Source organism: Humulus lupulus, chromosome 1, assembly GCF_963169125.1.
Source record: "Humulus lupulus chromosome 1, drHumLupu1.1, whole genome shotgun sequence".
NCBI classification, from domain to species: Eukaryota; Viridiplantae; Streptophyta; class Magnoliopsida; order Rosales; family Cannabaceae; genus Humulus; species Humulus lupulus.
Window position 1 is genome coordinate 271,745,447 of NC_084793.1, and position 72,089 is coordinate 271,817,535.

The following is a 72,089-nucleotide window of genomic DNA, read 5'->3' on the forward strand; positions in this document are numbered from 1 at the left end:
CCCCCAGCCAAATCTGAAGCAAGGGCTGCAGCGCCCAATGCATAGGGCCGCGGTGCCCAGCAGGAACAACTCCTCCCACCAGCTTCATCGAACCAAGGCCGCGGCACTAAAGAACAGGGTGGCGGCCCATCTTCGAGGCAACCATTTCCCTTCGTTTTTAACCTTTTAAAACCTCCCAAAAACATATCTAAACATTCCCAAATCATCAAATCAAAGTTCCAAAACTCCCCAATGGTCCAAAACCACCAAAACCTAAGGCTCAAACGAACTAAAACCTCAACGATTCACACATTCCAATTCAAGCTTAAAACTTTTAAAATCTTAAAACTTAAACTTGAATTACCTCTGATTGAGTTGTTTCCAACTAAATCCTTTGGCTAATAAGCTTCTAATTCTCCTTAGGATTGCTATGCCTCGATCCTCGCTTGATTCCGAGTCCTAGAGCTCAAGTTATCTTTGAAAACGCGATCAGGAGACGAAAAGGGAACTTTTAGGGAGAGAGAACGTACAGAACGTTCTTTTTATTTTCTTAAAAGGTTACTTCAAGCTTAAGTAGCTTCCAATAAAACCTAATGCTCGGGGTCCCAAAAACACCCCTGGGGACATTATAGTCAAAACTTCCAGAATTTCCCCATGATCTTACTAACTCCCAATTTATCACCAAATATTAATTCCCATTACCCAGTAACCCGGTAATGCTCTAAATACCCCTTAACTTACTCCAAATCAAGCTTCAATCCATTGTGACTTTCCCCCTAGCTTACCTCCTAGGATCGTCTTTTGCTGGGTAACTCTGGCATAACCAAATAATAACAAAGCACCACGCCCATTTCACATATATGCCAAAAATGCCCAAAATGGCCAAAATATGAAAATCAGCCAATTAATCACAAATGGGTTCACATCCATATTTAATACACCTAAACATGCATATTATCATTAAATAGCATAATAAATCAATTATGGCCCTCCCGACCTCCTAATCAAGGTCCTAAACCTTATTAGGAAATTTGGGGCATCTCTTTCCCTTTGTTCATTTGTTGAGCAGACGAGCTGGGTGCATTCTTCTTTGATGCGTTCCTCTTGGGAACCATCAGATCGCCTAACGAACAAGAATGAAGAGTTACTTAGTAAGTGACCTAATAGTTTGTAAAGGATTATGGCACGGAAGTATGGAGGTGAATGTTGTCTCTGATATACAAGCTGAGCTAGTCTTAGCCCGTTGCATGATGCCACACGCTACCCTACACTACATGCCTCAGTTTCTTAATAGACCCCTGATGTTTAGGGATCCGTGTGTCAGAAAATCAGGCCACTACTCTCCTTAGGGGCAGTTTAAAGCAAAACCACCCAAGAAGCGTAACCCCTAAGCAACTTGGTTTCGAACCCTAAAATTTTTTCATCTTCTATATCCCAAATGTGTATTTCCTAACATTCCCCATAAATTACCTAGGTTTACCAAGAAATTACCCAGCTTTATGAATATCATAGTTCTAGAGATATTTTAAGACCTACTCAGTAAACCTAAGTTGAAGCCTGTGTGCCAAAAACATTTGGAGAACAACCTAATATTGACTACGGTGAAGTGCGGATGAGCATGATATAAAAAAAACACATAAACCATTAAAAGAAAAGTTTCTTCAAAACCAAAAGACTTCCAATGTGTTCTTCGATAAAAGAAGTAGACTTTGCAAGGGAGAGTTCCTGGAAGACTCCTGAGTAACTGAGTTTCTGAGGGATTTCGCAACATATGGTTTTTGGGTTTTTCTGAGAAGGAAGAAGGGTTTGGAAATGCAGAAGAGAGAAGATGTATAAATATTTCGAATGAAAGGTGGTAAATCCTTGAAATTGCCTACCCTATTTATATGTAAACGACATAAATTGCCTACAAAATCCACGGGATATTTTTCAAAAGACAAAACGACGGCAAAAAGGTGACAAGACAATTATTGTAAGCCTTGAAACCCAAACAGACGCCAATCGTGATGTACCACGTGTCCAGTACTTGAGTAGTGGATAGGCATGGTTTAATGCAACAGGAGTCTAAATGTCCCTACTGTGTAGGTCAGAAGGTGACGTGATGAACCACGAGCAAGGACTTGGGGGGGCAAATGTTGTACCTGATTTCAGCACTAATCCTTCACTCAGCTCGGGTACAACTGGCAAATAATTATGTGGAAGAAATAACAAAGGAATCCATTTATTATCCATGTGGACAGCTCAGTTTTCATGGTGATTATGCGAGCTAGGGATGCATAGGTTGCGAAGCGCGAGCTCGTGATATTCATATGGCCTCCATAGTACGAGCTCGGAGATATATTCAGCTCGTGGTAACTCAAATATATTGCGTACCCGCGAATCGCCAAAGACTCGGGTTCTTTTATGCGATCATTTATGGCTAGCCTGTAATATTTAATGTCCCAGACATTAGGAGACTATTTATTTCGTGATCAGATCATATCCTAGTATAAATGGGAATAGTTTGTATTAAATATAATAAATATGTAAATTTGTGATTGCCTTACACGATTACCCAAACCTGTCCATGGAATTTCTCTATAAATACTAAGAATATTGGACAGGGAAAGGGACAATTATTCTGTAATGCTAAAACTCTGCCAAAATAGAGAGAGAAAAACAGTAATAATATGGACTCGTGGACTAGGTGGATTTTAACCACTGAACTACGTAAAAAGATCTGTGTCTTTGAGAGTTTATTTCTTATTTCGGTTTATTATCAAGAACTAATCAACCTTGTTATTTTCTTAATTCACTATTGGCGAAAAACTGGGGCAACACCATCTATTGTGGCTATCGAGCACATGCCTACATTTTTTAGTTCTGAGTCTACACGTAGATTTTTTCAAAGCTATATTTCATTTAGAAAGTTATGGGTTAAATGCTCTATGGTGGTTAATGATTTTCCTTTTTTGCATGCAATGTTAGATTCTAGGGGTTGGTTTCGCAGTGTCACACACTTGAAGATGCCTACTATGAATTTAGTTAGGGAATTTTATGCAAATTTGGAGAGTAATCTGCTTGAGAAAAATAATCCACATCATTTTACTGCCTATGTTAGGGGTAATCATTTTCGTTACACTCCATCCACTATTTGTCGTGTATTAAAATTGACATTGTTCACTGATCCTAAATATAATGATGATTAGGCTCCCTCTTTGATTAATATTGGAATGGAGCTCAATGGAAATACACAGTTCCAATGTACTAGTAGTGACTTTCTTGTCACGACCATCACACCTTTCTACAGGGTGCCTCATCGTGTGGCTCTTTCAAATTGGTTCCCCAATTCTCATCTGTCTATTGTTACTCCTGATATTGGTTGTTTCATTTATGATGTTGGAACTAGGGTGTCTATTGATTTGGGGTCCATCATCTTTGACAAAATATTTAATGATGCATGTGCCTCAGGACGTCAACTGTTTCTACCATATTTGTGTCTGGTGCTTCGTATTGCTATGAGAGGTAAACCAGTGATGACACCTCAAGACACTTATATCCCTATTCCAGTGATTGACAAGTCCTCCAAGTCGGTCGCCTCAAAGCCTTTTGTGCCTCTTGTTCCACCACTACTGAAATATCCAGAGCTAAAGAGGGTTTCACCGAATAGCTGGCAGACTTCGTTCTATGATACTATGTCCCAGATGTATGTTCAATTTAAGAGTTTCATGCAGCAATATGACAAAGATCAAATTCGTCAAAGGTCTTTTGAAAAATCAATGTACATAGAGGTAATAAAGATCAAAGCCATGATGGTTCACACAGTTCACTCTGTCAGTATTTCCCTATTAATCAGTGTTCCAACACCTCCATTTCACAAAATGTTTACTTCTACACTGCATGATCATGAGGTTTGGTTGGATTATCCTGTTGCTGGTGTTCAATCTGCACTAGTTGAGGGGGAGTCATCCCAAGCTGCTATGCTCAATGTGGCGAGTACAATTCAAAAGGAAATTTCAGCTCCAACTGAGAATACAATCTCTACAGTGCCTGCAGTTGAGGGGGGAGCTTTGTCCTTCAGGCGCTATATATAACTGGTTCATATCCATGGGGACTTTCCAATTCAGGCGGAGAAATTTATGTCATCTCCAGATTCATCTGAAACTCCAATAAGGGCTTCTATGAAAAAAAAACCTCGTCTCAAGAAAGTCGATCCTTGATTATGATAATTGAGGGGCGGAAGTGGGGTTTATTAGTTTTCATATCTTTTGGTGTTTTCATGTCTCGTGTTATTTTATTTTAGATTTTGTTCCGTTTAATTTTAGTCTAGTTTGTGTTTTTGAACAATTGTGTTTTTCACTTGACATTGTTCCTCTTTGATTTAATTATGGTAGTGATTATTGTTGGTATGTTATAATTTTCCAAGGGGGAGATTGTAATAACCATATTTCGTGCATATTTTTTTCTGTATGGCAAATCATGATCCCAAATGCATCTGCATTGTGTATTAACTTGTTGCGTATGGCGATCTCAGTTTTTTCACTTGCCACATAGGATAAGTTTTCAGTTAGCTTTAACTAATTCTGGTTAAGTGATTGTTAATGGTTCAGTTAGGATTAGCTAGTTGAACATATATACAGGTCATTTTGCGTCTTGGACCTTAACTAATGAACTAATTTTTTATAGAGTTTTTGTTGTTGTCTTCTTGGTTGTTATCTCTTGTCTTTGATGCAGGTTTTGGTTAGGGTTTAAAACTTCATTCTTGGAGCTTAGTTCGAAAAACTTGAAGCTGAAGAACAGAGGGATCTGTTCCATATTTTTTTGAAGGGATTTCAGAGATAAAGTGTTGAGGGGATTTCAATACTACTTCGAAGGGATTTCGCAGAAAGAAAATTGAGGGGAGACTCAATAGTGGCTGATTGTAATTCTTTCTATATGTTTCATTTATTCTTTAGCAAATTAGTTTGTTGAGATTGTAATTTGTAAAGAACAAGGTTTGATATAGTGAAAGTTTTTACCCTGGTCTTTGTGATCCAAGGAGTAGATGATTTATTCGGTGAACTTTGTAAAAATCATTGTGTGTTCTTTTTCCATGTGTCTTTATTATTGAATTGTTTGTTTCATTCATATAGTTCATAGACAACTAAAAGTAACTTTTCACATTTTAATTTGGTTTTATTCAACTTTCAAAACTTATTTTATTTATTAACTTACAATTAATATGGAACATATGTTTAATAATTATGCAAAAAAAAAAACTTTCAACTTACCAAATAATCAAGTTATATAGATATATATATATATAGGCCGAATAAGTGAGCAGATAAATATCTACATATAAAATTATAATGCATGTTGTACAATATATATATATATATATATGAATATACATATGCTTTGTTATACTCAAATTTGAGCTAAGGTTTCGCCTATCGCAAATAAGGGCTCGGAGAGTGAGGTCAGGTAACTATTATTTTGTAGAATCATGCTGATAGATTGAAGAGCTCATCATGAGCTCGGGGAGATGACATCAAATCGAGATGTCATGACAAGTAGTAAAATAAGTCGTAAGTAAATAGAGGAAGTATTATTAATTCAATTTGTGTCTTATCAGTATCAAGCCCCTGTAGGTATCGACTCTTTCCTTAACAACATCCAAAAATTGATTGTAACTGAAAGTTATTCCACATTATAAGGAATCACTCAAATACATTAATACAATATTCAAATATAATATTTTAACTAAAAAAAATAGCTTAAGAAATAGACGGTTGACCACAAAATGTAAAAAAACTACTTGGATATTTTTGCTATAAATTAGGTTGTCAACATGTGACAAAAGATATCAATTATTCTTATGTACACAAATATTATGTAGAAATTGTACTAAAATTCAAAGTGAGAAAACTCTCAATTAAAGTTATGATACCTACGTTTCATTAACAGTTAAACACGTAGAAACCCTTGCTTTTTTATTTGCACTTACTTCTTAATTATTTTTTATTTGTGTGGGAGTAGTTTCTCCAAATCCCAACTAATTCTATTAATGAGTTGTTTAGTTCTCAACTATCATAACAACATCATTAACTTTCAGTCCTTGGTCTATAAAAGGATATGTTGGATTCACTTGTTGGAAGACACAAAATAGAACAAGAAAGTAGACAGAGAAAGTTCAGTTGAAACAGCACAAACACCAGATTAGAGAAAGAGAGCTCAAGTGTGGAAATCAAGATTGAGTATTGAGAAAGGTTGTGAGAGCTGGGTTTTGGGAACTGTATTGAGAAGCACAACTGTTGGGAAAGTGCTTGCTTAGGGATTGAGAGGAAAACACCTGTGTCATTGATTGTTTAGAGAGTTTGATCCAAGATTGTTCCAAGAAGCTCCATTGAAGTCTTGTACTCATTTCATTGATTGAATAAAGAACAGATAGTGGTTCCGAAAACTGGATTAGGTTCAAGATCACATTGATCTTGTTCTGAACCAGTATATATACTTGTGTTGATTTATGCTTTCATATTTTTCGTTTTCTAATTGTTTGATAATTAGTCTTACTGATTTGTGTTCTTAGATTCATCTCTGGTTTACCGAGATTCATTTGAGGTTCTTGAACTGGGAAATTTATCATCATTTCCAACAAAATCAGAGCCACGTTTTTTTATCAAAACAGGAGAAGAAAGTTCAAGATCCTAGACCTTCTGCATTACAACTGATACAGAACACAAGCTAGAAGACTATGTCAACCATGGCTAAGTTCGAGCTCGAGAAATTTGATGGTACAAACGATTTCTCATTGTGGAGAGAAAGTCTTAAAGGAATTTTGGTACACCAGAAAGTAGCCAAGATTCTTGGAGATCAGAAGTTGTTGGCTGATAAGAAACCTGAAGAAATAGCTGAGATGGAAGAAGTGGCCTATTACACCATAATCATGTACCTATCAAAGGGAGTACGAAGGAAATTGACATTAGAGACTACGACAAAGGGATTATGGGATAAGATGGAAAAATTATATTTGAAGCCTTCTGTTTCTAACAAAATTAATTTACTTGAAAGGCTTTATGATTTTAGAATGAATCTTGTTATGTCTTTAGATGAAAACATTGACAAATTCAATGAAATCATTGTAGGTTTGGAAAATATCGAGCACAAGGTGGATGAGGAAAGCCAAGCAATAATCTTGTTGCGCTCATTACCAATGGCATACCAAGAAGTGAAAGCTGCAATAAAGTATGGAAGAGATATCATTTCACTAGATGGAGTTCTTGGAGCATTGAAGTCCAAAAACTGTGAACTTCAATTGGAGAAAGAATCCAAGAAGGGTGAAGCTTACTTTGTTCGTGAAATATCAATAAAGAGAAACTCTTCAAGAAGCCATACACCATTTCACTCACGTTCTAAATCAAGAGGAAAGGATTCAAGAACATGTTACCACTGTGGAAAGGTAGGACATATCAGGAGATTTTGCAATCTGTTAAGAAATCAACAAGGGTCCAGATCAAACCAGGACCAGAGAATACCCATCTACAATCAATTTCATAATGAGAACAAACACCAGCAAGGAATGAAGTCTCGAAATGATTCAGCTGCTGTAGCAGAAGGAGAAGATGAATGTGTCTCAGAAGGAGGCCTTTTCTCCATCTCAGAAACCGCCATGACAAGGGAGTGGATTCTTGATTCGGGATGCACATTCCATATGAGTCCCAATCAAGAATCATTTTTTGATTATAAAGAAATTAATGGTCGTAAAGTACTAATGGGTAATGATGTTTCTTGCAGGGTCTATGGCATTGGCAAGGTAGCTGTTAAACAATTTAATGGTGAGGTCAAGGTATTGACAAATGTAAGGCATATACCAGAATTGAGGAGAAACTTGATTTCTCTCGGATCTTTGGTAGATGAAGGATACAGCTACAAGTCTACAAATGGCATCTTGAAAATCACTAGTGGGTCTCTAGTAGTGATGAAAGGGAAGAAAGTTAATGGACTGTATGTACTAGAAGGAGAAACTATAGCAATTGCTGAAGCGTCTGTTGTTAAGACTCAGGAAAGTGAGATGCATCTGTGGCACTAACAGATGGGACATATCAGTGAGCAGGGGTTGAGAGAGCTTCACAAACAAGGAAGCATAGACAAGTTGAAGACTTGTGCATTACCTTTCTGTGAAGCATGTGTATTTGGAAAGCAGCATAAAATTAAATTCACTGCAGCAAAGCACAATACCAAAGGAGTCTTGGAGTACATTCACTCGGATTTATGGGGGGCTAGCAAAATACCAACACACTCAGGTAAACATTACTTTCTATCTATAGTAGATGATTACTCTAGATGTGTTTGGGTATATTTACTTAGGACTAAAGATGAATGTCTAGAAAAATTTAAAGTATGGAAAAATCAGGTGGAAAATCAAACAAACTCTAGAATTAAGACTCTTAGAACCGATAATGGCTTAGAATTTATAAACCATGAATTTGACATGTTGTGCAATGAGTATGGTATCACTAGACATAGGACAGTAGTTAGTACTCCATAACAGAATGAAGTTTCCGGGAGGATGAATCGTACTCTACTGAATAAGGTTAGGTGTATGCTAGTAAGTTCAGGGTTGTCTAAATCTTATTAGGGAGAAGCACTTGCTACTGTTTGCTATTTGATAAATAGGAGTCCTAACAGATCTATAAATTTGAAAACTCCATATGAAACATGGTATAGAAAAGCCCCAAGCTTGAAACATTTGAGAGTTTTTGGTTGTGCAACATATGCACACCAGTCCAATGATAAACTAGGCACTAGATCTGTCAAGGGAATTTTTCTTGGTTACCCTATAGGAACTAGATATTATAGACTTTGTGTTAATCAAAATGGTAAGCCTAAAATTATAATTTCAAGAAATGTTATCTTTAATGAGCATGATTTTCCTCACTTGAAAGCCGAGATTAGTAGTGTTGACCCTTGTTTTGGTCAACTGACACGGAGTCAAATGCTTGATGTGGTGGAAAGTATTGAATAGAATCTAATGGAAAGAAAAATAAAGAACACAACAATTTATAGTGGTTCGGCCCCAAGAATTGGTAATGACCTATGTCCACTTAGGCTATTATTGATATTGATTCTCAAAGGGGTGATCAAAGAAGTGGGCTCTATGAGTTTCACAAACCTTCGAGGGATGAGTAATACAACCGAAAGATAATAGCCAAAATTCTCTTCTAAAACATAAACCAAAGTTAGCCAAAAGTCCCTCCCTTGAGCTATATCTTCTCTATTTATAGGCTCAAGGTGGGTTACAAGAATCAATCAAAGATATTTTCACCTAATTAATCGGATAATCAGGTATAAAGGGAAATAATCTCGGATATGATTACAACTGTACAAGATTACTTAAAAATATACGGAGTATTCGAGCAATCTGGTCGTATATAAAACTCAAATGCTGTGTCAGAGAAACATCCCTGGTCGATGGTCGAACAAAACCTCTGCCAGGTGTCAGCCACATGTTGAAAATGTTTGCCACGTCATCCACACTTGCTTTTTGGATAACATTTGCCCCCCAAGTTTATTTATTACGACCAGCAATAAATAAACTTTAGGAAAATGACCCTTCAATTACCCCACCAAATCTGCAGAGTAGTTCGTGCCTCCTTGAAAAAAGTGACCTACCCACATCCAATCATGCCTTTTCGGTTCCCAAGTAAACTTTTGACGGCTATCCCGCTTCCCCATGCTTCGAAAAAAGGGTAACTTATGATTGCCTCCTTTATAACATATCTCAAACAATATATATATAGCCTTCAAAATTACTTTTTCACCTTTTACAAGCTATCTCTTTGTCAAGAACACTCCAAGAACTCCCAAGACAGAGCCCAGAAATTTCTCCGAAGTTCATCCTTCCTTGTTTCAGGAATTTGCTGCTCACGCTCCCAGAATCAAAGATTCTCCAAGACTTCCCAACCTTCTATAGGTAAACTTCAGAACTTTCGTACCCTTTATTGTGTTGTGCATGTCTATTTATGCTAGCTTTTTAGGGTCTGAAACAATGTCGTGTTCATAGGTAAAAATATAGAAAATTGGATGTTTTCCTGTTAATGTTAGATATGGTAGAGCATACTTGCTTTGTAGGGGTTATGAATCAGTTTGATAGTTGAGATCATAGGTTTATGACGTAAAATCGAAGTAAAAATTTGATTTTTAAACTAGCTGAAAAACTGTGTTTTTCCCGTCCTTATTGGAGTTGAAAAAGCTTTTTTTAGAAAAAACTTTTTACTTTCACTTTTTGATCTGTTTTTCAAACTGTTCGTATGAAAATTTCAATTTTTCGTTAGAATGTTGCTGTATAAAAGTTAGACTTTTGTACACAAACAGCGTTATTCTAACTGACTTCTTAGGCTCTTCTTCCTCACCTCCCCCCTTTTTTTCTGTTCACAGCTTTTAATGCCAGATTTGTGGGGAGGTGAGAGGCCGATAGATGACGACTTGCTTGCACAGCTGCTCGAGGGTGAAGAGCAACCAGCTCAGGGAATTCAAGAGATTCCCTTTTCATGAATTTCTCCTCCAAGACCTCAACCAACTCCTGCCAGCATGGGTCGTGCCAATTCTACCGCCAAGAAGAAGAAAAACCCTTCAAATCCACCAGCCCAGCCTGGCCCGCAGGATGGGGTTCCCTCGACCAGTGGTCGAGACAATAATGCTCCTGACCCTCACATCCAAGTCAGGGCCCGTCCTCGGTACTCGGTTCTTCCTGACGTCAACTGGTATCTTGCCCCACTCAGTCATGTAACCCCTAGGATGCTAGCCAACTACTTCAAAAAATACGGCCTTTCTGGGGTAACCCTCAAACTCCCTACTCTGGATGAGAGGGAAAATTTTCCTGGAGGTGATTTTAGCGCCTGGTCGAGGTATCATATAGAGGCTGGGGCTATCCTTCCTCTTCATCCATTCTTCCAAGGGGTGGCGAACTATTTCGAAGTCGCCCCGTTTCAAATCACACCAAATGGATATAGAATGCTTGCTGCACTCTATATCTATTATAACCACAAAAAATGGCCCGAGCCTACCCCTCACGAGGTCAATTACCTTTTTGACCTTAAGTCCAACCCCCAACATTCTGGTACAGGATTCTTTCACTTTTGTCACCAGGAGGCTAGCCGAACCTTCCTGAGTGACACAACCCACATTTCAAACGTGGGGAAATATAGTCAGGAGTATTTCCTCATGCCAGACATGGTTGCAAATAACCTGGCCTTCACTCGAGGAGGTAAACGTATTTTTCCACTAGTCGTTGTTTTTACGTAGCATTTTCCTTGCATTTTTTCTGAAACTTCTTGTGTTTTTCAGGCCCATGGTTGTGACCAGAGCCAACACCAGACATGGTGTTGAGGTCTGCCATGTTGGCCAGCATGACGAACGCTGAGAAGAGCGTCAAATCTCTGGTCACTGAGGCCAACTTGAGGCTAGTTGGCCTCCTGGCCCCTCACCAGGACGTGAAGGAATCCGCGGCAGGAAGTGCCACTGCTGAGGAAAATCCCGAGCAGCAACTACTAGTGTCTCCTCCCCGATGGAGACCAACTAGGGCTACAATCAGGGAACCCGTCGGCACTCCCCCAGCAGAAAGGTCTTCTGCCCCAAAAGGAAAGGGAAAACAAAAGGCGACCAAGCCCGTCATAGACTTAGACGAGTCCTCTGACGAAAATGGTACAATTATTTCATTCCTAGATAGCTTGCCAATTCCCTGTCACTTATTTGACGGGGACGAAAATTTTACATATACTCCAAACCTAGGGCTAGACTTCTTCATGCCAGAGAGTGTGTGTATGAATAGTAGAGTCAATAGTATAGCGACCAGTAGTAATAGCTCGGGTATTGGAATTTGTAGTTTCTCTTTATTTCTTTTCTGATGCAAGATAATTTGTCATCCATTTTTGGCTCACTGCTTGCATGTTTACTACTTTTGCAGAAATGACCTCCGCCAACGTCTTTGACATCTACAGCACTCAGGAGGAAGAAGAAGTCCCCCTGGTTCGCAAGAAGAAGTCGTCCAGGCGACATGATGGGGAGTCCAGCCAAATGCCTTCGGCCAAGAGGAACCGAGCCTCGGCCCCATTGGCAGACGGGCCTCCTGCCCAGGACATCAAACAACATCCTCTCAAGCAGGAGGTTCCCCCTTCAAATGCCCCAGCTGCCAAAGTTCCATCACCCCCAGTCCCTACCGAACAAACACAATAGGCTGGTGGGGCTTCTCCTGGGATGAATCTATCGCATCGTGCTCTGAGGTCTGCCAAGGACTGCCTAGCCAAAATCCTTAAACATGACCGTTGCCATGGTAGGGACAGAGGAAATGGGGGTCGATCAGAAAATGAACAAGGCCTTGAACGAGACTGGCAGTGTAAGTATCTTACTGTTCTTTACTTATAATCTGATTTTTTTTTTTTTTTAAGTCTGTCTAAATTTTTTTTTTTGCGTAGGCCATGCTAACTTTAACGGCTGCCTGTCTGCGCTCGGGTGCCAGCATCGAGCAGTCCCGTGTTCGGGAGTTGAAGTTGATGGAGGAGTTTCAAGCCGCGAAGGCAAGGCATGCAGGGGAGCTGGAAGTGGTGACCCAGCAGAAAGACTCTTTGGCTCGAAGCTGGTGGAGAAACAGGCCTCTCTGGAAAGTGCTAGAAAACAGAGAGAGGAGTACCAGGAGGTCAGTCGAACCCACTGGCGCGATGTCAAAAGGCTCCAGGGGGAAAATCTTGAGAAGGATAAGAGCATTGCCAGCTTAAAGAGCCAAGTGGAGCAACTAAAGCTCACGAACGCCAAAGACCTGGAAAGGTACAAGAACGCAACACTTCGATGCTTTTATGATTTTTGGAAGCATAACCAAAGTGCCAACTTTGACTACCTTCCAGAGGATGCCAGGAAAGCTGAGCTGGCTCGCTGCGCTGCTCGCCTGGCTGCCAAAGAAAGGGCCAGAGTTCCTACCTCCTTTGAGATTTCGCTGGCCACGGGGATGGATGGAGGGGAAGCTGTAGAAGACGCAGTCAACCAAGATGTTCCCCAAGATCCTCCTGCCACTCCTTAGTTAGTTTTCTCCCTATTTTCTTTTTCTTACATGACCCACGGGTCATGATGTTAAGACAATATTTATTTTCTTATTGCTACACTGGCAGCTTTTCCTTTTAAACTTAACATTTACATCCGAGCAGTACTACTCGCGGTGTAAAAGAACTCTTTTGATATTATAATATTTTTGCTTTACTATAACATCTGTTCGCATGACCGAACTTAGCATAGTACTTTGGTTTGATTTAACAAAATATAAAATTTTGAAAAATACTCTAAGTACCGTAGCATGCTTTCATTTATTTTGCTCATGTGTTTACATACCTTTTGGTATGCTTTGCTTTCTATGTGCCTTATATGCCCCCCAAGTGATCAAGGAGCTTTAGGTCCTTGGTCACTTGCCTTGACCAAACCTATACGAACATGACTGCTCGGAATAAAACATGAAAATTGTAATACAACAAAACAACACACGTAATGAGCAAATACTTGTAAAAAATTACAAAGTTTGGCAAGAATGACTGGCTGCGCACAGTTCCTTATAATTCTCGTATTAAATGGACTAAACATATCTTTACGAGTGATCTTAAAAAAGATCTTACACTTATAAGCGATTAGCCATATCTCATGACCAACCCTTTTTCAAAAACTTGTAAAAAGTAAAAATAAATACAAGCCATTCCTTTAAGAAGGACTATTTACTGATAATACTTGCGCAGGTGTTCTCCATTCCAATAACATGGAATGAGATCTCCATTCAAGCGTGCAAGTTTGTAAGTGCCTAGATGAAGGACTTCTTCAATTTGGTAAGGTCCTTCCCAGTTTGGTCCGTGTACTCCAGCAGCTTGGTCGCGGGTGTTTAAGAAAACTCTTCGAAGTGCTAAGTCCCCGACGTTGAACTTTCTTTCCTTTACTTTGGAGTTAAAATACCGAGCGACTTTTTGCTGGTATGCAGCTACTCAGAGCTGGGATTTTTCTCATCTCTCCTTGATTAGGTCTAGGGACTCCATCAACAATTGGCTATTTTGGTCTTGGTCGATGTTATTCTGCGATATGAAGGAAGATCCAACTCGACAGGCAACATTGCCTCGTACCCGTATGCTAAGGAAAATAGGGTATGACCTATTGCTGTTCGGTGGGATGTTCTATACGACCAGAGGACTTCAGGCAACTGTTCTGGCCATGCTCCTTTAGCTTCCTCGAGCCTTTTCTTCAGGGTATCTTTCAATGTCTTATTTACTGCTTCGACTTGCCCATTTGCTTGAGGGTGAGCAACTGAAGAAAAGCTTTTGATGATGCCATGCCTCTCGCAGAAGTTTGTGAATAGGTCACTATCAAACTGGGTGCCATTGTTCGAGACAATCTTTCTTGGCAATCCATATCGACAAACAATGTTTTTGATAACAAAATCAAGTACTTTCTTTGTCATTATGGTTGTGAGTGGTTCTGCCTCGGCCCATTTTGTGAAGTAGTCGACAGCTACCACTGCGTATTTCACACCACCTTTCCCTGTAGGCAAGGACCCGATTAGATCTATACCCTAGACTGCGAAGGGCCATGGACTTTGCATTTGTTTTAACTCGTTGGGAGCTGCTCGTGGGATCTTGGAAAACCGCTGACACTTATCACACTTTCGCAGGAACTCCATCGAATCCTCATTCATTGTTGGCCAGAAATATCCCTGCCTTAGAATCTTTTTCGATAGGCTTTGCCCCCCAACGTGGTCTCCGCAAAAGCCTTCATGCACCTCCTTCATCAGCTCTTTAGCCTTTTCTGGTGTAACGCATCTGAGCAGTGGCATTAAGTATCCTCTTCGGTATAAAATACTATCGACCAGGATATACCTTGCAGATTGTCTCTGAAGGATCCTAGCTTTGTTTCCGTCTGCTGGTAGTGTGCCGTTTGTAAGATACTCTAAGTACGGTGCCATCCATGTATCTTCTAACTAGATCACCGTACTGGTTTCGTCTGCTCATATGCTTGGTGCGCATAGCCGCTCAACTGGCACTATATTTAAAGTGTCAGCATCTTTTGCACTCGCGAGTTTGGCTAAGGCATCCGTGTTTGAATTCTAATCTCGAGGTATTTGCTGGAGGGTATATTTTTCAAAATGTGCCAACAGATCCTTTGTTTTGTTCAGATAAGCCATCATTTTTAGGCCTCGTGCTTGGTACTCCCCTACGACCTGATTCACTACCAGTTGTGAATCACTGTAGATATCCAGCACTTTTATGTTCATGTCTTTGGCTAACCTTAAACCAGCGAGTAGGGCTTCATATTCAGCTTCGTTGTTTGAAGCGGTGAAATCAAACCTAATTGCACATTGAAATTGATGCCCTTCTGGCGTTATCAATATCACTCCTGCTCCTGCGTGGGATTCGTTGGACGATCCATCTGTGAATAATTTCCACGAAGGAGCTTCAACTTGAGGCTCAGGCGCACTAGGCTTTTCACCCTGCTCGTTATTTGGGAGTTCAGTTAATTCAGCAATGAAGTCAGCCAAGACTTGTCCTTTTATTGCTGCTCGCGGTGAGTATGTTATATCGAACTGCCCGAGTTCGACTGCCCATTTCAACAAACGAACTGCAGCCTTTGGCTTTTGCAAAACTTGCCGAAGGGGCTGGTCAGTCAAGACTGTGATTGGATGGGCTTGGAAGTAAGGACGTAACTTCCTTGAGGCCAAAATTAGACAATAGGCTAACCTTTCAATGGGAGGACACCTCAATTCGGCACCAATCAACCTCTTGCTCACATAGTATACCACCTTTTGTACGCCTTCTTCTTCTCTTACCAACACTGCACTAGCAACATATTCGATGATCGCCAGGTATATGAACAAAGTTTCCCCATCTACAGGCTTTGATAAGACGGGAGGCTATGCCATGTGGGCTTTTAAGGCCTGGAAAGCCTGTTCGTAGTCTTCAGTCCACTGAAACTTCTTCTTGCCTCTAAGTAGATTGAAGAAAGGAACGCACTTATCAGTTGATTTTGAAATAAATCTACTGAGTGCGGCAATCCTTCCAGTCAAACTTTGCACATCTTTGATCTTAATTGGAGATTTCATATCGATCAGGGCCTTGATCTTCTCAGGATTAGCCTTGATTCCTCTCGAATTGACAATGAACCCCAAGAACTTCCCTGACCCTACTCCGAAGGAACATTTGAGAGGATTTAGCTTCATCTGGTATTTGTTTAGAACATTGAAACACTCTTGTAAATCCTTCACATGTCCTTCTGCCTTTTGTGACTTCACCAGCATGTCATCAACATACACCTCCATGTTTATCTCGATCAACTCCTTAAACATGTGGTTAACTAGTCGCTGGTAAGTCGCACTAGCGTTTTTCAATCCGAAGGACATTACTTTGTAACAGTATAGCCCCGTATCGGTCCGAAAGCTAGTGTGATCCTCATCAGGGGGGTGCATACTAATCTGACTATATCCTGAGTATGCATCCATGAAGGAGAGGATCTCATAGCCTGTAGTCGCATCGACCAGCTGGTCGATCCTTGGGAGTGGGAAGCAATCTTTAGGGCAGGCTTTGTTAAGGTCTGTGAAATCCACGCAGGTCCGCCATTTGCCATTCGGCTTGGGAACCAGCACTGGATTAGAGACCCATGACGGATAAAATGCCACCCTGATGAACCCATTCTCCTTCAGTTTTTCAACTTCTTCCTTTAAGGCTTTTGATCTGTCTTTATCGAGCAACCTTCTTTTCTGTTGCACAGGTGGAAAGCTTTTGTCAACATTCAGGACATGGCTGATTACCGCAGGATCTATCCCAACCATGTCTTTATGCGACCAGGCAAAAAATTCCTGGTTCTTTCTCAAAAATTCCACCAGTGTGCATTTGGTTGTTGTCTCTAAATTTTTTCCGACCTTCACAACTCTGGTCGGAAACTCTTCATCGAGTTGGACCTCTTCAAGGTCCTATATCTTCTTCAAAATCCCCAAAGTGAGGATCTAAGTCTCTATCCTCACATTGGGCAACACCCTATTTGGTGACTTCATCACCTGATTGGGCTTGTAAATCAATGGCCATTTGCAACTCTTTTGGGGGAGCACTACTCGACGTACCCTTCTTGGCCTTACTGATTGAGGCAGTGTAGCAATCCCTTGCTTCCCTCTGGTTTCCCAATATGCATCCTACCCCTGCGTCTGTTGAGAATTTCATGGCCAAGTGCCATATAGAGGTGACGGCCCGAAGGTCGACCAGTATTGGCCTTCCAATCACTGCATTGTAGGCCTAAGGACAGTCAACTACTATAAAAGTAGTGAGTAATGTCCTGTTGGTTGGTGCAGTACCTACTGTCACTGGAAGCCTGATTGACCCTATTGGAGCGAGTCCCTCACCAGAGAAACCATAAATTGTTTAGTTGCAAGGCTCCAAGTCCTTTGTGGACAACTTCATTCGTTCCAGCGAAGATTTATATAGGATGTCAACTGAACTTCCTATATCAACCAGTACTCTTTTCACCATCATATTGGCAATCTGAACATCCACTATCAGCGGATCGGAATGTGGGAACCGGACATGCTAGGCATCACTATCAGAGAAAGTTATTATATCGTCCTCTGTTCGAGCCTTTTTCATTGCCCAATCCTCCACAATCATCATCTCGATGTCCTGGTCATGGCGTAGGGTCCGAGCATATCGTTCCCTTGCCTTTCCACTGTTTCCTGCGAGGTGCAGGCCTCCGCAGATGGTGAGTAAGGTGCCTGCCACGGGATTAGGCTGTAAAGGTGGCGAACATTGGCGTGCAGGTGCCTGCTCATTGCCACCCAGAGCCTCTCGTTGGGAAGCTCCCGCAGCTCACATGTATTTCCTCAAGTGTCCTTGTCTAATAAGGAACTCGATTTCATCCTTCAGCTGGTTACATTCATTCGTATCGTGTCCGTAGTCGTTGTGAAAACGACAAAACTTGGTTGTATCCCTTTTCGAAATACCCTTTCAAATGGGAGCGGGTCTTTTGTAGGGTACATTGAAACTTGTGGCCTGATACAGCTCTGCTCGAGACTCAATGAGGGCGGTATAGTTAGTGAACCTTGGCTCATAACGGTTGCCCTTAGGGCGCTTACTTTCGGAGGTAGAGGGCTCGTTATGGGGCCGCCTCCCCCCATTCTTGCCATTCCCATAGCCTTTGCCGTTGCCGTTGGGCTTTGACCCATTGGTGGCTTTGGCGGGATCTTCAGTCCCTTTATCCTTATTTGGGGTCTTTCCCTTGCTGGAAATTGCATCCTCGAGCTTAATGTATCGATCAGCTTGATCCAGGAACTCTGGGGTAGTTTTAACCCCATGCTTCCTGAGACTACTCCAAAGGGGCGTACGGTGCCTAACTCCTGCAGTTAGGGCCATCATTTTTCCTTCATCTCCCACTGTTTTGGCCCCAGCTACCGCTCGCATGAAACGCTGGACATAATCTTTCAGTGGTTCTCCTTCTTGTTGGCGTATCTCGACCAGCTGGTTTGCCTCAGTGGGGTGTACACGACCCGTGTAGAATTGTCTGTAAAACTCATTTACGAACATCTCCCAAAATACTATACTTGCAGGAGGGAACTTAAAGAACCACTCCTGTGCAGCATCAGAAAGTGTTGCAGGGAAGATCCTACACCGAGCGTCTTCAAACACCTTCTGAATGTCCATTTGTATCTCAAACTTGTTGACATCAGATACCGGGTCACCATACCCATCAAAGTTTGGAAGTGTGGGAATTTTAAACTTACTGGGGGTTTCAGCCATGGCGATCCTTTGTATGAAAGGGGTGCCCCTTCTCCTATCATACTCGATATGAGATGTTCTTCCCCCGACCAGCTGTTGCACCGCTTGGTTCAGGGCATCTATTTGGGCCTGGACGGCCTCAAGAATTGCCGGAGCCTCAGGTGCCAGGGGAATGTACTCATCATGCCTTTCTCGGCGGTCGTTGAGTACATCCCTTAGGTCGTCGTCTCTTCGCCGCTGCTCCCTGGCTCCGAGCCGGCTAAAGACGTTGTTTTGTCTAGGCTGCCCCCCAACATTGTGTCCTCCTTGTCGGTCTTCTCTAGGTGGGGGGTTTCTGCTCCACCTCTCTCCTCATTTCTCTGACCAACATTCACTCTGCCTGAGTTAGCCTCATTTTATTCATGGCCATCTCTGAACCTCGACTAGCTATGGTGGGACCGACTATTCCCTCAATTGCCTCCTTGGGATGGAACTTCCTGAGTGTTGGGGGGAGGCCTGCGCTGGTCGGTGGGTCCCCGTGCATTATCAGGCCGTGGAGGGCCCCTGACCGTAGAGCCTGTCTCTGAGTTCCTTCTGTTGGCAAAAAGACGCTGCCCCCTGCTCAGTGGGTTCGACTCTTCACCCCCCGGGCATCTAGGGCTGCGGGGCTGCTGCCTGGCCTTATTCTACCTTGGACGCGGGGGATTGCCTCGACCAGCCTGGGATGGAGGTTGCGTCTCAAGGTCCCTAGGTGGGACATCATCCTAAGGCATTGGTGGCTGCTCCGGCCTTTGAGGGCTTGTTGGTTGGAGTGGAAGGCTAGGATTGGGACCTCTTTGAGGTGGCCCACTTGGGGGTTGGTCAGGCTACGAGGCAGGTGCAGCCTGATTCCTAGCCAATTTGAGGGCTGCTTCGAGGGCTGCCATGGCATCCCTCTAACGATGGTCCATCTCCGCCTGTCTTTCGCTCAGCTCTTGGCACTGGCGCTCTATTTCCCTCTGTTGTGACGCCATTATCTCGGCGACACTCTCTTAATTGGCCCTCAGAGCGGCCAGTTCATCTTGTAACACCCCCAGTGTTGTCTTCAGGGCCTCTAAGTCTACTTCCTCCTCATCGAACTCCAAATGAGGTTCGTCTTCAACCATATTTGGTGGAGGAGGCTGGGCTGGAGCGGCAGCAGCCTGTCCAGTTTTCTTGGATGTCTTTGCCATTAGTACCTTCAACAACTTCTTCTCAAGCTCTCAATGAAAGCACCAGAATGTTGACCCTTGTTTTGGTCAACTGACACAGAGTCAAATGCTTGATGTGGTGGAAAGTATTGAATAGAATCTAATAGAAAGAAAAATAAACAACACAACAATTTATAGTGGTTCAGCCCCAAGAATTGGTAATGAACTACGTCCACTTAGGCTATTATTGATATTGATTCTCAAAGGGGTGATCAAAGAACTAGGGTTCTATGAGTTTCGCAAACCTTCGAGGGATGAGTAATACAACCGAAAGATAATAGCCAAAATTCTCTTCTAAAGCATAAACCAAAGTTAGCCAAAAGTCCCTCCCTTGAGCTTTATCTTCTCTATTTATAGGCTCAAGGTGGGTTACAAGAATCAATCAAAGATATTTTCACCTAATTAATCGGATAATCAGGTATAAAGGGAAATAATCTCGGATATGATTACAACTGTACAAGATTACTTAAAAATATATGGAGTATACGAGCAATCTGGTCGTATATAAAACTCAAATGCTCTATCAAGAGAACATCCCTGGTCGATGGTTGAACAAAACCTTTGCCAGGTGTCAGCCACATGTTGAAAATGTTTGCCACGTCATCCACACCTGCTTTTTGGATAACAAGTAGTATTTCAAATGATGCAGGTGGAATAAGTAAAAGGAACATGGCTGAGTTTGAAGTTAAGCTGAGAAACTTTGAAGGAAATACTCAATCTACTACTGATATGAATGACCAAAGTGAATCTGAAACTGAGCCAGATGCAATAGAACAACAACCTGAACTATCTGGGTATCAACTGGAAAGAGATCGAGAGAGAAGAGTTATGCAACCTCCAGCAAGATATGCTGAAGCTGACTTGGTGGCTTATGCACTTGCATCAGTGCAGCAAACTGACACACTATGTGACGACCCAAATTCGCTAATAAGGCTTAAGGGCCTTGATTAGTGTGCCTGGAGGGCATAATGGGAATTATGTGTGAATTTAATGAGTAAAATGCATGATTATGATTTAAAGCATGTTATATGACTATTTGAATATTTGAGATGCATGACTATGTGTATTAGTATGCATGTAGGCCCTGATTAGGTTAGAAGGGCATAATCGTAATTTTGGTCGGTTGCGGGCATAACTGTGTATATATATGTGATAATTGTTGAGACCACATTATTATGTGGATATATCTGTGATCTGTGACTCGAGACGATCCTAGTGAGAAGATTAGCGAAAAAGTCATGGTGGGGATTTATACCCGGCTCGGGGTGAGCCTGGGGGTGTAAATGGGAATTTAGTGAGTATATTGGAATCTATTTTGACATCGAGGAATATAATAGGTGATTAATTAGGTATAGGGAAGTAGCGGGAAATATTGGAGACACTTGAGGAATTAGCGGGAATTGGGTAGAATGACTAAAATGCCCCTAAGTGGATTAAAGGGTTTAGAATTAATAGGGAGGGCATTTTGGTCAATTGGATTCTTAGAGATAAGTATGTTAAGGCATTATACTTAGTGGGAATTTAGAGAAAGGTAGAAGGCTGTGGAAAGAAAGAAAAGAAGGAAAACAAAGTTGATTTCCTAGGAGTCGGTTGGTGATCTCCTTCACCATTTCTGGGTGTTTTCTTGGAGCAAAACTCAGAGGGGAGCTAGGTTAGGCTGAGCAATAGGAATCCTGAGCTAGGCTTGAAGAGTTGGAAGGGCTTAGCAAGAACACACCATCATTTGAGGTAAAACTTTGTAGTTCCTTCAGTTCTGGTTTTGGTTTTAACTAAGGTATCTAAGTTGTGTTGATGGGGAATTCTAGGGAAGTTGGAGCCAAGGGTTGAGGAAGAGCAAGCTAAGGAGGTCTAGAGACTAACTTGAAATTGAAATTCCATCAAAGGTATAAATTCTGAGCTTTTAACTTTGATGTTTTGACTGGTTTCTGTTGAGTTTTGAAGTCTAGAAATGGCTATAGTGAATTTTGATATTAGGGATGCATGTGCTTGGGTTTTGAGTATATGGGATGCTTGGGATGAGTGGAGTGTGTTAATAAGCTTGTTTTTTAGTTTGGTGAAGGTTTGGAGAAGTTTTGGTTAAGTTTGGTTCGAGGAAATCGCAGGAAGGAAAAATGGGATGTTGGCTGTCTGTGACTAGCACTACAGTGCTAGCCTTTGGGCGTTGTAGTGCTAGGCCATGCTTTCTGGGGGATTTTGGTTCTACTTGTAGTGCTGTAGCGCCCTCCTTAGAGCACTGTAGCGCTGCCCTGTTTCCATAAAGGGATTTTAGGGTTATTTTCAAGGGTTTTTGACCAAGGGTTCGGGGTTCGATTCCATCACCTTGTTTGGTGGAACTAGAACTTCCTGGGGGGGCTCGGGATTGGTCCCAAGGCTAGGTTTTGGACTTGAGGTTTGGTGATGACTTTGACCTATGGTTGTGATTAGGTGAGCGCTAGGACTCGAGAGGGGTCGTGCTCAAGGAGTCAAGTGATCAAAGCTAGTGAATCGAAAGGTAAGAAAACTGCACCCGGTTATATGTTTCGGATGGGACTAAGTGCTCTCGATATTTGTATTATGTCAATGATGGTATTATGCCATGGGACATGTGATAGCGGCCTAAGGGTGTCGTACACAATATTTGGCACAGGGCGCAACTTGGCCACTGGTAGCCGAAGACAGCTTAATATTCACTGAGCTCGGTTTAAGTGGGATAACGGAGGGTGCGGCCTGAGGGCGCTAACCCTAGTTATCATATGTGATTTGGTGTATGTTGTGAATTGATATGTTTAGTATGCTAAATACTTGACTATTCTAATTGTTGATATGATTAAGAATATGTCATGCAATATGAGATATTGAATTGTCTATTGATTGCTTATGCTCTGTTGTTGTGTTTTCTTGCTGGGCCTTGGCTCACGGGTGCTACGTGGTGCAGGTAAAGGCAAAGACAAGTTGGACCAATCCTGAGATGGAGAGCTGCGAGGTGGAATGTACATAGCCAGCTGTTCGGTCGCCATGGCCGAGGAGTGGATCTGGACAGAGATTGCCTAATTGTCTGTTTTGCCTTAATATGGCTAATACTGTATTTACTCCTTGAATCTTTTGTAAACAGTTTTAATATTAACATTTTTGGGATCCCTTGTAAACAGGAAATGTTTCTTTATGAAAAATGTGACTTTTAAGACCAAAACATTTTAACCCTAGTACCATTCTAGTTTCAGTAACACGTTCTTAATTAAATTACTTGATTAGCAAGTCTAGCACTTTATAAACACACAGTGTAACGGTCTTGGCTATCCAAGGCGTTACACACTAGAACCCAACAGTGTTGAAGAGGCTCTTTCAGGGAAGAATATAAGGCTGAATGGAGTCAAGCAATGAAGGAAGAAATGAATTCATTGGGCAAAAACAGAACATGGGATTTATTTGCAAAACCAAAAGGTCAGAAAGTGATTTCATGTAAATGGATTTTCAAGGTGGAGGAAGGTCTGAGTAAAGATGAGCCTTTGAGGTTCAAAGAAAGGCTCGTCGCAAAGGGGTTTACACAAGTGGAAGGAATCGATTATAATGAAGTGTTCTCACCTGTAGTAAAGTATAAGACTATAAGATTGATGCTATCTCTTGCAGCACAACAAAATTTAGAAGTAGAATAACTTGATGTCAAGACTGCCTTCTTAAATGGTTTTATAGAGGCGGACATTTATATGCATTAACCACCTAGTTTTCAGGTGGAATCAAGGAACAAAGAGATGGTGTGCAAGCTAAGAAGGTCACTATATGGACTTAAACAGTCACCACGACAATGGAACAATAGATTTGACACCTATGTTCAAGACACTGGATTCGTTAGATCAAAGTTTGATCATTGCCTATACTACAAAAATCTTGAGCAATCTACATCAGTTTTTCTCTTACTATATGTAGATGATATGCTCATTATGGGGAAGGACAAGACAGTGATAAAAGGTATCAAAGACAAGTTGAAAGATGAATTTGAAATGAAGGAGCTCAGTCAAGTCCAAAAGATACTTGGGATAGAAGTGACAAGGAACAGAAAAGATTGGATTCTGAATCTTAAACAAGCAAGTTATATTCATAGGGTACTTCAGAGATTCAACATGCAAGATTCAAAGAGTGTTTCAGTACCTCTAAGAGGACAATTTGTACTTTAAAAAGATCAAAGTCCAAAGACTATCGAGGAGACAAAGGAAATGGCAAAAGTCCCTTATGTTATGGCTCTAGGGTGTTTAATGTACATCATGGTCAGCACTAGACTAGACATAGCACATGCTCTAAGCATTCTTAGTAGGTTAATGTCCAACCCCGGATTACAGCATTGGAATGCTCTTAAGTGGCTACTTAGATATCTAAAGGGAACTACTGAGATGGGACACAAATACAAGCAGATGGATCAGAAAGTTACACTTGAAGGTTTTGTAGATGCATACTATGCAGCAAGTAAGGATACAAGGAGGTCAACTACATCATATGTATTCACAACAAATGGAGATTGCATATGTTGGAAGTCCCAACTACAGTCAGTGGTGTCACTATCAACAACTGAAGCTGATTTCCTGGCCACCACCGAAGCATTCAAAGAGGCAATATGGTTACAAGGAATGCTACAGGAGCTGAAGATGATGATAGGTAAAGCTAAGATATACTCAATTCACCTCTGTAAAAATCCAGTATACCACGAAAAGAGCAAACACATTGACATTCGTTTGTTTTGGATAAGAGAAAAGATAGAGGAAGATGTGATATCATTGGACAAGATTGGTACTGAGGATAATCCAGCTGATATAGGAACCAAGATGCTACTTGTGAAAAAGTTTAAGCATTGCTTCAACTTGCTCAGCCTTGGTAACTAATGATGGAATTCTAGGATCACTATCTCTACAAGTGGAATTCTATTTAGGTTGTGATTTGAAGAATCTAGGTGGAATTTGTGGGAGTAGTTTCTCCAAATCCCAACTAATTCTGTTAATGAGTTATTTAGTTCTCAACTATCATAACAACCTCATTAACTTTCAGTCCTTGGTCTATAAAAGGACATGTTGGATTCACTTGTTGGAAGACACAAAATAGAACAAGAAAGTAGATAGAGAAAGTTCAGTTGAAACAACAGAAACACCAAATTAGAAAGAGAGAGCTCAAGTGTGGAAATCAAGATTGAGTATTGAGAAAGGTTGTGAGAGCTGGGTTTGGGGAACTGTATTGAGAAGCACAACTGTTGGGAAAGTGCTTGCTCAGAGATTGAGAGGAAAACACCTGTGTGATTGAGTGTTTAAAGAATTTGATCCAAGATTGTTCCAAGAAGCTCCATTGAAGTCTTGTACTCATTTCATTGATTAAATAAAGAAGATATAGTGGTTCCTAAAGCTGGATTAGGTTCAAGACACTACTAGAAATATAGGCTTTTACTTCGTTTTTTACACATAGAATATAAAAAAACTGAAGTAAAAGCCTTTCAATGGGTTTTTACTTCGCTTTTGGGAATGGTAGTACATAAAAAAAAGGCTATTACTTCGGTTTCTTAAAAAAACGAAGTTAAAATAGAAAATAGACAAGGGCCATGTTTGGTTTGCACACTAAATCGGGGCTTTTTACTTCGGTTTTTATGAAAAAACTGAAGTGAAAAGTGGAGCAACCAAACGCGGCCCTGAAGGCTTTTACTTCGGTTCTTATATAAGAACCGAAGTAGAAATGGTACTTTCTACTTCGGTTGTTGTATAAGAACTGAAGTAAAAGAGTTCTAATACCCTTAATATATAGCTCCCACGGCTCATTCGTCTCTCTGAAGCAAAAATCCCAAACGCCAAACCCAGAAAACCTCCATTGTTGTCGTACTCCCACGAGGGTTTCACAAAATATACCATTTTTTATGTTTTTTTTACCATTTGAAACCATTTTTCTTACTTAAAAACAGAAATATTAGTTCCATTTTTATTTTTGAGGAAGAAAATAAAGACTTTGGGTGTGGGTATTTTTAGGGTTCGAAAATGGGTATTGTTATTGGACTTTGGCTAGTTTTCTTACATTAAAATAAGTTCTTGAGCTTCAAAAAATGTATGAATCACTAAATCTTTGTTTGTATGATCTTTTTTTTTATTTTCTATAATATTTTCAAATTTTTTTCTTATAGATATAATGTGTTTATTATATATAGTTTTTAGAGTTGCTAATATTGATTTAGAGGTTATTTTGAGCATCAAAGAAGGTTTGTTACCTTAAAACTTTGTTTGTGTTAATTTTTTTATATTATTCCAAATTTAATACTTGTTTTTTAGTATATTTGTGTTATATTTTATTTTATTTTATTATTTTATATAATGTAATTAATTATATATATACATTAGTACAATTTAAAAATTGTTGTGACTTGCTATTTAAATTTCTAAACATAGCTTCAATAAGTAATGTTGTTGCCAATGTTAGAACTTGAAATGTTTGGATTATTAGTGACATTTGTTTTTTGTTTTCTATAACTAGCTAGCTTGATATGTTGTTTGATGATTATGTAGCTAGTTTAATTAATTATGTAATTGATTTTTATTTATTTTTGTTTAAGCTTTTTAGTAGGGTTGTTGATTTAGTTGCCAATTCGGTATTGATTTTGGGTGACTTCAAGAGTAATATTGGAGGTGAGTAATCTTTAAATTTTATTTATTACTATTACAATATTTATTTATAAAATTAGAGTTAAATCTTGCATGCTTTACTTTAGTGAAGTAGGTTCTGGGAAATTTGTTGTTAGCGGTGATATAAGGATGGAATTATGTATGTTGATTTTGTGTTTGTTTGTATTGAATTTATATATAATTATAAAATTGGGATATGCTACAAAAACAAAGGAAACTCTACCAATTTTTATAGATTTTATTAATTGTTTTCTTTTTCAATTTGCACACTATGTCGATATATTTTTTGTGTTATTTATAGATTTTAAAATTTTTGGAGATGTTAAAATGCAGTTGTTATGCTGCCGAAATTTTGTTAGACTTAGGAAAATTTAATAATTAAACTTCAATTATGTTTGATGTCCTAGAAAAAAGAACTAGAAGTGGAAGATGTAGATGGATATGAAATTTGGATAAGAGCGCGAGAAACGAAGAAGACTCTTGTCGAAGATAATTTGGACAAAAAAATTGAAGAAAGAGATGTAAGTGTTTTAAAGCAAAGTAAGAAATTTTTTTAAGTGTTGTTACAAGTTACTAATTTAATCTATCATTGGTTTGTTTCGTAGAATGAACTAAATGACAAAGTTACTAGTAGTCAAATTGTCGCCAAGGATCGGAAGGACATCTTGCCAATCCAACAAGAATAGTTAAGCCGATTGATGACTTAAATTTATTAGTAAGACTATTTTGTTTATACATACCTTTAGTTTTATGTGAATGTATATATAAATGTTTATGTTATTTTACTTAATTACAATTATGTGAATGTATATATGAATGATTAGGTTATTCTACTTAACAATTATGTGAATGTATAAATATTTAATTTTATAAGAATTTTAATTCTAAGTGTATAAATTTTGTGATTTTTATTTCTGTTATAAATTAAATGAAAATAAACCAATTCCAATTGTAAAAATATATATAACTATAAATTCATATAATTAGACTATTTAAAATAATTAGGGCAAAAAAAAAAGAAAAAAAATAGAATTGGGTCATTTAAAAATAATTAGAAATAATTATTAAAAAAAATGGGGTAGGGGGTTTCTACTTCGGTTATTATGTAAAAACCGAAGTAGAAAGTGGGGTTTCTACTTCGGTTTTTACATAATAACCGAAGTAGAAAGTGCCCAACAAGGAAGCGTACCCCACTTTCTACTTCGGTTATTATGTAAAAACCGAAGTAGAATCCCTACTTTCTACTTCGCTTTTTACATAATAATCGAAGTAGAAAGCCTATTTTTCACTTCGGTTTTTAACTACTTTTTACTTCGCTCCGAACTACTGTGGTTGCGAATTTTAGCGAAAACCGAAGTAAATCCAGCTTAAAAACCGAAGTAAAAGCCATTTTTTCTTGTTGTGAGATCACATTAATCTTGTTCTGAACCAGTATATATATTTATGTTGATTTATGCTTTCATATTTTTCGTTTTCTAATTGTTTGATAATTAGTCTTACTGATTTGTGTTCTTAGATTCATCTCTAGTTTACCGAGATTCATCTGAGGTTCTTGAACTGGAAAATTTATCCTCATTTCCAACAATTTGTTTGTTTATGAATTCTTGCACCAAAATAGTCACCTATTTTTGTCTCATACCATAACTACAATTGAATATGATATTATAATATAACTACAATGGTCGCAAATTTTCGTCTCATCTAGGGTAGAGTGAATAATAATTCTCAAAAGATTAATTTGCCAAGAAAACAAATCTTTTTTTTTTTTGTATGATCTCATATGGGTGACAATTGATCGTATCACTCAGAAACCACTGATGAGAATGATTTACTTGACTCGAAGGATCCTTAATATATTTATATACCTATATAGAAAAATGTGGAGTCTTGATTTCTATTGGTGTGGTTCTATTCTGGAGTAATTTATTATACTACTATATATTAGGAATTTAAAAATAACATTGCATGTCTAGGAGCTGAATTTCATTAATTGCTACAGAAAACATATAATAAGTATTCTTTTTCTTTCACTTGATCATTATTGAATGAAAGTAAGTTGATTACGTTTTGACGGACTATGGGTTTTCTCTTTCTAATAATAATCGATGGACAATATTAAAGGAAATTGAAAGCGTTCCTTGAATGTAAATTTTGTAATTACCGAACAATATATAGACTTCTTTTTTTGTGGTGGTTTAGAACCAAAAATAATCTAGAAAATTAATTGTGATCGGCAGAGGGAGAAGTGGATGACTATATATATGATACATAGTATAGTTGTACGTAGTGTACTAATAACATGTTTAACATCACGATTTTGTTTTTTTTTTTTTACATATTTTCAAAATCTTCTTAATGTATATTATTTTATAAATTAACATCATTTCAATATGTGATGATTAAAGAAATATGTATATATATAAGAGATTTTTACATAAAATACTAATTTTTGCTAAAAAATTACGTTTTTACGATCAAACATATATATATTTTTTTCAATTTTACGGTTTTAGAATTTTTTTTACATTTTTACATTTTTATGGTATTTTTTCTTTTTTTTTAATGTTGTTTTCACGTTTTTTTTTTGTGTTTTCAAGTTTTTTTTTTAGTTATTTTTCTTAAAAATCGTATTTTTTAAAAATTTGAGTGCGTATTTTTTAAGAAAAAAAAATAAGAATCCTAATAAAGTATAAAAAAACAAAAAACATGTGTATTTAAAAAAAAAAATCTCTATATATAATTATATTGGTAGTCATCACAAAATAAAGTAATGTACACACATTTACATATAATATATAATTAATTATAACTCTAAATATTAAGTATTATCTTTAACTTTATGGTCGAGTTAACTACATATTATAATATATAATTAGAGCATGTAAATTAAGGGTGTCCCATCAATTACATAATATTGATAGATGCGCAATAATATAGTAATTAACAAATAAAGATAGAGGGCCACAAGTACATGTGAGGGATTTGTGTTGGTAATTGGGAAATAATAATTATTGCAATTTGTGAAGTTGACATATATAGTTGGCATAAGGTAAATTTTTGAACCCACAAACTCTTGTCGGCTTCACGTACTATACTATTTATCATCTTCTCTTTGTTTTTTGTTGGCCAAAAGAAAATATGTTGTTTGTTATCCTTGCTTTATTGTATATCATTTATTTCTATATCCTATTATATAGTCATGACAACGACTTGAAATAGAATAATAGTATACAATGTAGCTTTCAAAGCCATCGTGGCTTTTTAATTGGCCATTTTCTTAGCATATTTGAGCTCAGACTCCCCCGGAGAGTCTATCTATCTAGGTGGGTTTTTGCTCCATTAATAAGCCATATATTATCAATGGACATAACCCTCTTCGCTAATATTAGTCCGAAACATCAACAAAGTCATGAGTACTATTTCAACTCAAACACATTATGCACCCACAACAAGCACCATGATCAACACATCATCATCGGCACCAACAATGATCAGACGGTCTTACTAGACACTATTATGCAAGCCACCACCACTACAAGTAACCATCTTCTGCTGCCACCGCCACTGCCGCCACCGTCAGCCTCAACAAGCCTTTCTTCGGATTCGGCGTTAGGGGCAGGCGCCGAGCCATGGCCTCCGGCTACAGCCGACAATTGGGCTCCAAGACTTCTCAAGGAGTGTGCAAAAGCAATCTCTGATAAGGATTCGACCAAAATCCACAACCTTCTTTGGATGCTGAACGAGTTGGCTTCCCCTTATGGCGACTGTGATCAGAAATTGGGGTCTTACTTCTTGCAAGCTCTCTTCTACAAATCCACAAACTCCGGCCTCCACTGCTACAAGAAATTGACGTCAGTGGCGGACAAGATGCGTTCTTTTGACTGTGCTAGAAAGTTAATTCTCAAGTTTCAAGAGGTGAGCCCATGGACCACCTTCGGACACGTGGCGTCCAATGGAGCAATCTTAGAGGCCTTAGATGGAGAAGCCAAGCTTCACATAATCGACATAAGCAACACGCTTTGCACTCAATGGCCTACTCTCCTCGAAGCCTTGGCAACCCGAAACAATGAGACGCCGAAGCTGAAGCTCACAGTGGTGGTCACGGCGGCCGCCGCAGTAGCTACTGACGACGGTGGTGGGTTATCAGTGATGAAAGAGATCAGGCAGAGAATGGAGAAATTCGCGAGGCTTATGGGAGTTCCTTTCGAATTCAACGTCATATCTGAGCTAGGCCGGTTAGGGGAGCTGACGAGAGAAAGACTAGGAATTGAAGACGACGAGGCGGTGGCCGTGAACTGCGTGGGAACGCTAAGGAGAGCAGAGGTGGAGGATAGGGAGGCAGCGATGAGAGCTTTTCGATCACTGAAGCCACGAATCGTGACAGTTGTGGAAGAAGAAGCAGATTTCACAACCACGAGAGACGACTTCGTTGGTTGCTTCGAAGAGTGCCTTAGATTCTACACTCTCTACTTTGAGATGCTCGAAGAAAGCTTTGCTGTGACGAGCAACGAGAAGCTGATGTTGGAGAGAGAGTGCTCAAGAGGCATCATTAGGGTTTTGGCATGTGATGATGATCAAGATCAATTAGATCATCATGATCAAGATATGGATGATCCAAAAGAACAAGATGACCAAAACAATAAAAATAATAATAGTAAGGATAGTAATAACAACAACATTAAGAATGGTATGAGAAGGAGCACTACTGCTACTACATGGGATTGTAGCGAAAGGAGAGAGAAGGGAAAGCAATGGAGTGAGAGGCTGAAACGGGGGTCATTTTGGCCTGTTGGGTACAGCAACGACGTTTTGGACGATGTTAAGGCTTTGTTGAAGAGATACCGGCCATCTGGGTGGGGACTTGTTCATCCACCTCAAGCCATAGGAGGAGAAGGAGGCCATCAACGACAACAAGAACGACAATTACTAGTGTATGATGAATCCTCCTCTACTTCTGGAATTTACTTAAAATGGAAAGAAGAGCCAGTGATTTGGGCTTCAGCATGGAAACCATAATTGGTCGGTGATGATGATCATCTTAGGGACGTTGATGTCCCAACAAAAACCAAACTGTAGAATAATAAATATTAGACTATCCATTTTGATATATAGCAAGATATAGCTAGGTTTTAGTAATTGATCATGATGATGGTCATATTATAAGATTACTACCTAGCTAGGCTAGCTATATAGCTATAAATAAATTTATGCCTCGTAGTCGTTATAATAGCGATTTCCATATGATCGATCCTTGTTATATACATATATATATATTGCTCTCTTATTAATCTATGACTACTTAAATCATATCAATATAAGATCACTTATCTTTGATTGACGACTGAGGCATGTATAATATTTGAGATTCCTCGATCGGCTCTTATTATAAACAAAATTCCCCTAAAATTTGAGGACGGAGTGCGAGTGTGTTATAGATTTAAGTAAGCTGAGTCTTGCTTATATATGCTAATTTCCCTAAAGTTAGCGAACAATGGTAATTTCCATGCAGAAATTTAAGTTTATTTCAGAGATTAAAGGGCAAGGTTGCCGAATTGAAACATATATATAAAGAAGTATCATCAAAAGAAGAAGAAAACATATGGGAAAAGTTGAAAGTAGACTAATGAGTGGAACTATGCAAATAAATTGACATAAAGAAAGGGAAGAGGACCCCAAAAAAAGAGGATAATTCTCCCCTTTGGTGGCAAACATAGAAGCCCACCAACTAGATCCCATGTTTGCTTTATTGTCTTTTGATTTAAACAGCATATTTTTCTTTATATATAGCTTACCTTTTATTCTCTTGGCCTTGGCTTTAGCCCTACATAAGATAGTGGAAGCCATTCAACTTCCTCTCTCTCGTATTTAGTGTGTAATTATTTGTCCATCATTTCCTCTTTGGTTGCAAATAGACAAGTGGTTTTAATTCGTTTTGGCAGTGAATGGGGAATCTTAATTTTGCTTTCTTTCTCTTGTTTCTTATAAACATACACATGAACGCCCACACTTATATGGGCATTTTGTGTTTGTATCTTTGCTCATAATTGAAAAATCTATAGCTTTTTTCCATTTTGTCTGATACATCAAAATTATATGCAACCCTTTAAATATATTTTCTTGAGGCATGTATGGCCGATTTAAAAGTCCTTATAGCTATTATTTAAAAAAAAAAAAAAGTCCTTATAGATAGCTACCTGCCAAAACTAGATGAGGATGATTGTGTATTTATATATAAATTTATATATATATATATCTATTTTTTGTGTAGAAAGTCCACAGAGAAAATCGATCTGAAAGATAATGTTCTATATAGCTTTCAATTAAATTGCATGCATATTGGAAGCACCCGGAGAGTACACACTAACTCTACAGTTAGTGATGATCAATGGCTGGAAAATTTTTATTCATGGCAAAAGCTACAACTATAAACAAGAAAGGTCATAATATTTTTAAGGTAATTGTTAGAATGTGGAAAGTGATGCATGGTAAGAAGTATGAGGTTCCATCTCAAAACCAATTGGTGATGAGTGGAGTAACTCATACTCTTATAAATGGTATGATGATCCCACATACTTTCCATGTGGGATTCTATTCTCTAACATCCCCCCTCAAGATGGTGGCTATTTTTGCTCACCAATCTTGGACGGTTTGATCGCAAGTGGCTCGTTGGCTCTTTTGGCTCTTTTTGGCTCACTATCCCCGAATCACAAAGGGCTCTTTTGGCTCTCTTTTTTGGACCGGTTTTGGATTTGGATCGGACATACTCGTTAGAGTTTTCTTTGACTCTGATACCATGTTAGAATGTGGAAAGTGATGCATGGTAAGAAGTATGAGGTTCCATCTCAAAACCAATTGGTGATGAGTGGAGTAACTCATACTCTTATAAATGGTATGATGATCCCACATACTTTCCATGTGGGATTCTATTCTCTAACAGTAATAATCATGAAAAACTGCAACTGTTGGGCCCTGTTTAACTAAACTTATTGTAATCTATTTTTGTTTTTAGAATTATAAAAAAAAAATAAACACTTTTGAAAGTATTTTGAGAAAAAAAAATTAAATCAAAAGATCTTTTCGGAGAAGTTAGGATCCATTTAACTTTCCCCAAAAGACCTTTTTTGATAAGCTACTTTTAAATTAGAATAGTTTTTGTAATTTTTTTTTTTTTTAAGAAGGATTATAAATTCCACAAAATCCCACTTACAGGCTCGGCAACTCTGCTTCAATAAGAGCAAATGCACAAGCAGGCCAAGATCCCAGCCAAAAATGATTAACAAAATTGATACAAACAAACATAGAAATTACATGAGCAATCCTATTGCACTCTCTTAAAGAATGAAAACAAAATTGCAGCTAAGAATCCAGCCGACTCTTTAATAGCCTCCACTATCAAAAACCAATCAGTAAAAAGCTCAAAAGAATTCATATTAATCTCCTTTATCAGTGATGCACAATCGAAGGTTGTCTGAAACTGATTTAGCTGCAATTTTTCAGCCAACTCCAACCCCATTTTTATAGCCAGCCATTCCACCATTAACACTGAAAATAAACCAGGCTTATAGGCAGCTTGAGAAGTCACTACTTGCCCCAACTCGTTTCTGGCTATGACTCCTAAACCACAACCGGTAGAAATTTTCCCGATAGAAGCATCACAATTGATTAGAATGGTACCTGGAGGAGGAGGCTGCCATTTAGCTTTGTCTCGCTGCTGGGAGGAATTATATCTAGCATTCTTATCCTTTTTTAGAGGTAAGGCCCCTTCTATGAGGTCAGACGCCTTAGGAACAAACTGTTGATGTAAAGCCTTGTTCCACCTATTCCACATTGCCCAAGAAAGAACAAAAAAACTCAGAAATTCAGTAGTGGAACACTTCGAATGCATCTGAAGCACCACATCAAAAGGGTCAGTACTCAAATCAGGAAAAACATGAACCAGATTGCTAACTTTCCAAATTGACTTTAGATCTGTACAACCTCAGAGAGCATGTTGAATATCTTCCTTTTTGGATTTACATCTACAGCAATAACGCGATATTTCCAAACCTCTTTTATGTTGGATGCCACAACACATGAAAACGTAATTACTTTATTGATACAAAAGTAATTACACCAAGGCTTGATTACAATTCTTGACCACACACACTAAACACTCTAGCTTACACTCTTTGGAATACTTTTAGATGTACTTTGTGTACTCACTCTTTGACACCCTTCCAAGGGACCTAAGGTCCCTATTTATACTACTCAATTTTAATATGCTAGAGAACTCTAGAAACTACTTGATAGTGGGCTTGGCCCAAAAACTAGAAAAATCTAGCAAATCACATTTCTTCTAAACACTACAAACTTCTAGAATGTTCTATGACTTTTATGAAACTTGATTATATAATTCTAGATAATACCATAGTATTAGTAATGATAGAAATTTCTAGAACAGTCTAGAAGCTTAGAGGTGGTGGTGACTTTTCAATACTCCCCCTCAACACCGACTCTTCATATTGAGATGTTCTCTGAGCTTTTGAAATCTTGTTGTGTTGAGTCCTTTAGTAAATTATTCTGCTATCTGGTCTTCACTCTTTATTTGGTGCATCTCTAACTCTTCTCGTAGAACTCTCTCTGAGAAAATGGTAATGCACCTCCACATGTTTTGTTCGAGCATGAAACACAGGATTTTCTGCTAGACGAATAGCAGACTGATTATCACAATGAAGTGGCACTGCATAGTCTGTAAATTGATGTAGATCCTTCATTAGTTGCATCAACCATGTACTTTCCTGAGCTTCCATTGCTGCTGCTCTATATTCTGCTTCAGTGGTTGACAAGGACACTGTTGGTTGCCTTTTGCTACACCAAGATACGACTCCAGATCCAAGCATGAATACATATCCAGTTGTTGAGCGACGAGTATCGTGATCTCCAGCATAATCAGCATCGCAATATCCAACTATCTTAATCTCGTCACCTTTCTTATATAAGAGGCCGTAGTTAATGGTACCTTTGACATACCTTAGCATTCGTCGCACTGCTTCCAAATGAGGCTTCTTCGGTTGTTGGATATATCGACTTGCTACTCCAACTGCATATGAAATATCTGGTCTAGTTAACGTAAGGTAGATTAAACTACCTACAAGTTGCCGATACATTGCTCCATCTTGCAAGTCCTTCCCTTCATGAGTACATAACTTGGCATTAGCTTCCATAGGTGTTGAGATGGGCTTGCATTCGAGCATTCCAAAATTTTGCAACAATTCTTTAGCATACTTTTGCTGACAGAGAAATAAACCTTCCTTAGTTCGGTCGACTTCTAATCCAAGAAAGTGTTTCAATTCTCTAAGCTCCTTCATTTGAAAGCGAACTGACAAGTTCTCTTTTGTTTGATGAATCTCTTCTTCATCATCACCAATAATGATGAGATCATCAACATATACTAGGACAACTATGATCTTTGCTTCCCTTACTTTGACGAATAAACTTGAATCTGCATGCGCCATGGTATAACCGCTCTTTACTAAGAACTCAGTAATCTTGCCATACCATGCTCGTGGAGCTTGCTTCAATCCATAGAGCGCCTTTTTCAGTTTGCAGACATAGTCTGGATGAGCTTTATCTTCGAATCCTTTTGGTTGGACCATGTATATTTCTCGATCTAATTCTCCATGTAGAAAGGGGTTCTTTACATCCATCTGCCATAGCCTCCAGTCTTTACTAGCTGCAAGTGCTAGTAGAACTTGTACCTTTGTAATCTTAGCGACTAGGCTAAATGTATCGTCATAATCTAGCCCATATTTTTGAGAGAATCCTCGAGCTACTAACCGAGCCTTGTATCTTTCAATTGAACCGTCAGGACGAGCTTTTACCTTATAGACCCATTTGCACGAAATGGGTTTTGCTTCCTTCAGCTTTGGCACCAGCTCCCAAGTCTGATTCTTCTCTAAAGCAGTTATCTCGTCTTTCATTGCTTCAAGCCACTTAGAGTTCTGGTATGCTTCTTCATATGACTCTGACTCTCTTAACTTCTCTTCTTCAACTACAGCATCATTGGCGAATTTAGGATTTGGCTTCCGCACTCTTGTTGATCTCCGAAGTTCTGGTTAGCCATTATTTGCATCATCTTCTGATCTTTGATGCACTCCTGTTTGCCATGGACTCTATGTTGTGTCTTCGTTGTCTTCTTCACTTTGTTCTTCTTCATCTGTTTCTGGAGTTGAAGGTAACTCAACAATTTTCTCCCCCATCTTCTTTTGCAAATTGTCTTCTATTTCCTTAGAATCTGGTAACTCTTCCTTTTGCAGTGACCACCATGAAGAAGCTTCATCAAACACCACATTTCTCGACGTATAGCATTTTCCTATTGTTGGGTCGCAACATTTCCACCCTTTTCTTTGGCTGTCGTATCCAATGAAGATACACCGTATTGCCTTCTTATCAAATTTGCTATGTAGATGACTTGGCACAAACACGTAGCACACACAGCCAAACACTCGAAAGTGACTTAATGTAGGTTTATAGCCCCACAATTTCTCAAAGGGTGAGACAAACCCTAACTTTGCTTGAGGAAGTCTATTGATCACATGAGCTGTTGTTCTCATACCTTCTACCCAAAATCTTCTTGGAACATTCTTTGAATGTAGCATGCTTTGACATGTCTCTGCAAGATGGCGATTCTTCCTCTCTGCTACTCCATTCTGTTGTGGCGTATTTGCACATGTGAATTGATGGCGTATGCGGCATTCTCAAAGATACTCAGAAAATTCATTTGAGGTATATTCGCCACCGTTGTCTGTTCGGAGGCATTGGATTTTCTTGCCGACTTCTCCTTCCACTATTTCTTTGAATTCTTTAAATTTTGAAAAAGTTTCAGATTTTTCTTTCATAAAGAAAATCCACACATACCTTGAGGAGTATTCAATGAATGTAACCATGTACCGCATGTCGCTGATTGATGATTGTTTGACTCGCCCGAATACATCAGAATGAATTGGCTCCAATGGTGCTTTGGCTTTGAACTTTGAATCTTCATACGGTAATTGATGCGCCTTACCGTATTGGCAGCCGGCACATATGGTCTCTGTTCTGACCCGAGTTGAGGAAGACCCTTCAGCATAGACTTCTTCATCATTACCTTGAGTTTGTGATAGCTGACATGTCCTAGCCTTGCATGCCATAAATTTGTTGTTTCATTCTTTCGAGTCTTGTCTACATAAGCCGATTCTGCGGACATTATATACACAGACTCTAAACGTTGTCCTCTCATCATCGGTGTTCCAGAGAATTCAAGATCTTGGTAGATCTTGACATCTTGAGGACCGAATACGACATGGAGGCCCGACGCCGTAAGTTGCACTACTGACAATAAATTTTTCTTCATCCCAGGTACATGGTAGACATCCTGGAGAGAAACTTCTTTTGAACTGAATCTCGGCGTGATTGTTGTTTTACCGATGTGAGCAATCATTAATCTTGAGTTGTTGACTGTTACCACTACACGACCACCTTTATATTCTGCTATGTTCTGCAGCTTCTCTTCGTCTCCTGTCATATGATTTGAACAGCCAGAGTCGACTATCCAATCATTATTGTAGTCGATCTTTCTTGGAACAGTAGCTGCTAGAGCTAATTCTTCTTCCTCCACAGCAAAAGATGCTTCTGCATCCCATTCTTCATCGCTTGTCTTTTCTGCATTTGACGTGGTTGCATTACCTTCTGCAGTTTTCTTGTTGAACCAGCAACTTTTAGCCATGTGGCCATACTTTCCACAGTTGTAGCATTTCCCATCAAATTTATTATTATTCTTTGACTGGCCACGCCAGTTGTCTTTCTTTTGAGCTCCCCCTGTTTGGGAGCTTCCATGATGACTATCCTTGTCATCATTTTTCTTAAAATTTTTGCTAGCATTTGGTCGAGATCGACCTTTCTTATCACCACTAAAGAGTGCTTCTTCGTCACTCTTTAATGAGATTCCAGATGTTTGCTTAGCTAACGCTTCTTGGTCAGCTAGCAAGTTTTCCAATTCCACAAGAGAAGGTTGGGTTGGCCAACCTTGTATTGCAGCAATAAAAGTTCTAAATTATGGCCTTAATCCATGAATAATAATTCTTCTAATTCTAGCGTCTGGCATGCCAGCAGCAGAGTCTGATGCAGAGATTTCGCGACAAAGGGATTTTACCTTGGTGAAGTATTGGTTGATCGCCATGTCGCATTGCCTGATTAAGAGAAGCTCATTCTCCAAAAGCTGCAATCTCGTATCATTCTTCTTGGTGAACAGTAATGCGAAAGTATCCAACGCTTCCTTCGGTGTCTTCGCCAGCCTGGTGTGCTCCAACATTTCATCTTCAACTGTGGTATGAATCGCAAACATGGCTTTGCTCGCTTTAATCTTCCATTTCTTCAAAACGATTGCATCCTCCGGTTGTGTGACTTCATTGCCACCAACGATCTCCCACAAGTCTTGGCCTTGGAGATATGCCTCCATGTGCATCGACCACGTGTTGTAATTTTGGTTGTTAAGTTTCTTAATTCAGCCGACCACTTGAAGGTTACCCATCGTGCAAACTCTGTAGTACTAAACCACACACGATCACTCTAAGAAACTCAACAAAGGACTCTTTCAGTACGACCCTGATCCAGCTCTGATACCACTTGTTGGATGCCACAACACGTGAAAACGTAATTACTTTATTAATACAAAAGTAATTACACCAAGACTTGATTACAATTCTTGACCACACACACTAAACACTCTAGCTTACACTCTTTGGAACACTTTTAGATGCACTTTGTGTACTCACTCGTTGACACCCTTCCAAGGGACCTAAGGTCCCTATTTATACTACCCAAATTTAATATGCTAGAGAACTCTAGAAACTACTTGATAGTGGGCTTGGCCCAAAGACTAGAAAAATCTAGCAAATCACCTTTCTTCTAAACACTACAAACTTCTAGAATGTTCTATGACTTTTATGAAACTTAATTATATAATTCTATATAATTCTAGATAATTCTATAGTATTAGTAATGATAGAAATTTCTAGAACAGTCTAGAAGCTTAGAGGTGGTGGTGACTTTTCATTTTAACCAAATTAACATTAACTGGAAGCCAATCATGACAAACCTTCCACCAAAAAGTTCACTTTGGGAGGTAAGTCCACTTTCCATAAGAAATTCCACCAATCATCAACCTTACTTTTATAGAACTTTCAGACTCCTCATGACAGCTTTGAGCAATCTTGTACCCACTCTTCACAGTGCATCAACCATCTTTGGTAAAGCCCCAACACACATCATCCGATTTCCTAGTACACCCAGGTACCACACCAAGAATCCAAGGAACATCATTAGGATGAAAGACCCTTCTAATTAATTCTTCATTCCATGAACCATCTTCTCTTTGTAACTTCTTCATCACTGATCCATTAGGCATTGCAACTCTAGTACTAATGGAAAAACAATTCGGGCAAGGCAGCCACTTATCCTCATTAATTCTCGTTGTATTACCATCTCTAACACGCCATCTAATACCTATTTTCAGTACGTCACGACCCCATAGAAGACTTCGCCAAATAAAAGAACTATTGGAATTTTTTTGAGCTTCCATAAAGGTGCCCATAACAAAATAACACTCTTGAAGAATACGGGAAAGAAGAGAAGTGGGGTTTTGAATGATTTTCCAGCCTTGTTTTGCTAACAAGGCCTTATTAAAATCCTCTAAATTGTGAAAGCCTAAACCACCTTTCCCCTTAGGAATGCACAACTTCTCTAAACTACACCAATGAAGTTTATGTTTCTTTTGGGATGAACCCCACCAAAACCGAGACGTCATTGCATGAAGCTCCTTAATAAGACTTTTAGGAAGATGAAAGCTGCTCATAACATAACAAGGCATAGATTGAATCACTTCCATAATGAGAATCTCCCTACCCACTTGAGAAAAAGGCTAACTTTCCAACTCTTTACTTTTTTCCAATCTTTCTGCTTAAGTATTGAAAAAACCTCTTTTTTTCTTCTCCCAACATAAGCCGGCAAGCCCAAATACTTAGAATGACATTCCACCAATTTCACACCAAGAGACTCAGCGAGCTTTATTGCGTATTCATGAGATATTCTCTTCCCCAGAAACTTTAGCATACTTGGTCAATATTTCCTTCATAGACCCACCTTCCTCAATACAAGCCTTGAGGAAAACAAAACTATGGTCAGCAAAGAATAAATGAGAAATATGTGCCCTTGTTTTTCAGCTTCGTGAATTAAACAAGATAGCCCCTCAGCACAAAGAAGAAACAAATAATGTAATGACCTAACTATTTCTAAGACATTGAACCATTAAAACTACTAGACATAGCTACTACTCTTAGAAAAACATACATAAGAAATATTCATAATTTTATTAAAACTCCAAAGTTTGTTGAAATACATAAATGTGCGGTATGGGATCCCATTGTTTTAAAATAAAACATAACTTTAAATTAAATGAAGTTGTTTACAAAGCTAAATGCGGAAAATACATAAAGACATAATTTTAAGAGACTAAAAATAACTTCGTTCTCGAATCGTCACGCAGTCCATTGAATCCCTTCATCCTTAACACACAAGTCAAGCGACCAGGAATCCTTCCGCCTCCATATTTATTTTCCTGTATCATATTAAAAATAAGGAGTGAGCCTAATGCCCAGCAAGGGAAATCTACTAATGAATCATATAACATAAAACATAAACATAAGACTGTATAAAAAATATGTACTATAAAACATATATCACAACTCTAACCCATGTCCATGGTAAACATTGGGGTTTACTAGCTATGCAACTATGAGCCTCAAAATACATTGAGGTTTTCTAGCTAAGCAACTATGAGCCCCAAGCAACATCAAAACATTAGGGTTTACTAGCTAAGCAACTATGAGCCTCAAAATACATTGAGGTTTGCTAGCTAAGCAACTATGAGCCCCAAAGACTACAAGACATATTCATATATATATATATATATATATCATAACAAATAATAACTACATAACCTATTATAACATAAACATATCATAACATATAAGCATACAAAAAAAAACTATCCTATTTTCCTTACCAACACCAGGATATTTGAGAACAAGGGCGGGATTTGGAACACTCCTAAAACCAACAATAAGAATGGTGAGTATTTCTAAAGAGAAGATATGATAAATAATATAACTAAACCACCAAGAAGAAGCTTACCGAAAAGAAACCTTAAGTTCAAAGAACTTAAATACCTAACCAAGAATCGAAAACAACGAGTTAGGACTTGAGTAAAGAAAACTAAAGAACCATACTGAAATGAACTTAAGAATAAGAATACCTTTGGATGTACTAGAACCGATCTACACCTCGATATTGAAAACACACTCTATATCTCACTTCCCAAGTGGTTATAAAGCTTAAGATGATAAAGCTTTTACCCCAAACCCAAGTGTATCACTCTATAGTAACCCTAGCAGCTTGAAGGCTCTGAACACAGCTTCAAGAATGAGAAAAATGGTTGGGTACTAGGTCCTATTTATAGAGTTCAAGGTGTGAAAATATCTCCTTTTAGCTTGAATAAAATATTGAATATTAATTGAAAAATATTTGAATATTTGTTCAGGAGGTGCTTAAGACTCGATCAAAAACGTTCATAGGCAAGTCAAGAGGTTAAGGGATGAATCAAGCTCGGTTTCTACGTCGTTTGAAAATATGGTCCTAGGGCCGATATATCGCCCACCCTAGGCGATATATCGCCTGGCCTTATGTCCTGAGTGATCGTGGTTTCGATCGTGCAAAATCGACGTATCTTTTGTATCTCCCATGTGGCGATATATCGCTCCTATAGCTGCAATATATCGGCATACGTTGAAATATTAGACACGTAATTTCACTTTATCAGCTTAATTTGAATTGGATAAACAACTTTGACTGAGTCATAATACGATCCTAACAGCCGCTAGAAGGTTCTAGAGCTTTTAGATCTTTCTTTTTAATTAAACTAATCATCAAAATACTTAAATCCTTAATAAACATACACACGACAAGTGTCATGATCTTATTAGTTCTATCTAAACCTTATAGTATAATAAATGACATCTTTATAATCAGCTATATTAATCAAACCTTATGTTATAATTAATATTCTTAAACTATATGTTAAACTTATAAAATCTATAAGCGTTGCAACGAGTGTTCGACTACGTCCCGGCTTGAACCAAAACCACAGTAACTATCATACTATAACTACTACTATTACTACTACTATCTAACTAGCTAAGTAAAGTTCTGGGACTCTACAATTCTCCCCTACTAAAAAGAATTTCATCCTCGAAATTTACTTACCAAACTATATCGTGCTAACATGTCTTCCTCCAACTCCCATGTTGCCTCCCGTTCAGAACTATTACTCCATAGGACTTTGACTATCGGAATACTCTTAGACTGTAATTCCTTCATCCCTCTCTCTAGGATGCTAACCAGTTGTTCCTCGTACCTCAAGTCTTTCTGGAGTGCTATCGTATCGTACTTGAGGACGTGAGATGGGTCTGAAACATATTTTCGTAGCATCGAGATGTGGAACACATTATGGCTATATGCTAGAGCTAGCAGTAGGGCTAATCTATATGCAACTGCTCCCACTTTGTCCAATATCTCAAAAGGACCTATAAACCGGGGAGTAAGCTTGCCTTTCTTACCAAACCGCTTCACACCTTTCATAGGAGATATCTTTAAGAAGACTTGATCTCCAACTTTGAATTCCACATCTTGTCGCTTGGCATCTGCATAACTTTTTTGACAGCTTCGAGCAGCAAGCATACGTTTTCTAATCAGTGCTACTGCATCCTGAGCTTCTCTAACATCTTCGAGTCCAAGAAGTTGCCTTTCTCCTACCTCGTCCTAATGTAACGGCGATCGGCACCTCCTTCCATAAAGTAACTCATAAGGCGCCATCCCGATCGTTGACTGGTAGCTATTGTTGTAGGAGAATCATATTAGTGGCAAATACTTATTCCATGATCCTCCAAAATCAAGTACAAAAGTGCGCAACATATCTTCCAAAATCTGTATGGTACGCTCAGACTGACCGTCTGTTTGAGGATCTAATGTTGTGCTAAGACTTAGCTTGGTACCCATGGCTTGCTGCAAGCTTCCCCAAAATCTCGATGTAAACACCGATCCTCTATCGGATACTATTGTCTTAGGTATTCCACGCAGTCGTACTATTTCTTGGACATAAATGTCTGCGTATTGATCTGTTGTATACGTAGTCTTGATAGGCAGGAAATGAGCTGACTTGGTTAGTCTATCTATTACTACCCAAGCCAAGTTGTGCTGCTTATTGGTTCGTGGCAAACCTGTCACGAAATCCATGGCTATGTCATCCCATTTCCATTCTAGAATACTAAGTGGTTGTAATAAGCCTGCAGGTCGCTGATGTGCTGATGTTCCGCTTTCACTTGTTGGCATACTAAGCATTTTAACACATACTCTGCTACATCCTTCTTCATTCCCGACCACCAATACAACCCCTTAAGGTCGTGAGTCATCTTGGTCGACCCTGGGTGAACTGAGTATAGGGTATTGTGCGCTTCTTCTAAAATCTTCAACTTTATCCCTTAATCATTCGGCACGCATACCCGATCCTTATACCTCAAGAATCCCTGTCCTGACATAGAGAAATCTGTGGCCTTGCCTTCTTTAACTACATCCATATGTACTACTAATGTGTCATCATGCCCTTGCTCAATCCGTATTTCTTCTAACAGACTTGACTGGATGGACAAGTTAGTCAGTTTACCAATGACTACTTCTATTCCGGCACTGATCAGCTCCTGCTGTAACGACTTTTCTATTCCAGCTAATGCTGCTAGACTTCCATAACTCTTCCTACTTAGCGCATCAGCAACTATGTTTGCCTTTCCCGGGTGGTATAGGATTTCGCAGTCATAAACCTTCACTAGTTCTAAACACCTGCGCTGCCTCATGTTGAGCTCCTTCTGAGTGAAGAAATACTTTAAGCTTTTGTGGTCTGTATAAATCTCACACCGTTCTCCGTAAAGATAATGGCGCCAGATTTTTAACTCAAAGACCACCGCTGCCAACTCCATATCGTGTGTTGGATAGCATTGCTCGTACTCCTTCAGCTGCCTTGAGGCGTAGGCTATCACCTTGTCATTTTGCATCAGGACACAACCCAACCCAACCATTGCTTCGATGCATCACAGTCGACTACAAACTTGTCGTTGGGTGTTGGTACACAAAGTACTGGTGCTGAGCACAGCTTATCCTTAAGTAAATGGAAGCTATCTTCACACTTATCAGTCCAGTTGAACCTCTGCTGTTTCCGGGTCAGGTTGGTGAGTGGAGTAGCTATCTTAGAAAAGCACTCTACAAACCTCTGATAATAACATGCTAATCCCAGAAAGCTTCTTACCTCTGACGCGTTCTTTGGTCTTGGACAATCCTTCACAGCCTTTACCTTAGATGGGTCTACTGCAACTCCGTCCTTGGATACAATGTGGCCGAGGAACGCGACTTGCGAAAGCCAAAATTCGTACTTCTTGAACTTGGCGTAAAGTTGACGCTCCTTTAGTCATAACAAGATGAACCTTAAATGTTTCTCGTGCTCGACTTCATCCTTTGAGTGCACCAAGATATCGTCGATGAACACTTCGATGAATTTATCCAAGTAGTCCTTAAAGACCCTATTCATTAACGCGACTAGAGTGTTGGAAAGACCGAAAGACATAACTAAGAACTCGTAATGCCCATAACGAGTTCTAAAAGCTATCTTAGGAATATCCTCTTCCCGTACCTTGAGCTGATGATACTCGGACCGTAAATCAATCTTTGAGAACACGGTCGCTCCTCGGAGTTGATCAAACAAGTCATCAATCCGGGGTAGCAGGTACTTATTCTTAATCGTTACCTTATTCAGCTCGCGGTAATCTATGCACATCCGCATGCTTATATCCTTTTTCTTCACAAATAGAACCGGTGCTCCCCATGGCGAATGGCTCGGTCTAATGAAACCCAAGTCTAAGAGTTCTTGTAGCTGTGTCTTTAACTCCTTGAGTTCGGTAGGTTCCATCTGGTCAGGTGCCTTGGAGATAGGCTCTGTGCCCGGTACTAGTTCAATTGTGAAGTCAATTTCCCGAGTTGGTGGCAATCCTGGTAAGTTGTCAGGAAATACTTCTGGAAATTCCTTTAAAATGCGGACGTCTCCAACCTTTAGTGATGTTTCCTTTACCACATCCATGATGTTGGATAAGAATGCATGACATCCTTTTTCTATCATCCTCTGAGCTTTGAGAGATGAAATAAGCAGCGTACGTAGTCCTAAAACTTTTCTCATAAAGCATAGTTTCTAACCGTCAGGAGTCTTGAGCATCACTTGCTTATGTCTGCAGTCGATGGTTGCGCCATGCCTTGCTAGCCAGTCCATTCCCAGTATCACGTCGAAGTCTTTGATCTCCAGTTCTATCAGGTCTCCTTCTAGTTCTACGTCCTCAATTTTGATCGGTACGCCTCGTACTATCCGTGATGATAGGACTACTTTACCCGAAGGCAACTCTGTTACAAACCTAGTTCTCAATCTTTCACAAGGTTTGTCTAGTTTTTCTATCATTCTTAACGAGATATACGAATGAGTGGCTCCCGAATCAAATAATACAGAACATAGGCAGTGCTGATAATTTAGTGAACCATGTAGAATTAGGGAAAATGGGTTTCTCAGCATCTTCTAAGATGGACTGAAATTTAACTGGATCCACATGTGATTCATATTGTTCATCATCAATCATTTCTGCAATATCATCAACTTCATAATCCATACAAAATACTTATTATTCTTATATGGTCCCTCGTCACTGACTTTCATTCTTTCTCTGTGCAAAAACCACACTTTATAACTTTTGTCTATTCCGTTTCTAAATAAGTGATATTTTATTTTAACAATTGTCAACCTGACAATTTTACCACACTTAACACAAGGACAAGGATGTTGGGGTTTTATGCCTTAATTAAAACTCAATTTCTTTGAAATCTCATTTCACTACAAGAAAAAATGCTTTTAATAACACCGAAAATGTGTTATCAAAACATACCATAACACTTTTTGATGTGTTAAGACCGACTATGTTATCGTAGGTTAGGGTACTTTACATAACACTTTATCATTGTTATACAGATGTGTTATTATACTGTCAACGATAACACAATTTCTGTGTTATTTTAATAAATAGATAAGTATTTAATTATGTTATTTATAGTCGATTATATAACACATTTCAATACTTATAAATTTGTGTTATACTACACTTTAGTATAACACATTTTTTGTGTTATACTACACTGTAGTATAACACATTATTTGTGTTATATAATGAAGTTTGCATAACACAATTCTTTGCATAAAAAGTGTTATTGTAATATATATTATAACACAATTTTCGTATTATAACACTAATTTATTCTATTACATTTTTTTTTATATAATTAAAATTAGCTTTCTAATATATACTAGCATCATCAAAGGAACTTGATTTTCAAATAACAAAAAGTAAAAACATTCAACATTGTATTAACAATCCACAAATTATTTTAAAACATTCAACACTGTCATCAACAACAAAATGTTCTTTAAGTATTCAAGTAGTCTTAAATATACAACATATTGAAAAGTTACTACTTTCAGCACAAAATATTCTACAGCTGCCCAACACAAAGCCTTCAAAATTAAGTATCCTTTTCTCCTCCAATTGATGGAGAAAGAGACATTTTTCTCCTGCAATAGCAGATAAAAGGTAAGGTATATGCTTAAAAAAATTAAAAAATATGAATCAAATAATAAAACTGTATACAATATAAGACCTAAGCAAGCAATACCAGGTGAACATACTTCAAAATTCAAAATACTGCTATCACACAGTGAATAGATACATATTACAGTAAACAAACATTAACATTTTCAGGTTAAAGGGGCCTCAATTTCACCCTAAAGACATCTCTGGTTCAGGTGCTTAATTATTGAGACAGCATGTTAAAAGTTTGGGAGATTTGAATTATAAAAGCATTTAGAGTGGTTTGCAAAGAATATCCAATATCAAATTAAGGGAACTGTCTTCCAGCTGCAACATAGACAAAACAGAAAATATGAATATAAATAACATAACATACTCACAGCAAAAGAAAGGCCTTGCTTGAAGCACCATAAGGGTTCCAGATGGAGGAAATGCAAGCCTCCCCAACCAACCCAAAACAAGCCTACCTAGGGCCTTGCTTTAGTGTTGTCCTATGCCCTTTTTGGTGTAGAGTGGTTTTCCTGTAAGCATTTCAGCAAATACATCCTATGCTCCAAATATCTATTGCATGAGTGTACTGAAGACAAAAAGTAGAGGTCTTAGACTCTTAGTATTAGAAACAAAGTACTAAGCAACCATACACTTGATATGATCTAGAGTAAGAAGGTAACTTAAAAATTAACATTGGCCAATCCCCTCAAAGATATTGGAAAATACTTAAAAGCATTGATACTTGTTAATTGCCAATAAAAAACAATGTCCGCAACTATTCTTTTACCAGAAATAAGTATGAGAGTACATAATAGGTAGACTGAGCCATTGTCAATTTTTCATATAAATAAAATGAAGAGAAATAGATCAATGGTGCTGAGAGAAACATGTATTTTGGTGATTCAAGCTTATAGACAAAATAATGATGGCCACATACCAGTAGTATATACAGTAGAAGAAGCCAATACAACATGCCAACTCATATATACATATATTGCAAGGGAACAATACTTGAAAAAAAAAGTATTGGAGTATACTGTGGCATCAGTAATATAAGAAATTGAAGAAACAACATGAAAGAAGAACTTCGAAAGATCATCTGAAAATCAACAAAAAAAAATGCAATACTTTATGCATATGTCATCAGCCAATCAATGGAAATTGAAAATAAAATCACAAAGATCAATCCCAGCTTACTTTTGAGAAAAATTGACCCACAGAGTTCTGGAGCACAGTACCATCGAGTGGCAACATAGTCCTTAAAAAAATGAAATGTTCAATAAGAAATGCAGTTTAACAGACTGCTGTTCAGATATTGGAACTAAATAAACTGACCATTATTTGAAACATACCCCTCTTTAGATGAAAAACCTTCAAGCTTTTCTTTATTATCAGCTGCATTAGATGAGTTGACAGTAGAAGCAAGGCAAACTGCAACCAAGAAGCAGCCAATGCCAGGGAAAAGGATCTCGGCTCTATTAATTCTATTGTCTAAAAAGTAATTCAAGGTTGTTCCTGTCACCATTAAAGATCACAACAGAAGCAAAAAATTCAGTATCTATAAGAGCAACACAGACAAACATCAACATTTAGAAATGGTCAGAGAGAGAGAGAATGAAAGAAAGGACCTATAACAACTGTTATGCTTGCAGTGATCACTTCTGTGACTGATAAGCCAACAAAAGCCCAAGCATACTGAGTTGAGAGATTTCCAAGGCTAAGTACCACCCCTCCTGCCATTGCAAACATCACAGAAGGCCAATTATCCTACACCAATCACCCTAACATGAATCGAAACCAAATACATACAATACAATACAACTCCATTATGGCAAACAGATGAAATTTTCATTATGTTGTGTTCCTTATCACAGGTCTCTCCAAATAGCACCACATTCATCAAAGTGAATAGAGAATGAATGAACTAAACTTTATCCAAATATATGCAAGTGTTCAATATTTGTGATTCAACACTTGTAATGAGCTAAAAAAATATAATCAATACTGAATTAATCATGAGAATGAGCAGCCAAAAGAATTATATAAAAAAAGAAGAGGAAAAACAAAAAAGAATGGATTCTAGACAGAAACTTCTAGCTTCTATAAAAATAAATTGATTTTCACCTCTGTTAGGGTAAAAAAAAAAAAGGAGAACAGAAGCTTCTGTTTTGGGGGTAATCTCTGAAAATTACATAGGCCAAAAAAATATGACAAAAGCCTTTGGCATGCCTTAGTAATCAATGGTGGTAATTATCTAGATGGTATCATCATAGGAAGGAGCACCATCACACTGTACTACATGGTATCATCAACATTCCTTTGTGATTAAATAATAGCATTTCATACTTCCAAACAGGCCCCCTGTGTGATCGCTGCCATCACACACACATAAGAGTACTTAATAGAAAATGAATTGGATAAAATGATCTCTGTAAATGTACCAGAGATATGGGACTTTATTATTTATAGCTGAATAGTACAAAGATACAAAGAGAGGGAAAAAGGAGCTGGAAACCAAGAAGTGATTAACAGGAAACTAACCACACTAATCTACTAACTATATCTGAACCTATATTTCCTACAAATTTAGAAGGATTAATACTATAGTCAAAGACTTTTTCGATTATATATTTATCGTAAAATTTGAAGCAACTTTAAGTTGTATTTTCTTTCTTTCTTTTTAATGTTTGGTGTAAAATTATAGATTTAGTTTTGCCCTTTACTTGTTCTTAAAAAGAGAAATAAAAAAAAACTTTTGTGATAACAGTTTTCGAATGCAATGATGCTTTCACAAAATACTTTGGCTGATTAAAACACCAATAAGTGTCAACCAGAAAGAATAACAAGAGTAATAGTATTGCCCTTTCTGTCTATTTCATAATCTACCCAACTTTGATTTGAAAATATTCTTATTCCATTGACATTTTCCAAGGATGATTTTTTGAGGGAAGTTGATAATTCATAATATTTAAGGTTAATATTTGGACTAGATATTAGGAGAACAAATGTTGAACAGAACATAACCTAAATGAAAATTGGTGCGTGTGTGGAAGGAGGAGAAAACAGGTACAATAACTTACTATTCCAATGCATTGACCGACCCAGGGACAATGATGATCAAATCTCATACACAGTTGTTGCAAATGGAACAATGAGAAGCACGGGGAAGGCGATACAGCAAACAAGTGTCGCAGTACTTCACTTTTATTGTGTGACCATTCACAAGAACATCTTTCGTTCGAGGTAGTTTCAAATGTGGAGTCCTACCATTAACCCACTCCATGGATGGTGTAGGAACATCAGCTTCATCTAGTTCAAGAGGCCTTGTATTTCTAGGAACAATACCCAGATCTCTTCTAGATGTTAGGAAGAGAAATGTCAAGTCCTGCAGATTTGTCCATTTGTTAAATTATGTCAAAGTAAACAATATAAACAAACACAAAGAGCTCCATGTACTCTCACAATTAGGTTCATTCTAAGAAAAAGACACACATAAAGCAACTTATTACAGAAACTTATCCCAAGTTTATTACATTCAGAAGAAAATGAATCATAATTAAGAGGAAATTACACTGGCCACTCCTATCATTGAGTCAATTTTTAAAAGCTAAACTTGTCTTACCTATGTCATAACGCTTTTAAAAATTTCTAGTACTCCAATCCAATATACACCTACAACTCCGAAAAAAGGTAAACTTAAGATCCTAGCAATTAAGTCCTATTATAGACCATTATTTGTCCATGTAAACTTAAGATGCTACTGGCTATTAAAAACAATTACCAAATAGACTTCGGCCTATTAAGTAGAGTGAGTTAGTTCAAGATCGAAACTGGGCCTATTGTGCCAAAAGAAATATGCTTAAAGTGATAATATTTTTTAATAGAAAACATTTAATTTATATTACAAATTACATTACTATACTATTAATTATAGAAAGTAATTTTTCTATACTATAGCTAACGAATTTCAAATTTATAGTGATACTTTCTATAAAGTTGATCAAAGGATTTTTTTAACTCAGTTATACGTGAGAAGAATTGTGGAACAAATAACTGAAAGAATTTTTCAAACGGTAAAAGAAATTGGAAAACAGCCTAGGAAAAAGATTGCCATAGTGGCAAACTATAATCACAAGATGTAGAGTGTGATTGAAAAGAAATATATTAATTACGTCGATAAGGGACATTTACTATGCATTAATTACTTACATAATTGGATCTTACCACCTATGAAAATAATTAATTTTGTCAAAATTTGGATTCAATAATTTTTAAAATGTAAAATTTGTTCTATCCTTAATCACTATTATTTGACTAGATTGGCCATCATGCCAAGAATAGGACTGAGTACAAGGTAATCCACTCAACAAGCAATGTAAAACTACTAAGATTTCTCTATATTCAGGTCGAAATCATGAAAATTAAAATTGTATTTTGTTTCTCTCCTCCATTGATGTATACATATAAAAATAACTCAATCTCACAGAAGATCAGATGATTAAGAACTGTAGTATAGAAAAATGATGACCAAAAAGTATGTTCCTTTCCTGAACTTCTAGAATAAACCAAGTATGAGAAACCACAAACTATGCAATAATAATAATAATCCACCTATGTTTTCTGCTTTAATCAAATTAGTAAGGCTAACTAAACAGCTGCATTATTCAGAGTACTTTTCAGCAGTGTTTCCACTGAAGCTGATCATATAAACATAATCAAAGGTTACAAAAAACAACCAGAACAACAACCACTTTCCAAACCAATAAACAAAAATCCAAAAAAAAAAATTGGAGTTCATAACCAATCAAATCACTTGTAAAGACAAGTTATAGGAAACCAAACAAATAAATAAATAAAAGAAAGAAAGAAAACCCAACTGAGAGGGATAAGAAAAGAGAAGGAAAAACTTACATTGCTTCCCTTCCAAACTTGATCGACCCTATTGGGTTTCTCTTTCTCCTGAGGGGTGGCCATAAAGAAGAACCCTGATTCTAATTTTTTTTTACAGTTCTCACCCCTGACTTTTTTGTTTTAAATCAAAATCCCATGTCTTCTTCCTCTTCCACGAAATCCATAACCCCAAAAAGAAGAAAAACCCTTCAACAAAACTCAAAAACCCACCTCCAAAAGTTATTAGAACTCCAAAACTCCAGCTGAGTAGCTACATGTAATATCCATATATGGATTTAAATTTATTTAGTGATGAGTTTAGCCGTGGCCTCATAAGCAGCCCCAGACTTCCAGACTTTAGGTATGGCATTGGTAGAACGAGCCACGCCGTAGACCCACCACCGCAAGCACCGTCGCACCCACGAGCGAGCCACGCCGTAGACCCACGAGTCGAGCCTCCCTGTCACACGACCCAAGCCGCAGGCCCCCATCACCTGTCATCCTAGTCCGGTGCTTGAACAGCGGCGACAATCAGTGGTTGGCAGAGAGCAAACGAAAGAGAAAGGGAGAAGATCGGTTATGGAGGGAGAGAGAAAGAGATTTAGGGATTATATTTTTTTTTATTTACTTATTTTATAAATAAAATTTGATTACATTCAAATAAAACAAATTTTTATATCTTTAATGGGACCGTGCGAAATTTTTTTGGGCGGGTGGGGAAAAATTAGGCGCCAAAAATTAATTCCCACCTACACCTCTATACTTATTTACCTATTATAATACTTTTTTAAAAGTATTAAATTTTTGTGTTTTGGAAATGGGTTTTTGTTGTAGTGTTTATTATCAATAAAATAATATAAATCATTTTTTTGACTTGGTCAATCACTTTGCTCACATGTTTTATTTTCATGATTATTTATTTAATATAAACTTCTATTAAATCCCGAGCATATAGCTAATCATATTTATAGTTGCGTAATCACGGTGGAATATAAATATGATTATATGTTTAAAATAAGTTATTCATAAGATTAGTCAGTGCACAAGATTTACACTGACTTGTCAATTTACAATATGATCTACTTACACATCGCAGTGTTATGTTCTTTCCAGAACATTAGCAAAGTAGATAAGATCGAATGTATTTGTTACATCGGACTGGACTGATATTGACAGTTGATAGGATAAGTAAACATACCGTTATTATTTATTCTAGTCATATCATATAGTTGACCATAGGTAAATTCAATCTCAATTCTGAGTGGTTAGTATTGTGTGTATTATTTGAGTTCTTTGACTTGTTCGTTACCAGCTTACCCTAAGGACTAGCTCATACTTACATCTTGGGAACTCGGTAGTATAATTGAGTGGGAGTGTTAATCATAGATATGAACATCTATAGCTTCTGATGAAGAAGTGAAACGATGGTTTCCTTTTAGTTTGGTTCAAGGTGCTAAATGGTAGAGATCTCATTTCAGTTATTTATATTAGTTTACCGAAATATCATTTACAAGGAACTAAGTGTTTTAAGGATAAAATACAATGATGGGTAAAACGGTATTTTAGTCTCATATTATTGTAGACCGTCTATAGAGGATTGGGTGACAATTATTGTTGTAAAAATGGATAATTAATAACGTATCTATATTGCTTATAGAGCGTTCTATGAATTCAAGAGTGCAATTCCGAGTCTTTAGTGGAGAACGAGGAATTAATAAGTTAGTAAATTTATTTGTTAGATTTATGACAACTTATTGGAGCTTAATTTCATAAGCCCATGGTCCCCACTGTACCTTGGATAAAATCATCTGGATAGTCTCAATTAATTGATTTAATTATCAATTAGAATGATCAAAGTTGAGCAAGTCAATTTTTGATAGTTTCACAGAGTTATACAATTTAGAGAATAAAAGATAAATTAGGGAAAATTTATTAAATAAGATAAATAGGTATCTAAATTAATAAATAAGTTTAAATCAAGGTTCAAATTATAAATAATTAATTTGATAAAGAATTTAAATAATTGTTTAATTAATTAAATAAATAAATAATAATACATGCCTTGATTTTAAGTCCAATAAGCTTATAATTAAATGGGAAATTTCATGAGCCTAAAGTCCATGATAATTTCGACCTAGGGCTAATTATTGGCTATTATTTTATTGATTTTTTAATTAAATAAGTGACATAATTGAGTCTATAAAAAGAATGTTAAGTGAGAGTTGAAATCGGATTTTGAAACTCAAGTTTCTGATAAGATCAGAAGATCTATTAGGTTTTTTATTCTCTTTACTGCATAAGTCCTTTTCTAAGCCTAAATTTTTCCCTGCTATTCTTCTTCTCTCTGTATCTATCTCATTTGTTGAGAATTGCCCACCCTAGTCTAGGTGATTCTAAGAATACTTTGGAAGACTGTGAAGAAAATTGTAGAACGGTTCAATTTCTTGGTAATTGACAAGTAAATAAAGGAAACAATATGTGTAAAATAATTTAGGCAGCATTACCCCTATTTCTATCACATTTCCCAAAATAAAAATGTACATGTATACAACTCATTTAATATACACAAAAGTATTCAACAAATCAATCAAGCATGCACAATTCTCATATTAATAAATCTAAAAAATAATTGGCAGCATTTCCCCTATTTCTATCACATTTCCCAAAGTTAAGTGAACTTATATTCATTACATAAATACAACAAACCAATTAATCAGTCAAATATGTATAATTCCAACCTTATATCACCGCAGCACACAGTCCCAGAACCTATCTCCACTAATTTATAATTCCTACATTCCACTAAGTTCAATATCTTAATTATATATTAAGGTCAAAAATATTACCTCCAATAAACAAAAAACATATTCAAATATACCAATAAACAAAAAAAAATGAAAAAGTTAACAAAATATAAAGAAAATATACTAAAACTATTCTAACTAACTAAAAAATAAAGTGGAACTTAAAGAAAACACATAATTTAATTATATATACCCATTTAAATACTTAACCCGAAATTAAATATAGACAATTTTTTTTTTTAAAAGTTAACAAAACATAAAGAAAAATATAATAACTAAATAAATAATAAAATGGAACTTAAAGAAAATAAAAAATTTAATATATATATACATATTTAAACAATTAATCCCAAAATAAAAAAAAGTTAACAAAATATAAAGAAAAATTTACTAAAAAAATATTCAAACTAAATAATTAATAAAGTGGAACTTATAGGAAATATATAGATTAATATATATATATATACCCATTTACATAATTAAATCTAAAATTAAATTTAATAAAAAAATTGAAAAGTTAACAAAAAATAAAAAAATATAATAAAAAATTTCTAAAAAAATAAAATATTAAAATGTAAAGTTTAAACCTAAAACAATTACATAATCATCAATATAAAACTAACCAAAAAAAAACCGAAATATAGCTATTTCATAAAAAAAATCACAAAAATTAAATTTAATTCATAAAATTAATAAAATTACACTTACTTGTGGTAATTGAGTAATGTGAATTCTTTAAGTGCAAAATCCAAAAAATCTAAGAAAGTTATCGGGTTTTTAATCAATAATCTTCAAAAATAAAAAATCTACACAAAAAATTCAAAAAAAAAAAAACTATGTATAAGGTTCATAAACATATATAATTCATCAATTTAACCTTACAATTGAAAAAAAAAATGAAGAAAAACTCACCAAAATGGGTCAACAATCTCAGAGCCACCGCTGGTTTGGAGAGGAAACACACATAAATTTTTCTTGAAGATTTAGGGCAAATTAGGTTATCGAGGACGAAGGTTGGACATTATTCTAGGCAAGGGCGTTAGCGTCAGTGCCTAATTGACTCAAACGGTCCCCACTAACATTGTCTGTGTTACGACTGACACAAATACCCTTTCATTTGTGGCAGTGCCCAACTGCCACAAATGTTAATTCTCGGTCAACGGCGTCAGTCAACTGCATTAAATGACGTGTTTGACTGACACAAAAGGGGTATTTTGGTGTAGTGGCTACTTGCTTATCAAACTAATAATTAGGCATTCGTTGTAAAATTTCCCATCGTGCCTTCCAAACTCCAAAAGTTCTGTCAATATCACTATGCAATGATGAATGAGTATAGTTAAATACTTCTCATTGACCTTTGGGTTGACCACCTTGTTCAAATTGAGGAAGATGATATCGTTCTCATTTGAATGGATGTCCTGCATTGACTAAGTAATACTTATATGCAACACCAACCCAAATAATTATAAAAATTCCATTCAAAATAAAAAAAATTATAACTATATACTTATCACATACCATTTGGTAGTTAAGGAAATTTTAAGTCATCATTTCTTAAGGCTTCAAAAAATATACGTTTGTCATGTGTAGTTCCTTCCCAACCAGGCTAGACAAATGTAAATAACATATCAAATCCACATGCAGCCATAATATTTTGTGTAGGATATCTTTTTTTTGCCAATATATGAAAAAAAAAATTCCATTAAAAGTGATGTACGATCATGTGTTCCATCTATAGCTCTGATACAATCCTAGCAATAAGAAAATAATAACATATATAAAATAAAAATAAATATACCTACTTTTATAATAAAATCTCAAAAATTCATAAAAATAGTTACCTTAAAATATGGCAAATATCTAGGATTGCTTCGTATGTATTTTGGAACATCGTCAAAAAAAATTTCTGCTCTAATTTCATCCATAGACAGAATATTCATTCTTCCAATACATTGTCAAAGTGTCTGCTGACAATTTCTCCTGAATGTTGGATTTTTTCTTGAATTATTATATTTCCTGCACCATGACCTAAAGTCATTAAAATCATACCAACAAATTCTTCTACCTGCAATCATTTAGTAGAAGTTAATCCATAACTTCTTAATCTATCACATAATTTGCAAAATACATGTTTCTCCATTTGAAACATCTTATGTCAACACCGACCATTTCCTTCAAGTACCTCCATTATAAACTTCCAACCTATATGAGGAGAATTCCTACAAAGTTTTTTCATTACAAAATTAATATGCCGATATACTGTTGTTCTTGCATAAATAAGGAGTTCATCAAGTTCCAAATTATCTCTAATAGCTTGATGTATGCATTCATCATTCATATCATCTGTATCTGAGTCGCTATCCATTTTGTAATTATAATAATAACAAAATAAGTTGTTATATATTCTCTAATTAGTAAAGTGAAAGAAATTATAAATATATATTTAACTATAATATTTTAAATGTATAAATATATTGTCTACTAAATATCAGTAATCAAACACTTCAAAAGTTCAAATAGGAATTAAAAAAAACTACAATTCCAAAGTATCGATAATAACATAAAAAGAAAACTACACTCCAAAAAAGTCTCAAGAAAACACTACAATATTTAAAAAAGAAACATAACTAATAATAACTTATTTTAATATTTAGGTCTATATCAAAGTATCAAATTTATTGGTTGACATCTTGCTCCTTCAACCATTCAATTTGATATTTAGGTTCTTTTAAAGCACCAAAATTTCTCGATTTGCTTACTTTGTGAATAACTTGATGCCTAGTTTGAAAAGAGGGCTCATAGGTTCACAACCAGGAAGTGTAGCTAAGCTGTTGAGAACTTCTTAAACACTACAACCCAATGGATCAATATGTATATATGAACTCCTATTTTTAACTACCTCGCAAATCTCATGAAGTTGTTTGGATAATTTTGATGTTATTGAGTTATTTTTCTTCTCTTTTTTGAAACGCTTCCTCATTGGCTAAAGTAGTTTTTCTCTTCGTGTATACTATTATTTTTATCCTCTTGGTCTTCTTCATAATTTATATTCATTCCTCCATCATTGTCAATGTAAACATGAGATGATTATGTGTATAAAGGAGGCAATGAACCTGAGGTTGGTGCCCAAGCTTTAACTCCTGCTGTAACATCTCGAAATAATTCATCTAGCTTGAATGCATGTTGTAGACCAATGAGTCTACATTTTGCAGCGTCTGGATGTTTCTATTAGTATTATTGTAGAGTTAGACGAGAAAAAATATAAGGTTGTTTTATAAATCATAATTAAATAATTTACTCTTAATAAATACTCACTTTTAACTTTTCTTCCCACCATTCATTTGAAACATCTATAGTTTGTGTTTCCATATCCCAACCAATTTCAGTCTCTCCTCTGAGAAAAAAATCTCAAAGTTGCCACTCTTTCTTTACATTATCTCAATGATTCTTTAGCTGTTTCTGATCATAATTTCTATTTGTTGCATTTCTAAAGTTCACAATAAAAAGTTTTCCAACCTATTTTGCTCAAAGTCCCTCCATTTATATTACCAGCTCTCACTTGTTCCACAACTAAATTAACCCAAATCTGATATGTGTGTAAATCCCATACATCTTTTTTTTTCTTTGTGTTCTCAATTTCCATTCTAATTTTTAAAACAATTACCCAAATAAGAGTTCAAATTTAAATAATAAATATATATATATTAGTGTAAACATATCATTTGTACCCTATGCATAATAATAATTCATGCATCCAACAGAAATTAAATCGTTTGAACTTATTATCCTATTTTAATAATAAAATCTTATTATTTTAACATAATCCATATATAAGTGTATATATTCATAAAACTCAAAATCTATTTTATATATATCACTACAAAAGCCCTTCGAGCTTTGCAACGTGTCGGTGAAGGCTGACTACGAAAGTTAGTCGTTAATAGGACTTTTGTCGACGCAAAACAAACTGCGACGAAAAAAGTATCTTTTACCGACACAAAAATGTGCTGGAAAAAGGGCCACGCCGAGAAAAAAAAGTTTAAACGAAATTGTGAAAAATAATTTTGATGGCGCAATTTTTGTGCTAGCAAAAGTCTTACCATCTGCCGACGCAATTTTATGCCGACGATAATCCTAGCCTTTGCCGGCACAAAATTGTGGCGCCAAAAGTTTACCTTTGTCAGTGTTATAATGCGCCGGCAAAAGTTTAGGATTGTTCTGACAAATGTTGTTTATTTTTACCGACGAAGCCTTTTGTTGAAGCAATTTTGCGCCGGGAAAAATAATATTTATTTTTTTATAAAATTAAAATAAATTATAAAAATATTAAAATATTTTTTATTTAATAATTTTTATTTTTATTTTTATTAAATTAATTAATTATTTAGTTTTAAATCATTTAGTAATTATATTAATTAACTTAATCAAAAATAAAATAAAAATTCAATTATAACTATTAATGTTAATTTTCTACACTAAACATGAAAATATTAAAGTAGTTTAGTAAATTAAAATAGAAATTATCTCTAATAATATAAACTATAAATAAAGAAAGAAAAAAAAGGTCTACAAACGGGTATTGGTGTCCTCATCATCCCCGCCCGCGTCAGCTGCACCATCGTCATCGTCATCTTCAAGATCCTTTTCTGGTAAGTCCACAGTAAAATGAGGAGTCGTAGTGCCCATCTGCTTTAACAAAGCGTTGATCAAGAGATCCTGACACTGCCGACGACTTTCAAGTTTCTGATTATGCTTCTCAAGTTACTGATTATGCGTGAGTATGGCATCCACGTGAGGTGGCACTTGCTCAGACACTTGAGAAGATGATGATGAAGGCCATGCCCTCTTCTCGCCAATTGGCTTTAGCCTAGGAAACGCCCCAAATCCTTTCTTATAGCGTGAGCGAGGCCCAAGGACATCAGTGACAGTGTCCATATTAGGTGAGAACTCACCTTCAATATTATCACTGACATATGAAGCAGCAGATGATGCAGCGGGCGTACTTTGCGATGCTCGACGCTCGGTTATCTGAGTCTGCACAATAAAAAACACATATGTTAGATTCCAATATAACATTAAAAGAAAACCTAACTTAAAAAGAAAATAACTAAACAATATGAACATTTTTAAAGCAAAGTTATCGATTATACAGTTTCAAAGTATAATTTTATTAACTATGTGCCAACATCCCATCATTAATGACTACAGAGCAGTGATTGGAAAAGCATGTAAGTAATTTTGTTCCCGTATTTAGGGGAAAATGGGCTAAGTTAAATTGTTCAGAAAAATTCATATTTAAATAAAAAAATATGCAGATATGGATGAAATATATGGTAAGAGCGGTTAATTTCATTCATGGGGGAATTTACGTTTCTAAGCATATATATCAACAATATCTTCATATTTTTTATTGAGATATGGATTTCCACGACCAAATTAACTTAGCCCATTTGCTCCAAATTACGGGTACAATATTAGTTACGTTATTTTTCTATCTTGGTTCGCAATCATTAATCATAAATATATTGACACATAGATCATAAAGTTTTCATTGTTATAAGTTTAATTAATAAGTAATTACTAATTGACACCAACCAATTAGTAATTAGTATTTATGAATTATTTACTAAACTTTTTGTTTTTTTAACTAAATTTTAAGTTAAATGATAATAAATTGTTAAATTAATACATGCTTTAAATTAGTTAAGGTTAGGCAACTTACATATTTCGCTGCCGCTTCGTCACTAATCCACTTATCATTCTTCATGTAGAGTTGCTCGAATGTTTCAATCATGCTCGAAAACTGGCCAGTAGACGAGTCGGTCTATGAAAAACAAACTATTAGAACACTGTAATCCCTATAATATTTTCGTTACCGTAAAGATGTCAGTTAATATAACTACGTGATTATAAACATGTGCAATGATGGATTTGGAACCGTGTCCTTCTAGTATGGTAATTTTTGCCTGAGTCTATTTGTTTTTCTTCGATATACGCTTCAAACATAAAATATTACTTATTAATTTAGATTGTAAAATTATAATGAAACATTAATGAAGAAACTAAACTATACCTAGTGAGAATCAAATGCCCAATAATTGCATAGAATTGCCCAATCAAAAGAACTAACACCATTAAAAGGTTTCGCATTCACTCCCTCATTGTCAACCTCTCCCCCAACCTGTGTACAGTGCTTCTTCATGGTATGGCGCCACTCACTCAGATGTAAAAGCATCTGCCTTACCATGACATCATTGATTACATGATTGTCTTGTGGATAAATGAATTTGTCCTAAAGTCACAAATTTGGAATTTGTTAAAATATTATAAAGATGGAAAAAATAGTTAATTATATTTTTTTCAAAATTTAGAAGGGAAAATATTAGTTTGGCCCCTATGTTTTGCTTGAATACTCGATCGGCCCCTATGTTTTTGTAAATGACAATTTGAACCCCATGTTTTGTAAAATGGATGGACTCAATTTTGGTCAAAATATTTTTCAATATGACCAAAATACCCCTGAATTTTATTAATTAATGAATTAATCAAATAATTAAAAATTAAAATTAAATAAAAATTTATATAAATTAATTTTAAAATAAAAATAACTAAAAAAACATAAAAAAGTAAAATTTATTTATCTAAAAAAACAAAATTCATTAATACTTTGAAAACAAAATCAAAATAAAACAGTCAAATAAAACATTAAAGCAAAAAATTAAATAAAATCTAATTTCATCTCTAATCCTAATACTATCTCAGACCCATTTCCCCCAAGCCGACTTTCTCAAAGTCACTACCGACGTTGTCCACCATCTTCTTTGGTTTCATTTTTCCACTTTGAACCCAGACCGCCAATTTCGCCCAGCTTCGCCTTGCCATATCTCTAAGCATCGTCACTTCTGCTTCTGTCAACTACCTCCTCCGCTGCCCCCACTAGTGAAACCCCACAAAAAGCCCCATTCGTGCATCGCTTAGTGATGCTCCCACACACCATCAGTTCCACCAGGTGATTCCACCTCGGTCATTCCGAAATCCATGAGCCCTATTCAAAGATAGTCCTCGTGGATTGTGTATTGTATATGCCTCTGAGATTCTGTTCACCAATCATGGGTGTGATATGTTCTAATTGTAATGTCTCAAATTCCCTAATGTGGCTTAACGCTTGGATTAGGGGGCCAGGTGAGCCATAATTGATTTATTATGAAATTATGTGATTAAGTGTATGATTATGTGGATTATATGATGATAATTGCATGCATGAGGGCCCACTTCTTATTAAAAGGGCATTTTTGTAATTTGGCCCGTAAAGGGCATATCTGTATATTTATGTGCATGTTGGTGATTTATGGACGAGACCACATTATAATGTGGATATGTTTGAGCTATTCGGCATAAGATGATCTTAGGTTGCAAGATTAGCGGTTTGGTCATAACGGGGTTTAATTGCCGGGCTCGGGGTGAGCCTGGGGTAATTTGATGTTTAGTACATTACCAGAAATGAATGGGTAATGGGATATGATTTAATTATTATTTGAGGATATTAGGAATAACGGGAATTGGAGGATGTTAATTATAATTAACGGAATAGACGGGAAATGATTGTTTTGCCCTTGGGTGGTTGTAAAGGTTTTAATTGGGCTTAGGGGCATTTTGGTCTTTTAACCATGGGATATGTTTAAAGCTTGGAAGGCTGTAGATGCTTAAGGAAAAATCAGAGTAACTTTCTCCTTCTCTCTCTCGATCCTCTCTCTCTCACGGTCTTGGAATTTTGAAGCTTAGCTTGAGGATTCAACTTGGGGAATCATGGCTTGTGAGCTTAGGATTGTGTTACAGTCATTGAAGGGGGTTTAATTCAAGTTTGAGGTAAGGATTTCAGTTTAATTTACTTGTTTTTCTCTGTTTTTTAGATTAGTTTAAAGCTTGAATTTGTTATCATGGAATTGGGTATGTGGATGTTTTGAGTGGTTTAAGGCTTAGGTTTTGTTGGTTTAATGTTGGTAATATTGTGATAATGATTAGTTGTGATTTTGGGATTGATTTGTTGAAGGTTTTGGCTGGTTTTGAATTGAGAAATAGGCAGGGGAGCTAGGTTTGTGGGGTCAAGTCGCGACCAAGTTCATGCAAGTCGCGACTTGAACCCATTCCAGAGCCTTCACTGGGCTCTGTTTAGCCCGCTCCTGGTTTTCAGAACAAAGGGGTTTCTGTCTTGGGGATGCGCCGTGTCACAGGCTGACATTTTGATAGCAAAAATGCCCGTGCGGCACCTTGACTCCTCTGAGCTAAGGTCAGCCTTCCAACCACTCAAATAACAATGGGCACATTTTTCGCACGACCGTGTGCCTCTGCACACTTCCGTCTCTCGAACAACTCTCTCTAAGTCATGCTCTCAAGCATCTATGAGTGCAACCGTGCATCAAGGCTATCTAGCCAAGACACTCACACTATCCATAGGTTCTCACTATGGCAAGGAAAATCCCAACATCAATGCTCACCCAGACATTCGCAAGCCAAGGTAGTATGTGTGGCCAAGAGCCAACACCAAGCAGACATGCCAACACCTCTCATAATGCCCCATTCGATACTATCTGAATAGCTCACATCACAGACCAAGGACTCCCATACATCCATGGTCCAATCCTCAAGGCACCATGCCTTCATGCATGTTGGCAGGCCCTCGAGACTAGCTGCTAAACTAGTAGCACACATTGGACCTCTGTCCTACTCAAGCATAGTGCACCCTCCAACGCTTGCATGCTACAAAGTCCCACGAATGACTTCATGTGCCATCTCGTGTCGAGACTCTTGGCCATGGTGCACCATGACGTCTCTCGAAGGTTTGGGCCACATTCCATGCAAGCGGCATCCCGGCAAGCCAAGGGAACGATATCCATAAACCTCTAGCAACACACTTCGATGAACTATCAGGGCGGCTCGGTAATGTCCACGAGTACTCCTACTCATGGAGACATATGAGTCCCCTTGTGGTCCTCATATGCTCGCCCTACTAGTCCTCCTAACTATTAGTAGCTCACTTGACGCATTTGCGCCAGGGGGTGGTGGAGAGCTGACACCAGGTCCTCCCCCGACAAAGAGTCTTCTAAGCTTTTAGCCTTCTACTAGGAACATATATGATTTTTGCTTGGGAGACATATTTGTCTCTCAGCTTGCCAATTCTCTGAATCTCCCAAATCCAATTGCACCATTGTGTTCATTGACCCTTCAATGTGAAACCTACCAAGTCCCGTCCATTTTCAGGCAATATTGAAGATATTTACGAAAATGCCACTGTCGTACAAACTAGGAATCAGCATGCTCACCAACCTGCACCCTCGCACGCACATTTGACCAAGCACCATCCTAGCTTGTAACATGCCCTCAAGGCCAGCATGTTACACTCTCCCCCACTTCAATTGTCGATGCCCTCATCGACAGACCGCTGGCCAATTTTCTTGCCTCAACTCCTAAGGTCACTCCATGCTCCTTCTGAATCTTAAGTCTACACTAGTCCATCTACCACTGTAGAACCGCCCACTTGGTGATGATCTCCAACGTCCAACCTTGGACTTGATCAAAGACCCTGTGCCACCATCGCTATTTAGAATTCTCCTATGAAGTAGTGCATCTGCAATCGAATACTCCTTGCACACTTGAACTCCTCCAAGTCCATCACGATGTCCCTCTAGTCAACCAAGTAGCCCTTGCAGCACTGACCCCAAAGCAAACACATCCTTTGATTGAAGCTTCCCCGCCAACTATCCAGTGCATACTCCTATTGACAAGGATGAAATTAAGGTGCGCCCCTCAGAGTGAGGTTTGCAAACCAACTCTTCCCAATGACACCTACGAAACATCCTTCCATTGAAGGCATGTCTCTCTTCAACGTGGTACTCGTGCCAACTGTAGCCTTTATGCAGTATCTAGTGCACCCTTGCACATAGACTTCGTGAAGTAGTCTCTTAGACTTTTGGCTCTCCGGCCTTACTGCATACCCATGGCTTGATGTGAAATGGCCAATCCTGACCATTAGCATAACTACTCCTCTGAGCTTCTACAATGTGGTCGATGATCTGACATTATTCGAAACCACTGCATTGCCTTCTAGCTCATGCTCATGCTGACTTTCAGCATAGTGCCTCAAGTTCTTCCACCAAATCAACCTTGCCTAACTCTAGACGGCCTATTGAATCTTGACAACTTGACTGAACTCTACCTCACCCTTGAGGTCTGAAGTTGTCCCAATCTGCTATCTCCCTTCGACATATGTTCTCTTAATCATTCGGCTTGTGTTCCCATAAACACATGTCCCCATAAAACACTAAGCATGTCCCATAACATGCTACAAAACCTGCCCAATCTTGGTCTCAGCCTACGCCCATGCATATTGTCTATCTGCAGCTTCACTTGGTCACCTGACCTACTCGCATCAGTCATGGATGTCTACGCACTGTACAACCCATCTGTTGTTGTGTTTCCCTCTAGATTCACACACCAAAACTGAACAAGAACCCTGACCCTTCGAACATATGAAATAGTGGGCTCCCTGTAACGCCCTAGGTAGCCAAGACTGTTACACTGTATGTTTATAAAGGTGCAAGACTTGCTAATCAAGTCATTTAATTAGAAACGTGTTACTGAAACTATAATTGAACTAGGGGGTTAAAAGATTTTGGTGACAAAAGTTACATTTCATATAATTAAACATTTTTTACATGGGATCCCAAAAGAAATAGAGTTTAAAAGAAAGTTTACAAAAATTACAGGTTATAAACGTGAACTAGCCACTCTAAGGGCAAAACATACATTTAGTCTTCTCTGGTCCTGTATCACTCCTAGGTCATGGTGACCGATCAGCTGACTATGTACATTCAGCCTCAAAGCTCTCCAACTCAGGACTGGTCCACCTTGCCTTTGCCTTTGCCTTTACCTGCACCACGTAGCACCAGTGAGCCGAGGCCGAGCAAGAAAGCCATAATATAGAATATAAGCAATAAGCAACAGTCAGTTATATAACAAGTCATACAGCTCACATAAACAGTGATATCAATCCACAAACCAATAATCAGTTATTCAGATAACACACTTGTCACATTCTTCAATTAAACAACATTAAACATATCACACCAAAATACAGGGTCGGCGCCCTTAGGCCGCACCCTCTGATTATCCCACTGACTCTGGCTCGCTTAGGCCGAGCTCAGTGATTATATACTTAACCTCAACTACTAGTGGTTGAACCGCGCCATATGCGCAAATATTGATTCCGGCACTCTTAGGTCGTTTATCACATGTCCCATGGCATAATACCATCTCATGACATAACATATGAATATAGGGAACTCTTAGTCCCAACACAAACACATAACCGGGTGCAGTTTCTTACCTTTGATTCTGATAGCTTTGATTAGTGAAATCGACCTTCAAGCACGATCCCATCCGAGCCCTAGTGTACACCTAGTCACAGCCATAAATTAGAACCATCACTAAACTTCAATTCCAAAACCTAACCTCGGGAAGCCCTAATTCCACCAAAAGGGGTGGTGGAACCAAACCTCGAGCCCCCGAGCAAAAACCCTAAGAAAATAACCAAAACCCACTTTTGAAGGCAGGGTAGCGCTACAAGCAGAGCCAAAATCCCCTAGAAAACCCAAGCCTAGCGCTGTAGCGCCCTAAGGCTAGCGCTACTTACATCACCTTTAGCACTCTGGTTTTATCCTTCGATTTTCCCCTAGCCAAAACTCCCTAAAACCTCTCCAAACCTCAACCACACACAAAATTGAACCTACCATTCTCATCCCACATAACCCAACAACACAAAACTTAGCCACATGTACCATCAAACAAAGAAAACAATATTTGAACCCAAGACTCAAGAACTCAACCAGAAACTCATAAGTTATCCAGCAACTCAGACGATCAAGCATAGAATTCCTTACCTTTGATGGGAAATTCGACCCTAGGTTGCCTTTAGTATCCTTCCAGCCTTAAGCTCCTCAATTCCTCAAGCTTAATTTCCTTAATTCCATCCAAAGTTCAAGTTTAGAAATCCATCTCAACAAAGTTCAGAAAAACTCATCAGAAATCTTTAAACCTTACCTCAATTGAGCTTAGTTCCAGCTGAACTTCCTAGCTTCACCAAGGACCAAAGTTCTAAGCCTTAGCCTAATCCTCCTCTTAATTACAGCTCCAAAACTCCTCAATAAATTGTGAAGAATGGCCTAAACCGAGGAAAAGAAAGAGCCCCTGTTTTCCTTCTTTCTTTCCTTCCTTCTGATTCCATTATCTTCTACAATTTCCACTAAGGCCAAAACAAAATAACACTTATCTTTTTAAACCATCCAAAATACCATTTTGCCCTCCCATTAAAACCTAAGTCTTAAATCATCCTAAGGGCATTTTGGTCATTGCTCCCAATTCCTGCTAATTTCTCGAGAGTCCCTGCTAATTACCGCTTAAACCCCGACACCTAAATAATCACCAATTATTTTCCTTAATGTCAAATAGTCTCCAATATATTTCCCAAATTCCCAGAAATACCCCTAGGCTCCCCCGAGCCAGGTATAAATCCCCACCGTGACTTTTCCGCTAAACCACTCACCAGGATCATCTCGAGTCACAAGCTACAAATATATCCACATAATAATGTGGTCTGAACAATTTATCACAAATATTACATTTATGCCCTCAATGGGCTAAGATTACGAATATGCCCTTATAACCTAATCTGGGCCTACATGTATACTAATACACATAATCATGCATCTCACATATCCAGATAATCATATAAGCATGCTTATCACATAATCATGCATTTAATCATTTAAATCACACATAATCCAGTTATGCCCTCCCGACACACTAATCAAGGCCCTTAAGCCCTATTTGTGATTTTGGGTCGTTACACTCCTTCACTTCAACTTGGGAATAACTTCTCTTCTCGAGGTGTACTTTTCAAGGTATAGCTCGCAAGCTAACCTCTTTCTCTCGTGCGGTCCTTCATTCCATTTATGTAACGACCCAAATTTACTAATAAGGCTTAAGGGCCTTGATTAGTGCGCGGGAGGGCATAATTAGATTATATGTGATTTAATGATTAAACGCATGATATATGATTATTTGGATAACTGTGATGCATGACTATGTGTATTAGTATGCATGTAGGCCCTGATTAGGTTAGAAGGGCATAATTGTAATCCAGGCGCGTTGAGGGCATAACTGTATATATTTGTGATAATTTTCGAGACCACATTATTATGTGGATATATTTGTAATATGTGACACGAGATGATCCTAGTGAGCGGTTTAGCGAAAAGTCACGGCAGGGATTTATACCCGGCTCGGGGTGAGCCTGGGGGTATTTCTAAGAATTTAGAGAATATATTGGGGTCAATTTTGACATTGAGGAATATAATTGGTGATTAGTTAGGTGTCGGGAGGTAAGCGGTAAATATTAGAGACACTCGAGGAATTAGCGGGAATTGGGTGAAATGACCAAAATGCCCCTAGGTGGATTAAAAGACTTAGGATTTATGGGAGGGTATTGTGGTCATTTGGCTTATAAGGGATAAATGATATTCGGCTTTATACTTAGTGGGTTGTTTAGAAAGGGCTGGAATTCTAAAGAAAAGAAAGAAAAGGAAGGAAAGAAAGGGAATTGGAAGTCTACCTTTCTCTCCCTCGGTTCAAGTTTTCTTCACCATTTCTTGAGGACTTTTGGGGCAGAAACTTAGGGGGAAAGTTAGAGTAAATCTTGAGGCTAGATTCCTTGGCTTGGCTTGAAGAATTAGCAAGGATTTGGCAAGGGCAATCCATTCACTTGAGGTAAGGTTCAGGGTAGTATTCAGTTTCTAGTATTGATGTTGAGCTGGTTTTTCCTAAGCAAAATTCTGTGGGAATTCTAGGGAGTTGAGGCTGAAGATTTGAGGAGGAGAAGGCTAACCAAGAGTGGGACACAACCTAGGCTAAGCCCATCCATCAGAGGTAAGGAACTCAAGTTTAAGCTTTGTGATTTCTGTGGTTTTATTGAGTTTCTGAGTTTTGGGTCCAGCCACGGTGAATTCTATGTTTAGGGATGCATGTGATTGGATTTTGTGTATTTGGGATGCTTGAGATGAGTGGAGGATGTTGATAAGCTTGTTTTTAAGTTTGGTTGAAGTTTGGAAAAGTTTTGGTAAGGTTTGGCTCGGGAAAATCGAAGGAGGGAAAAATTGCAGGGGTGCTGTTCTGTGACTAGCGCTACAGCGCTAGCCTTTGGGTGCTGTAGCGCTAGGCCAAGTGTTCTGAGGTATTTTTGGTTCTGTTTGTAACGCTGTAGCGCCCTCAAAAGAGCGTTGTAGTGCTACCTTGTTTCTAGAAGAGGGTTTTTGGGTTATTTTCAAGGGTTTTTGCCCGGGGGTTCGGGGTTTGATTCCACCACCCCGTTTGGTGGAATTAGAGCTTCCCGAGGGCTCGGGATTGGTCCTGAGGCTACGTTTTGGACTTGAGGTTTGGTGATGATTTTGATCTATGGTTGTGACTAGGTGTGCGCTAGGGCTCAAGAGGGATCATGCTTGAGGATCAAATCGAACAAAGCTAGCAAATCGAAATGTAAGAAAACTACACCCAGTTATGTGTTTGTGATGGGACTAAGAGCTCCCTATATCTATATGATGTCCTAGATGGTATTATGCCATGGGACATGTGATAAACGACCTAAGGGTGCCATAAATTATACTTGTGTACAGGGCGCAGCTCGGCCACTGGTAGCCGAGGACAGCTTAATATTCACTGAGCTCGGTTTAAGCGGGTCAGAGTCAGTGGGATAAATAGAGGGTGTGGCCTAAGGGCATTAACCCTAGTTATCTAATGTGAATTGATTATTGATATGAGTTGATATACTTGGTATGATGAATGCTTGATTATCATGAATACTTAAACTGATTGAGTACATGCTTATGCAGTATGTGATGTCTGATTGTCTGTTGATTGATTGTGCTTTGTTACTATGTTTTCTTGCTGGGCCTTGGCTCATGGGTGCTACGTGGTGCAGGTAAAGGCAAAGGCAAGTTGGACTGATCCTGAGATGGAGAGCTGCGGGTTGGATGTACATAGTCAGTTGTTCGGCCACCACGACCGAGGAGTGGATCAAGACAGGATATGCTTAATTGTCTGTTTTGCTCAGTATGGCCAATCTCTGCATTTAAATCTTGAATCTTTTGTAAACAGTCTTTAACTTGTTATTTTTGGGATCCCATGTAAAGAGAAAATATTTAATTATAAGAAATTCAGTGTTTAAGACCAAAATCTTTTAACCCTAGTTCAAGTATAGTTTCAGTAACACGTTTTTAATTAAATGACTTGATTAGCAAGTCCTGCACCTTTATCAACACACAGTGTAACGGTCTTGGCTATCCAGGGTGTTACAATTTATCACTTTTGAAGATGATGTTGAGTTAATGCCTCGGTCATTCTGACTTTTTGCCCCTCGACATCTCTACATTGCCATAGTACCTGAGTCCTGATGATTTTCACCCTAGGTAACTGGCTCTGTCTTTGTCTCTGAGTCTCCTTGACTTTACATTCTGAACAACTAACGTTCTCCATGATAACTCATCTTGATGCTTTTATAATGGAACATTGGTCTGTTATTCGGATGTTTGAACCTTGAAGGTCTCTCCCCCATTTCAACCGTTGGCGTCCTCGACAACTTGCCCACACGCAAGAACGTCTGACCACCCCAAATCTTCATGAACACAACAAATCTAGAAGTGCACCCCGTAGGATGTGACTCTCAAGTCAACTACTTCGTGTAGCACCATTGTTGATTCCCCTATGCGTGCATTGTCCACATAGATATCCATCTGCTCTATACTAGCATCTCGCCCCTATGGGCAGCTTCTCTAGGCTTCTATGGTCACTAAGTCTCAATAGCAAGGCCTTCTGGTCCACATTTAAACTCAATCACCATCTCGGCCTCCCTAAGCCTTCTTGTAGTACTAAGTTTCCTTGACGCAACCCTCCAACACTCTAGAAACTCTAGTACTATTCTGACCACTGTGCACGGTCTACTCGGCCTTGCTAGCCTTTGATGCATATATTCCACAACTCAGCATCTCCTACAATGCCTTAGTGTTACTCACACAAGCTAACATCTCTGTGAGCCAACACATCCCACTCAATTGTCTCGGCACCTCCCTTCTTGGGCGAAACAAGATAACATGCAAACTCCTCTAAGTACGAGTGACTTGTGACAACCACGCCTACTGCCACCTTGGTCTCCATGTAATGCCATTGGGCATGCAAGTAGCAACTGAAGCATTTCATGTTCATCTTTATCTAGTTCCCTAAAGTTTTCCATTCTTGACCACTGCCGTGATTAACAAGCGTTTGACGGCCACCATTATGCTTCCACACTCTTGTGTACAAGTTCCCTTTTCAACAACAGCGCTCCATGCGGCTTACACTATCACTCAGGCAAACCTGAACTACTAAACCAAGCATACAACCTTGACCTCTCAATCAAACCTTGTCTCGTGCCAACGAGTCCCAACTCTAATGCAGCACCTCTTCATAATTGTCTGTGCATGTCGTCTTTCTAGTACCTCTGAACTTTTTGATTTGAAGCAACCATAACTTGTTCCCTCTCTAGGATGTCCAGTATTCCCACAAAGAAGAGCAACCAAGTATGATACCGTCTCAGCCTACTGATCCTTTCTAGGTGACTAAAAGGCTCAACGACATCTGTCCAAGCATCCAGACATTTCTAGTCCTTCTACACGCCTACATCCCATTTAGGATGGGCCAACCAGGTTCATCCCTCACTTGAGATGAACCTGGCTCTAATAAAAATTGTCACGGGCTGACATTTTGACAGCAAAAATGGTCGTGCGGCACCTGGACTCCTCTGAGCCAAGGTCAGCCTTCCAACCATTCGAATAACAATGGGCACATTTTTCGCACGACAGTGTGCCTCTGCACACTTCCGTCTCTCGAACAACTCTCGCTAAGTCATGCTCTCAAGCATCGATGAGTGCAACCATGCATCAAGGCTATCTAGCCAAGACACTCACACTGCCCATAGGTTCTCACTATG

The 72,089-nt window shown here is 37.9% G+C and overlaps 3 protein-coding genes across 3 annotated transcripts; 2 read left to right on the forward strand and 1 right to left on the reverse strand.

Annotated features, from left to right (window-relative positions):
* Positions 1-24,108: 24,108 nt before the first annotated feature.
* On the forward strand, positions 24,109-24,768 carry LOC133834550 (secreted RxLR effector protein 161-like). The gene has a single exon (XM_062264202.1). The coding sequence runs from the start codon at positions 24,109-24,111 to the stop codon at positions 24,766-24,768; it is 660 nt and encodes a 219-aa protein (XP_062120186.1).
* A 5,082-nt stretch (positions 24,769-29,850) lies between these two features.
* On the forward strand, positions 29,851-31,872 carry LOC133806700 (protein SHORT-ROOT-like). The gene has a single exon (XM_062244795.1). The coding sequence runs from the start codon at positions 29,899-29,901 to the stop codon at positions 31,552-31,554; it is 1,656 nt and encodes a 551-aa protein (XP_062100779.1). The 5' UTR covers positions 29,851-29,898; the 3' UTR covers positions 31,555-31,872.
* Positions 31,873-47,606: 15,734 nt separating this feature from the next.
* LOC133834569 (ureide permease 1-like) lies at positions 47,607-49,208 on the reverse strand. The gene is made up of 4 exons (XM_062264229.1): positions 48,953-49,208; positions 48,660-48,839; positions 48,362-48,423; positions 47,607-47,660 (listed from the first exon to the last, which is right to left on the reverse strand). Exons 1-4 carry the CDS (start codon positions 49,071-49,073, stop codon positions 47,607-47,609), a joined length of 417 nt encoding a protein of 138 aa, XP_062120213.1. The 5' UTR covers positions 49,074-49,208.
* Between the last annotated feature and the right edge of the window lie 22,881 nt (positions 49,209-72,089).

Excerpts from the sequence above, each read along its gene's own strand:
- LOC133834550 (XM_062264202.1), top strand. The coding sequence starts at position 24,109 with ATGGCAAAAGTCCCTTATGTTATGGCTCTAGGGTGTTTAATGTACATC.
- LOC133834569 (XM_062264229.1), bottom strand. The coding sequence starts at position 49,073 with ATGTTTGCAATGGCAGGAGGGGTGGTACTTAGCCTTGGAAATCTCTCA. Across the intron at positions 48,424-48,659 it reads GGGGTATGTTTCAAATAATG|ATGATCTTTCGAAGTTCTTC; the intron begins GTCAGTTTATTT and ends GTTGATTTTCAG. Across the intron at positions 47,661-48,361 it reads CTTATATTACTGATGCCACA|CTGGAAGACAGTTCCCTTAA; the intron begins GTATACTCCAAT and ends TCTATGTTGCAG.
- LOC133806700 (XM_062244795.1), top strand. The coding sequence starts at position 29,899 with ATGGACATAACCCTCTTCGCTAATATTAGTCCGAAACATCAACAAAGT.